Source organism: Chiloscyllium punctatum, chromosome 9, assembly GCF_047496795.1.
Source record: "Chiloscyllium punctatum isolate Juve2018m chromosome 9, sChiPun1.3, whole genome shotgun sequence".
NCBI lineage: Eukaryota > Metazoa > Chordata > Chondrichthyes > Orectolobiformes > Hemiscylliidae > Chiloscyllium > Chiloscyllium punctatum.
The window spans coordinates 93,037,467-93,109,555 of record NC_092747.1 but is presented as its reverse complement, the minus strand read 5'-3'; positions in this window follow the sequence as shown (position 1 = coordinate 93,109,555).

Genomic DNA, 72,089 nt, shown 5'->3' with positions numbered 1-72,089 from the left:
ATGAAATTACGTCAATAGCAAGAAATGATGTAGAATCATCAGGATTAGAATCTGTTTGGGTAGTGTTGAGGAACTCAAAGGGAAAAAGACTTATGTGACTTATGTACAGGTACCTTAGAAATTGTTGGAATGGAAGGCAGGAAATAAATCAAGGGATGAGAAAAGCATTTACGAAAGGCACTATTACAATAATCTGGAAGACTTCAATATGCAGGTCCACTGGGAAAATCAGGTTGGTAGTGATCCCAAGAATAGGAATTTGTGGAATGCCTACAATATTTATTTTGGCGCAGCTTATGGTCAAACCTTGTAGGGAACAAGTAATTCTGGATTTGGTGATGTGTCATGAGGCAGACTTGATTAGGGATCTACAAGTGAAGGGCCCCCTAGGAGGCAGTGACCATAACATGATAGAATTTACCCTGCAGTTTGAGAGAGAAGCTGGAGCCAGATGTAATGGTATTATGATTGAGTAAATGAGGATGAATTTCTTCATCCAGAAGGTCGAGAATCTGTGGAAATAATTGCCTCAGAAGTCTGTGGAGTCAAATCTTGAGTGTATTTAAGGCAATGATAGATTGGTTCTTGAGTAGCAAGGGGATCAAAGGTTTCAGGGAGAAAGCAGGAGAGTGGGGTTGAAGGACATGACAGCTATGATTAAATGGTGGAGCAAACTCAATTGCTGAAATATGCTCCTATCTTTTATGCTCTTATGATCTAAAGCAAAATTCTGATGAAAGTTACCCTTTTAAGATTTAGTTTATTTCCAAGCCTTTTTGAGGTCAAAACCATTTGGTCAGTGAAACATAAAATCACAATTCCCCATTAAGCCAACACTGACACTTTTTTCTAAAGCATATCACAGACAGAATTGAAAATTTGAAATCAGTAAATGATTAAGCATTAGAATATTTCAATAACAGTACAGATGGTCGTAATATTCTCATCGCACTACTAATTCAGAATTCCAGGTCAAAGTTCTGGTAACATGGTTCAAATCTCACCATGGCAGATGGTGAATCAAATAAAATCTGGAACAAAGAAATGGTCTACTGGTAATAATGTAACCACTGTTGATTGCCATAGAATCTTGTTCACTCATGTTCTTTAGGGAAGGAAATCTGTTGTCCTTACCTAATCTACCAACATATGAATCCAAAGCCATAGCAATGGAATTTATTCTTAAATGCCCTCTGGGCAATTAGGAACAGGCAATAAATACTGGCCTGGCCAGCCAAGTCCACATTACACATGATTTATTTTTTAGAAAGGAAGTAGTAGATTGCTTTCTTTTATATAGCTGGGCAACAATGTAGCAAATTCCCAGGATTCACACAATCAAGCAATGCAACTCTCAGAGTCAATGATGCATCACTGGAGTTCATTTTGGGTCCATTTCAAAAGGAAGAATCCATTCATCATTGACACTTAACCCAATCTTTATGCATGAAAATGAATCTGTCTCAGTTACCTGTTCAGGGTGCATTAGATGAATACCTGAATGAAGTCTGTTTATTCACCCACATAGAATCGAGAGCAAAATATCAAAGGGATGACTGGAAGTTGACCATAACAAGTAGTCCAGCTGATAAATGTAGAAGGCATCATCCTGGAGATGTAGCACATCTATACACCCTACTTTATTGAATTTGAAGAAGCAGGGAACTTGCAGGTAGCTAGTCACAGAATTACAAATAGCTCTGTCACAAATATATTGACATAATGTAATCAATGGCTAAACTACCACATAAACCATGCATTTTTTGAGAAAGCCACCAACTTTGTATGTTAATATTTGACAACATAATGTGCTGGTTTGATTTTAAGCCGATGTGAAATCCAAAAATAATTGTCGCAGTGGAATACGGTATAAACCAATAACACGAAAGAAGCCTTGAAGTTGTGGACAGGTAGCCAAGTACTTCAGAAGTCTTCAGGCAAATAACATGTTGATCCTCAAGTCTGCAAAAATTATTGAAAAGAGATTTATTTTTATTTTGAGAAAAATCCTTCACAATGAACAATGGGAGCTTATTTTGATAACTACAGATAGCAGTAGGATTTCATCAAAAGACTAGTTTTATAAGTTTTGTTTTGGAAGCAGATTGTCCATCTTTGATACAAGTTCAGAATTGTGAGCTCTGTTAAAAAACAATTCCTCTAGTTGTGGCAAGACAAAAAAAGCTGTGAGATAGTTTGTACGTTTTTATTATGTATTTGTTTGAATATCCTGAATCTATTTCAACATGATTTCTAAAGCTGAATAACATTTCTAAGGAGAAAATATTACATTACACTTTTTTTAATGAAAAGTACATACAATTGTACAATTCAGGTGGATTCATTATTACAACTGTTATTTTTAGTGAACTGACTTTTTATAATTAACTTTTGTATTTATATGGTAACTAGTAATAGAATGTGATCCAGGAATCACATGACTCTTTTATGAACATAGGAACAGAAACAGGCCATTCAGCTGCTTGAGTCTATTCTGCCATTCAAAAGGATCATGGCTGATCTATGACCTAACTTGATATGCCTGCCTTTGCCCATATCCTTTAATACCTTTGCTGAACAAAAAAAATCTACTCCAGATTTAAAATTAATAATTAATCTAGCATCTACTGCCATTTGTGGAAGAGCATTGTAAACATTTACAAGGTCTTTGTGCATAGAAGGTCCTATGAACATCTCTCCTGAATGGGCTGACCCTAATTTTGAAACTATGACCACAAGTTCTAGAATCTCCAATCAATGAAAGTTCTTCTTTCCTTTCAATCCTGTCTTTTCCCATTAATATATAAGAACAAAGAAAATTACAACGTAGGAACAGGCCCTTCAGCCCTGTGCTGATCCAGATTCTCTATCTAAATCTGCTGCCTATTTTCTAAGGATCTGGATCTCTTTGCTCCCTACCCTTTCATGTATCTATCTAGATGTAATTTAAATGACACTATCGTTCCCACCCCTACCATCTCCATTGGCAACGAGTTCCAGAAACCCAGCACACTCTGCATGAAGAACTTTCCATGCTTATCTCCCCTAAACTTTTCCCCTCTCACTTTGATCTCATGATCCTTAGTAATTGAGTCCTCGACTGCAAACGTTTCTAGCCATCCACCCTGTCTACACCTCTCATGATTTTGTAGGCCTCAATCAGGTGTAGGAGACCTGGATTTCAAGAATATCTAGAAGACTACAATCAGATCATCCCTCGATTTTCTAAATTCTAGAGAAATCAGGTCTATTTTTATAGCCACTCCTCATAAATTAACCTCTCGAGTCCAGGTATCATTCTTATTCATCTAATTTGTACTCCCTCCAATGCTAATATATTCCTCCTGAGGTGCGGTGCATGCTCAGAGTACTCCAAGTGGGTTCGAACCATTTCTTTTTAACTGCAGCATAAGTTCTTCAGCCTTATACTCCAGTCCTCTAAATATAAAGGCCAGCATTCCATTAGCTTTTCTATGTTATTTTCTGTGTCTGTTCATGACATTTGAAAGATTGTTGCACCTGAACTGTCAAGTCTCTGGGCACCAACTGTATTTAGCATCATACCATCCAGAAAGTACTCTGATCTGTAACTTTTCATTTCAAAATGGTTAAGTTTGTACGTTTTTACACTGAACACCATTGACCAGAATTTTGCCTATTCACCTAATCCATCAATATTCCTTTGACTTCTTATGTTGTACTCTACACTGTTCACAATGCCATCTAAATTGTGCCATCAACAAATTTGTATATATAACCTATGTAATAATCCAAGTCGTTAATAAATAATGTGAATAATTGGGGCTTTAACACAGATCCTTGCATGACACCATTGGTCACATTCTGCCAATTTGAGTACCTATTCATTACCTCTAAATTCTGTTATCTGCCACTCCATCAATTTCCTGCCATGTCAATAATTTGCCTTCAGTCCTGTGGTTTCTACTTTAATCAACAGTCTCCGATGTGGGTCTTGATAAAATGCCTTATGGAAGTCCACATAAAGAGCATCCATAGACATTTCCCCGCCCTCTAATTTGTCACCTCTTTAAAAGTTCAATGAGCTTTATCAGGCATGACCTCCTTGTCATGAATCCATGCTGAGTGTTCCTGCTCAGCTGAATTTTTCCAGGGTGTTCAGTTACCCCCCCCCCCCACCTTGATTTTAGACATCAACAATTTTCCCACCAGAGGTGTTCGGCAACTGGTCTGTAATTTCCTGGTTTTCCTCTTTTGCTCCTCTTAAAAAGCAGTGACATGTGCAATTTTCCACTCCAAGGGACAACTCCTGTATCTAGGCAATTCCGAAAGATTACAGTTAGTGTGTCTGCAATGTGCTTCCTTATTTCCTTTAGCACCTTCAGATTGAAAACGTCAGGTCCTGGGAATTTGTCACTCTTTAATTCAATTTATATCCTCATTATTATGTTTTACTTAAGTTAATTTTATTCAGTCTCTGTCTCTGATCCACAAGAATCAAATGATTGTTAATTATTAAAAGTTATAGACTTGCAATTCATTTACATTTGTCAAAGATATAAGCCATAGAACAAACAAATTAAAAACTGTTGGGAATTTTCATTTGCGATTCTTTGTATAAATGTCAATTAATGCAGATGAGTTGTTTCTGCTATAATATACTTTTGTAGATATATTTCTAGTTGTGATACATTTGGCATTCTGTAAATATCTTGTGGGGTGCAAAGGAGGATAGTTCGTCTTGGAACTGTGGCTCTTAATATTAAGTTCCTATAATGATTTAAAATTGATATTAGTTGAGCGTTTAGCCTAATAATAAGATCAATTGGATGAATTTGGCTGCAGAGAGGAGGGTGTAAAAGTAATAAAAGTATCATTCAAACTCTCCTTAGATGGAATAGAGATGTCACACATGCTGAATCCTAAGGAGTCATTCATAACGCAGTCAGTACTTACAAGGGTTAATTGTCATCCTTAAGATAAGCACCACACAACAGTGCATATTTTGGGAGGAATATTTTTTCTTTTTTATGTACCTACCTGGAGCTAATAGTAAAAAAAGTATTTATCCATATGTTGAGCCTGATACTATCACAGATATAAATTAAATAGCTTTGATATACTATAAATATGATCTGAGCTGACGAACAAGTCAGATCCCAGATAGAAACCTGGCTTGGTAAATTGTAATTTTAATTTTTATAACTACTTAACGTTTTGGTCATTGAAATGCATTTGCACAAAGTTGCAAATGGTCTTTCAGAAAAGAACACACATTTATTACATTAAATTAAATAAACAAAGTTATACGTAAAGTACAGTTTGGGGAATTCTTGGCCTAAATAACAAAACAAAGTACACCCGCACCAATCAACCAAACCGCCCCGTGGCCCAACATTTCAACTCCCCCTCCCACTCTGCCGAGGACATGGAGGTCCTGGGCCTCCTTCACCGCCGCTCCCTCACCACCAGACGCCTGGAGGAAGAACGCCTCATCTTCCGCCTCGGAACACTTCAACCCCAGGGCATCAATGTGGACTTCAACAGCTTCCTCATTTCCCCTTCCCCCACCTCATCCTAGTTTCAAACTTCCAGCTCAGTTACTGTCTCCTTGACTTGTCCGACCTGCCTATCTTCTTTTCCACCTGTCCACTCCACCCTCTCCTCCTTGACCTATCACCTTCATCTCCTCCCCCACTCACCCATTGTACTCTATGCTACTCTCTCCCCACCCCCACCCTCCTCTAGCTTATCTCTCCATGCTTCAGGCTCACTGCCTTTATTCCTGATGAAGGGCTTTTGCCCGAAACGTTGATTTCACTGCTTGTTGGATGCTGCCTGAACTGCTGTGCTCTTCCAGCACCACTAATCCAGTATAAAACAAAGTTTATGCCTATTTCTCAGCAATAACCATCACAGATAGTCAAATCGAGAGAAATATTATTCCTATCCTCACTCATTCATTTCTTACTTAACTGACTTTGTCTGGTTTTCCTTCTGAGAATACTAAGACAGTATTATGACTTCAATGTTTTGGACCTGAGCTTCCTTTCAGTTCCACTGATTTAAAAACATATACTCAAACAGTTACAGTTTGTCGACTACATAAAATAAGCCACTTCTTCAAGGTTGACTGTTCTCCTGAGCTGAACTGATTTCTCCTGCTCAGAGGAAACTGTTCTCCTATGAATTAAATCTCTGAGTCTACTCAACTGAAGACAAAACCAAACTAATGGGCCTGGTTTGTTTTCTCTGTCTGTTATAAACTCAGCGGTATAAACAAATTATCAATTAACATTGCAGATACGCTGCTAGGCACTGAGCTAAATGAAATGCTTTTCTGAAAATAATGTCATTGTGTTACATAGAGTCATAGAGATGTACAGCAAGGAAACAAACCCTTCGGTCCAACCCGTCCATACCGACCAGATATCCCCAACCCAATCTAGTCCCACCTGCCAGCACCCAGCCCATATCCCTCCAAACCCTTCCTATTCATACACCCATCCAAATGCCTCTTAAATGTTGCAATTTACCAGCCTCCACCACATCCTCTGGCAGCTCATTCCATACTCATACCACCCTCTGTGTAAAAAAGTTGCCCCTTAGGTCTCTTTTATATCGTTCCCCTCTCACCCTAAACCTGTGCCCTCTAGTTCTGGACTCCCCCACCCCAGGGAAAAGACTTTGTCTATTTATCCTATCTATGTCCCTCTATAAGATCACCCCTCAGCCTCCGACGCTCCAGGGAAAACAGCCCCTCCCTGTTCAGCCGCTCCCTGTAGCTCAGATCCTCCAACCCCGGCAACATCCTTGTAAATATTTTCTGAACCATTTCAAGTATCACAACATCTTTCCAATAGGAAGGAGACCAGAATTGCATGCAATATTCCAACAGTGGCCTAATCAATGCTCCCGATGCGGTCTCCTCTACATTGGGGAATCTGGGTGCTTCCTAGCAGAGTGCTTTAGGGAACATGTCCGGGACACCTGCACCAATCAACCACACCGCCCCGTGGCCCAACATTTCAGCTCCCCCTCCCACTCTGCCGAGGACATGGAGGTCCTGGGCCTCCTTCACCGCCGCTCCCTCACCACCAGACACCTGGAGGAAGAACGCCTCATCTTCCGCCTCAGAACACTTCAACCCCAGGGCATCAATGTGGACTTCAACAGTTTCCTCATTTCCCCTTCCCCCACCTCACCCGAGTTCTAAATTTCCAGCTTAGCACTGTCCCCATGACTTGTCCGGACTTGTCCTACCTGCCTATCCCCTTTTCCACCTATCCACTCCACCCTCTCCTCCCTGACCTATCACCTTCATCCCTTCCCCCACTCACCCATTGTACTTTATACTACTTTCTCCCCATCCCCACCCTCCTCTAGCTTATCTCTCCACGCTTCAGGCTCATTGCCTTCATTCCTGATGATGGACTTTTGCCCAAAACGTCGATTTCGAAGCTCCTTGGATGCTGCCTGAACTGCTGGGCTCTTCCAGCACCACTAATCCAGAATCTGGTTTCCAGCATCTGCAGTCTTTGTTTTTACCTAATCAATTTCCTGTACAGCCACAACATGACCTCCCAACTCCTGTACTCAATACTCTGACCAACAAAAGGAAAGCATACCAAACGCCTTCTTCACTATCCTATCTACCTGTGACTCCACTTTCAAGGAGCTTTGAACCTGCAGTCCAAGATCTCTTTGTTCAGCAACACTCCCTAGGACCTTATCATTATGTGTATAAGCCCTGCTAAGATTTGCTTTCCCAAAGCGCAGCACCTCGCATTTATCTGAATTAAACTCCATCTGCCACTTCTCAGCCCATTGGCCCATCTGGTCCAGATCCTGTTGTCATCTGAGGTAACCCTCTTTGTTGTCCACTACACCTCCAATGTTGGTGTCATCTGCAAACTTACGAACTGTACCTCTTATGCTTGCATCCAAATCATTTATGTAAATGACAAAAAGTAGAGGGCCCGGCACTGATCCTTGTGGCACTCCACTGGTCACAGGCCTCCAGTCTGAAAAACAACCCTCCACCATCACCCTCTGTCTTCTGCCTTTGAGCCAGTTCTGTATCCAAATGACAAGTGCTCCCTGTATTCCATGAGATCTAACCTTGCTAATCAGTCTCCCATGGGGAATCTTGTCAAACGCCTTACTGAAGTCCATATAGATCACATCTACTGCTCTGCCTTCAATCTTTTTTGTTACTTCTTCAAAAAACTCAATCAAGTTCGTGAGACATGATTTCCCACGCACAAAGCCATGTTGACTATCCCAAATCAGTCCTTGCTTTTCCAAATACATGTACATCCTGTCCCTCAGGATTCCCTCCAACAACTTTCCCACCACTGAGGTCAGGCTCACCGGTCTATAGTTCCCTGGCTTTTCTTTACCGCCCTTCTTAAACAGTGGCACCATGTTTGCCAACCTCCAGTCTTGCGGCACCTCCCTTGTAACTATCGATGATACAAATATCTCAGCAAAAGGCCCAGCAATTACTTCTCTAGCTTCCCACAGAGTTCTCAGGTACACCTGATCAGGTCCTGAGGGTTTATCCACCTTTAACCATTTCAAGACATCCAACACTTCCTCCTCTGTAATCTGGACATTTTGCAAGATGCCACCATCTATTTCCCTACAGTCTATATCTTCCATATCCTTTTCCACAGTAAATACTGATGCAAACTATTCATTTAGTATCTCCCCCATTTTCTGTTGCTCCACACAAAGGCCGCCGTGCTGATCTTTGAGGGCCCCTATCCTCTCCATAGTTACCCTTTTGTCCTTAATATATTTGTAAAAACTCTTTGGATTCTCCTTAATTCTATTTGCCAAAGCTATCTCATGTCCCCATTTTGCCCTCCTGATTTCCCTTTTAAGTATACTCCTACTCCCTTTATACTCTAAGGATTCACTTGATCTATCCTGTCTATACCTGACATATGCTTCCTTCTTTTTCTTAACCAAACCCTCAATTTCTTTAGTCATCCAGCATTCCCTGTACCTACCAGCCTTCCCTTTCACCCTGACAAGAATATACTTTCTCTGGATTCTTGTTATCTCATTTCTGACGGCTTCCCATTTTCCAGCCGTCCCTTTACCTGCGAACACCTGCCCCCAATCAGCTTTCGAAAGTTCTTGCCTAATACCGTCAAAATTGGCCTTTCTCCAATTTAGAACTTCAACTTTTAGATCTGGTCTATCCTTTTCCATCACTATTTTAAAACAAATAGAATTATGGTCACTGGCCCCAAAGTGCTCCCCACTGACACCTCAGTCACCTGCCCTGCCTGATTTCCCAAGAGTAGGTAAAGTTTTACACTTTCTCTCATAGGTACATCCACATACTGAATCAGAAAATTGTCTTGTACACACTTAAGAAATTCCTCTCCATCTAAACCTTTAACACTATGACAGTCCTAGTCGATGTTTTGAAAATTAAAAATCCACAACCTTAACTACCCTATTATTCTTACAGATAGCTGAGATTTCCTTATAAGTTTGTTTCTCAATTTACCTCTGACTATTGGGGGTCTATAATACAATCCCAATAAGGTGATCATCCCTTTCTTATTTCTCAGTTCCACCCAAAAAACTTCCCTGGATGTATTTCTGGGAATATCCTCCCTCAGCACAGCTGTAATGCTATCCCTTATCAAAAACACCACTCCCCCTCCTCTCTTGCCTCCCTTTCTATCCTTCCCATAGCATTTGTGTCCTGGAACATTAAGCTGCCAGTCCTGCCCATCCCTGAGCCATGTTTCCGTAATTGCTATGATATCCCAATCCCATGTTCCTAACCACGCCCTGAGTTCATCTGCCTTCCCTGTTAATCCCCTTACATTGAAATAAATGCAGTTTAATTTATTAGTCCTACCTTGTCCCTGCCTGCTCTGACTGTTTGACTCACTTCTGTTCTCAGCTGTACCTGTCTCAGATCGATCACTTTCCTCACTATTTCCCTGGGTCCCACCTTACTAGTTTAAATCCTCCCAAGCAATTCATGCAAATTTCCTTGCTAGTCTCTTAGTCCCCTTCCAATTTAGGTGCAATCTGTCCTTCTTGCACAGGTCATTTCCACCCCAAAAGAGATTCCAGTGATCCAAAAATGTGAATCCTTCTCCCATGCACCAACTCCTCAGCCATGCATTCATCTGCTCTATCCTCTTATTCCTGCCCTCACCAGCTTGTAGCACTGGAAGTAATCCAGATATTACTGCCCTTGAAGACCTCCTTTTTAAATTTCTGCCTAACTCTCTGTAATCTCCCTTCAGAATCTCAACATTTTCCCTTCCAATGTTGGTTCCAATGTGGACAATGACCTCTTGCTGGCCCCTCTCTCCCGTGAGAACATTCTGTAACCTCTCTGAGACAGCCTTGATCCTGGCACCAGGGAAACAACACACCATTTTGCTTTTCCTCTGCTAGCCACAGAAACATCTGTCTGTACCTCTGACTACAGAATCCTTGAACACAATTGATCTCTGGGAAGCCAATGTACCCCTCGTTGCATTAGAGCCAGTCTCAATACCAGAAACTTGGCTGCTCGTGCTACATTCCCCTGAGAATCCATCACCCCCTACATTTTCCAAAACAGCATACCTGTTTGAAATGGGTATATACAGAAAAGACTCCTGCCCTAGGTGCCTACCTCTCTTACTCTTCATGGAGTTAACCCATCTATGTGACTCTGAGACTTTCCCCCCTTCCTATAACTGCCATCCATCACATACTGTTGCTGTTGCAAGTTCCTCATCGCTTCTATCTGTCTCTCCAACTGATCCACTCGATCTGATAATTATGCCAGATATAATCCGCAGTAACCCTGAAACTCTCTTTAAACTCCCACATCTGACAAAAAGTACATATCATTGCAAAAACCATTTTTTGCTCCTTCACAATCTACAGACCCAGAACATAACAACGTCTTATTGCTCTACAAATACTGCCCCAGGTTAATTTAATACCTATGACTAATATTTTAAGTTTAAGCAAGAGACCTATCTCCAAAAGCATATAATCAAGAAAGAATCCTCTCCCTCTCTCCCTTGCACTGTCCTCACCATGTGCTTCCTCTGTCTACTCGTTCCCCTTTTAAATTGCTGGTGTTTTGACTTTTTTTTCCCAACGTTCCAAAACAATGCAACAGCATATCAAACAGTAATTGCTGCTCCTGGAATTCGATGAAATCACCTCCAATACCTAAAATACCTCAAAAAAGGAGCAGCTATAACAGTCAGAAATCTTTCCCATCCTCCATCTTGGATTACTCAGAATCCTTCAGTTCTACATTTCTTTCTAACTTGTTTAAAAATGTTATTATCACAAAACTAAAATCAAAACTCGTCTGCCTCTATCAAAACACGAAAATTCCAAAATTGATGAGAACATATCATACATATTTATTATATATTCTGTTTATCTTCTGTTTGGTAGTCTTGGTGTGGGCATGCTTCCTAACATAGTATTAGTATATTAGACTACACCTAATAAGAAGGATTAGTGGCAATGCATGTGTCCCAGGCATTTTAGATGTTTTAAGTGAGCACAGAACACATAGCTGTAGTAAGAGAAGTAAATGCAAGTAGTGCTTTAAATTAGCTGCATACTAACTGATACAATTGAAGCTCTTGGAGTGAATCAGTAAATATCAGCATTCTGACGCAGAGCCAAATATAATATGGTTATAGCTTAAGGAAATGGGATAGGTGATTTCGGATTGGGATGAGGAGAAATGTCTTCCTCCAGAGCGTGTTCAACTGTGGAAATCTTTTCCACATGAAATAGTTGAACCCAAAACTTAGAAGACTTTCCAGAAAGATGTTGATATAATTTGCAATATCTCAGGGTATGGAGTGCAATGGGGACATAGCAGTGAGTTGGATGATCAGCCATGATCATAATAAATGGTGGAACAAGTTCAAAGGACTTCTCCCGTTTTCTATGTTTCTATAGATCTCTTTTCCCTTGTTCTAGACTCCCTATGCTGGTGTATGGGCATGTGGTTTCAGGCTTGTGACTGTCACATTGCACCAAATGCATACTGATGACTGAGTATCTTGTGGTTTTCAGAAACACCTTACTGCTGTGGTAGATTTAACATTGTTATGTAAGTACACTTGATAGGAACCTATTTTTATCCACCAAAGATAGGATAGTTGATAGGTCTTTTTCATTGAAGTTGTCGATGTCTATTTCCCCCACCCTAACTGATGGCTTTTGCTTATAGAAGCTCTACACTTCAAAGAGGTAAACGAATCTCAACCTTTATGTGTAAACCCTTTGATCTTGGCCTCTATTCATTTCAGCTCTCCGTTGTGCACTTCGCTCTTGCATAGTTCACTCCTGAGTAAATGCTGACATGACCAAAGCATGTTATTTCTACTATCAACAGTGATGGTCTTCCTTTTCTGAGATATTATCAAACATAATCAAGCTATACCCCATTCATATACTGTTTGACTGAATAGTGTCAAAGTTGAGAATAAAAAGATGTGTTGATACAAGACCTCTGTTGAATATGTTCAGGGAACCAGTCATGACACCCAGTCATTCGTAAACTTTTATTCAAATGTGAAAATCAATCTCTTATACCTCCACATGAGCTATAACTTTGTCTTACCTCTATTTTATTAATTATTTTACTGAACCATAGGAATTCCATACTGGGTATTTTAAATTTATAGTTAATAAAATCTAATAGGATAGGGATAATATTTCCATTGGATTTTGAATAAATCTCATTAATATCACCTAAGGGTTTTCATTCTGACCTGAGCACTCTGCCCATCAGCATTAATAAAAGAAAAAAAACAAAAATTTCTGTAAAAACTCATCAGGTCTGTGGAGAGAATGCAGAGTTAACTTTTCAGGTTCAGTGATCTTTCTTCACTAATAAAAGTGTTGACTTTAGTGGGACAGTTATTCACAGGCATCCAAATACACGTCCATTAAACCAGAAGAGGGGGTACTTGGAACTAAGTTGATGTTGTAAAGTCAAACTCAGTTTTTTTTATCTCTTCATATCCTCATAACACACACATTCCACAGGCTGCCATGGATGTTCATAATGCAAAGGATGCTGTTCCCTGTAAATGAATCAAAAAATGGAACAAGGAGTTCTAATGGTCCTTTTTCTCCCACCTCTTTTAACAACTATTGACAAAATCATCTAGATCATTCATTTTAATGTCTGTTTTAGAGACATTGCTTGCGCAAAATGGGTTGCCTTTTAGATATTGGTTCTGTGCATCTAACTTCTAATGATTCAATTAAATAAGCACAACAAAATTATCTTGTGTTACAGACAGTTGAAAGTTATGCAGTGAGAGAGAAGTTCATTTTGAGCTGTCTTGGAGAACAATTTCAATTTGCAGTAAATTTCAATTTACAATAAAATACAGTGTCATTAAAATGTGCGAATCAATTTTTAGAATAGAGATGAAATGTTGTCAACAAAGTGCAGTAGAGCACCAATTGTAGCCATGATTCTTGTGATTAATGTTCAATACTGCAATTCCATTTAACCCCAAAAGATAGGGATAGTTGTGAGTCTTTTATATATTACCATTTATTTGAAATTGAAAGGAACTGAGTCACTTAGTTAACAGTATATAACTATCAGAACTCATTTAAAAGCTGTTGTCTGGGCCATTGCTTAATAAGTGGAAATCTTCATTTTATTTTAGAAAATCAAATGTTACTAATAATAGAACAATTCCATGAAGGACAATGGATGTTTTTTTTTCTGAATTTATGTTGTTCATTTCCACTTGTGGGCTATTGGCACTGCCATCCAATCCAGTATTTACCAAATTGCCTTTGAAAACATATTAATGTGCCACCTTCTTAATTCACTCAGGTTCACATGGCACTATTAGGAAGGGATTATTAAAAACTTGACTCAGCAACAGTGAAGGAGCAGCAATATAATGCAAACTCCAGAAGTTGAGTGACTTAGAGGAGGAATTGTAGATAGTGGATCTCCCATGTATCAACTGAACTTATCCTTAGAGGAAGTAGCAATCATATGGATTTGCAGGAAAAATAGAAAAAGCAGAATGTTTCTGTTTAAAATGGTGAGAAATTCTGAGACATTATTGTCCAGGGGGTTTGTCTGATCTTGTGCATAAACATCAGAAAGTTAACATGATGGCAGTGCCAGCACATAGGAGGACAAGATTCTCTGACCCTACCATCAATTACAAAGAGACCATGATAGACTGGGTGAATGGACAAAACTGTTTGGGGTTAGGTATTGATTAAATCACCCACCTCCCCCATCCTGTCCCCATCAAACACAATCAGGGCAGCTCCATGAATGTCCCCCTACATTTTCACCATCTGAATATCTCAGACTCTGGGGAGAAATTAGTTAGATACAGAGTAAAGATCCCCCTATACTGATCATCAAACACTCCCAGGATGGACAGCATGGGGTTAGATACAGAGTAAATCTCCTTCAACACTGTCCCATCAAACATTTCCAGGAGAGGGACACCACACCTACATGTTCGTCTCAAAGCTAGACATGTTCTGACTTGGAATTAGATAGATGTTTCTTCCCTGTCACTGGACCAAACTCCTGGATCTCCCTTCCTAACTGCACCATGGGGATACCTACACTGCATGGACTTCAGTAATTCACAAAGCTGAGCTTGTGTCTACTTTCTTGAGGGCTAGTAACAAAAGGCAATTAATGCTGTGTGAATGTCAGTGAGCTTATTTGGGTAGACAGTTGGTTTGCAATGCAGAGTGGCACCAACAATGCCAGTTCAATTCCTGTACTGTCTCAGGCTACCATGAAGATCCTACCTTTGCAACCTCACCTTTTACCTCTCTGTCTAATGAGACTAGGAATGAACAGTGATGGCTATCTAATTCAAAGTCAAGATGTTATGTGACTTGAAGAGGAACGTATTGAACTTACTATAGGACCACAGAGACTTTCACTTTTCAAATATAAATTAGCCAATGAAGCCAATGCCCCATTAATACATTAATAAAAGGCAAGTAGATGATCTTTACAGTTCTGGTTTGTGAATTCTAGGTGGTGGACAGGCTTGCAGAGTCAAGAATTGAGCTACCCACCATAAATTTTCCAGCCTCTGACTGCTCTTGTAGTCACAATATATATATTTTTTCTTGTCAATGTAAATATCCAAGATATTGATATTGCTTGTTTCAGTGCATTTCCACCAATCATTGTTTCTGTAGTGGGTCTGAGGACTACTAAGGACTGTTTGGTCAACTGTTTGTAGAGGATAAGTCACTGCTGAGTTATAGCCAAAGAGACATGTGTCATAACAGCTAGCTGTAGTTTAGTGCATGTTAGCAATGAACTAGCTACATTAAGTTAGTTATGCATTCTTACGCAGACTTTTGAGACTTGCTAGCACTGACTCCTCTCAGATTCTGGGGATGAAGTCCTCAATTCTCCACTCGAGACTGTATGATATCATCAGCCTCCAAAAATAACCCTTTCTGAGCCATTAAGATGTTCCACAGTGAGGATTCAATGATGGTAATGCCATTGAATGCCAAGAGGAGATTGGAGATTGGATCTCTTGGACTGAAGATGGTCATTGCCTATAACTTGCCAGCTATCAGCTCAGGCACGAGTTCCAGCTTGCTGCATGTGAGCACAGTCTGTTTCACTGTCGGATGAGTTATGAATATTGCTGAATACTCATGTCTGATTCAGATTCTGCTGTCAGGTTTCTCTTGATATGGGAAAAAGAATATAATTGATTCTTAATATACATTCATAGTTACACTGCAAATTCTATATTCCATTAGTGTACCATTTCCTAGTGATTAGGTAGAAGGAATAAGGAGCTATTGTAGTGGTGCAAGCCTATTTGCAGTTTGATCTTTTGTGCTGCTTAAGTGCTATTAGGGCAAAGACAAATTTTGAAAGAGTTCATTCTGCTGAATATTTCAAAATTCAATATTAGTTTTCGAGGGTAGTAAATGAAATTTTGTTATCTTTGTAGGTCATACACAAATCAGGAGTGTATTATGCATGTTTTGTGAAGTCTATACTTCGCCTGATTGCAAAGTCCAATGAATAGATTATATAACTCAATGCTCTGTTATTAGTGCTCTAAACATGGTACTAATTTCAAACAGTAACACAATAGTGCTATAAAGCTCAAGTTTTTTTAAAAATAGTCAATAGCAGCAAGGAATTTCATTAAATAAATAAAAGGAAAATACCACATTTGTTGGAGATCTGAAATAAGAACTGAAAGTGCTGGAGGAACTCAATAAGTCTGGCAGAATCTGTGGGGAGAGAAACAGAGTTAATACTTCAAGTCCTATGAAAATTTGAGATCTGAAGAAGTCATATTGGACTGAACATTAACTCTGCTTCTCTCCTATAGGAGGCTGCCAGACCTGCTGAGTTTCTCCAGCACTTTCTGTTTTCGTTTTTAGAAAATTCACTAGCCGTCAGTACATTTGAAGGCCACTCACCCACCATTTGCCAGTATGGGTTGGCAGTGTTCAGTACCGCCTGTGCATCCACAAAATGTTATCTTCTGGATATATCTCTCAAATCAAAAACATCTTTATTCATAGAATTACAAAACATACAGAACAGGAGGTGGTCGTTCAGCTCACTATGCTTGTGCCAACTCATGAATTAGTCAGCGTTCCCTACTCTTTCCCTGAAGCCTTGCACATCTTTCTATTCTAAGTTTTCATCAATTCCTTTTGGAAAGCATTATTTAATCAGCTTACATCTACACTTATAGCAGTTCCAAGTTCCTTAAATCTGTTTCTTCTGGCTATTGACTCGACTAACATTGGACACACAGGGCTAAAATATACTCGGAATCAATAAAGTGTCAATTATGGTCAGATTCATGGAGGGTTTCTCTCCATGGACCCTAACGAGAGTTCTCACATTAGTCTTTGAAATTCAGCTCATTACCTACGTACAATGTTACTATGGTGCGTCAATCATCAGATCTTCCCTCTCACCAGAGGTGGGATCACCACTGAGGTCTCCTGTGATTCCAGCATCAGCATCAGATTTAAAATGCAGTTGTGCAGCAGGTGAAGTATTTTCAGTTTGGAATTGCCTTGCACATTTCCTGTTTGAACCCTTTCTGAACAATTGCTAACCTTTCAACAGGACCTCAACTGTCATGATGAATTAAATGAGGGAGCATTGACTGTTGTGAAGGCATGCACCTAATCGTAAACTTAATGCTTATTGCAGAATGACCTGGACAGGAAGGTCAAAGGATTGAGCTGGACTTCCTGGTGGGTTTACACAAGGGATGCTGAACTCAGCAGCATCCAGTCAGTGAAAGGTGACTTCGCACAAATCCAATCCACTGATCAAAGTTCACAAGGAAGTGCTGTGGCTGGTGCTGCTGTACTATTGGATGCTGAATATGCTGTTTCAGCTGTAGAACTCCTGTATCCCAATCATTCATCCCATAGCCTTGGTGCACCTTCCTGTTGATTGGAGTAGACATCCTAAGGATCAAGTGGCACTCTCTGTTTGGATGGTACCATTATCAGTACAAAGCCCCAGACATGAACTAGAGTAAACAAGAGATTGACGAATCATCCTGTGCCCCTCATAGATCATATTAGAAGGAGGTTGATCATTGGAGAAATGCTGGATTGCATGATCTGGAGTTTTAACCTCCACCTTTGGACAGGGTATAGCACCACTGCCCCTCTCTCATTCGGTCACACTTTGTGGACTAAGTTACAGACTCAGCTTCCCAGTGTAGGTGACATCGCAAATCTTTACATTCCTTTATTTTGTTCCCCTCCCTCCCACCTAATTCATAACTTAACTAAAAACAAATTACTGCAGATGCTGGAAATCTGAAATAACTGCTGGAGGAAGTGCTGGAGAAAATCAGTAGGTCTGGCTGCATCTGTGGAGAGAAAAGTGGTGTTAATATTTTGAGTGTGACATGTTATTTCATCAGAGCAGGTCTGTGTTTCTGCAGCATTTTCTGTCTATTTAACTGTGCGCCTCCCCACTTTACCTCAAGCTCCAGGCATATTGAATCATCATGCCAAACGCTGTAGAACATTGACACACACACCCCCACCCCGTCGAAGCCAGAGTGTTGCTGAATTGTTAATTACTCCCATCCCACGTTACTCCATTCCCTTCCGTACTCTCTCCCATTACATGTTCGGTTTCACTCATTCACAATTGTTCATTCCCTCTGCATCACAGTAAGCTACCTCCAGTCCCCACAATTCACCCCACTTCCTTCTCACTGTGGTTTCCCCTGATAGCCACCTCCCCACCCACACCACCCCATACACCACATTCAATTGACAGAGCACCAATACTGACCTGACTAACTGGAATAAGCGAGCATGACTAATGATTGAAAAGACCTCAGACTGAGCTCCATACTTATTTACTGTGATTTACTTTTTACACTGGATCCACAGTGCTGACCATAGAACACTCCTAAGACTTTAGAGATCCAGACCTCTGAGCCCCAAACACTAAGTGGTGAATTGATCACATCCAAGCCCTTGGAATGATATTGGACATTACCCTGACTTATTGAGCTGTGACCCTCTGACTGAAGTCTATCACCTCTTGACCACATTGTGGAATACTCCCCTTAGTCTTTGAGACATGGCCATTTTGTTGAAGTACATGCAGTTTGTTTGCAGTGTAAGCTGCTCGTACATGATGTAGGTGATTAATTGGTATTGTACGGTGCTGTATACAACAACATGTCCATCCCCTTGACTGATGATTTAACAACAAAGACAAGCTGTCTAACTGCCTGGCTGCAATGAGCAACAGCGCATGGCGGAAGGATTGTGAACATTTATGCTCTGACAGAGGTCACAAAACACCGAAAGGCAAAGAAAGGAAGAGGCACTATGAGGATCCAAGCAGGCACAAAGTGAGTGAGTGCTAAGAGAGCACGTGAGCAGACCTGAGATGCTCTCTGGTATCACCCATGAGCTTGATGTCTGTTCCTTTGAACTGTGTAGGAGAAAGTGAGGACTACAGATGCTGGAGATCAGAGCTGAAAATGTGTTGCTGAAAAAGCGCAGCAGGTCAGGCAGCATCCAAGGAGCAGGAGAATCGACGTTTCAGGCACGAGCACCACTGCCCCTCTCTCATTCGGTCACACTTTGTGGACTAAGTTACAGACTCAGCTTCCCAGTGTAGGTGACATCGCAAATCTTTACATTCCTTTATTTTGTTCCCCTCCCTCCCACCTAATTCATAACTTAACTAAAAACAGAATACTGTAGATGCTGGAAATCTGAAATAACTGCTGGAGGAAGTGCTGGAGAAAATCAGTAGGTCTGGCTGCATCTGTGGGGAGAAAAGTGGTGTTAATGTTTTGAGTGTGACATGTTATTTCATCAGAGCAGGTCTGTGTTTCTGCAGCATTTTCTGTCTATTTAACTGTTTGTCTCCCCACTTTACCTCAAGCTCTAGGCATATTGCATCATCATGCAAAATGCTGTAGAATATTGACACACACCCCCCCACCCTTGTCGAAGCCAGAATTACTGAATTGTTAATTACTCGCGTCCCACGTTACTCAATTCCCTTCCATACTCTCTCCCATTACATGTTCGGTGTCACTCATTCACAATTGTTCATTCCCTCTGCATCACAGTAAGCTACCTCCAGTCCCCACAATTCACCCCACTTCCTTCTCACTGTGGTTTCCCCTGATAGCCACCTCTCCACCCACACCACACCATACACCACATTCAATTGACAGAGCACCAATACTGACCTGACTGACTGGAATAAGCAACCATGACTAAAAATTGAAAAGACCTCAGAGTGAGCTCCATACTAACTTACTGTGATTTACTTGTTACACTGGATCCACAGTGCTAACCATAGAGCACTCCTAAGACTTTAGAGATCCGGACCCCCGGACCCCAAACACTAAGTGGTGAATTGATCACCTCCAAGCCCTCGGAATGATATTGGACATTACCCTGACTTATTGAGCTGTGACCCTCTGACTGAAGTCTATCACCTCTTGACCACATTGTGGAATACTCCCCTTAGTCTTTGAGACATGGCCATTTTGTTGAAGTACATGCAGTTTGTTTGCAGTGTAAGCTGCTCGTTCCTGAAGAAATGCTCATGCCCGAAACGTCGATTCTCCTGCTCCTTGGATGCTGCCTGACCTGCTGTGCTTTTCCAGCAACACATTTTCATCTTTGAACCGTGACCTGGCACTCTCCAAAGAGCAGCTTTGAAGTGGAGGTTGGTCAGAAGTGTGGCATAAGTATGTGGACATGAGCAGTATGTAACTAACACTAACATCCATGATGCAGTCAGAGGAGGAGTTAGGCACTGGTGGGGGTGGTTAGGTTGTGGTGGTCACCAGCAATTCTTGTGCATGGGGTGCACCTTAGGGTGTTGGTGATTCCTTTACAGGATGGAGGGTGAGAGGAGCTCGCAGGCTGTAGCCTGCTGGAGTTTCCATTTAACTGTACTTAGCTTCATGTCAGGAATTGTCGTCATCCATCAGGTGGGAGAATGGGAAACTGCAGATCATTGAGGCAAGACTAGGTAATAACAACATTTTCGCACATGCAAACAGAAGCAGAAAAGACACTTGCCACTCACCACTCAACATTTTGTCTCATTGTTCCATACTTAGTTGGAAAAGAGACACTTTGCTTTCAACTACTGGATTAGTGGTGCTGGAAGAGCACAGCAGTTCAGGCAGCATCCAACGAGCAGCGAAATCAACGTTTCGGGCAAAAGCCCTTCATCAGGAATAAAGGCAGTGAGCCTGAAGCATGGAGAGATAAGCTAGAAGAGGGTGGGGGTGGGGAGAGAGTAGCATAGAGTACAATGGGTGAGTGGGGGAGGAGATGAAGGTGATAGGTCAAGGAGGAGAGGGTGGAGTGAATAGGTGGAAAAGAAGATAGGCAGGTAGGACAAGTCAAGGAGACAGTAACTGAGCTGCAAGTTTGAAACTAGGATGAGGTGGGGGAAGGGGAAATGAGGAGGCTGTTGAAGTCCACATTGATGCCCTGGGGTTGAAGTGTTCCGAGGCGGAAGATGAGGCGTTCTTCCTCCAGGCGTCTGGTGGTGAGGGAGCGGCGGTGAAGGAGGCCCAGGACCTCCATGTCCTCGGCAGAGTGGGAGGGGGAGTTGAAATGTTGGGCCACGGGGCGGTTTGGTTGATTGGTGCGGGTGTCTCGGAGATGTTCCCTAAAGCGCTCTGCTAGGAGGCGCCCAGTCTCCCCAATGTAGAGGAGACCACATCGGGAGCAACGGATACAATAAATGATATTGGTGGATGTGCAGGTGAAACTTTGATGGATGTGGAAGGCTCCTTTAGGGCCTTGGATAGAGGTGAGGGAGGAGGTGTGGGCACAGGTTTTACAGTTCCTGCGGTGGCAGGGGAAAGTGCCAGAATGGGAGGGTGGGTCGTAGGGGGGTGTGGACCTGACCAGGTAGTCACGGAGGGAACGGTCTTTGCGGAAGGTGGAAAGGGGTGGGGAGGGAAATATATCCCTGGTGGTGGGGTCTTTTTGGAGGTGGCGGAAATGTCGGCGGATGATTTGGTTGATGCGAAGGTTTGTAGGGTGGAAGGTGAGCACCAGGGGCGTTCTGTCCTTGTTACGGTTGGAGGGGTGGGGTCTGAGGGCGGAGGTGCGGGATGTGGACGAGATGCGTTGTAGGGCATTTTTTTTCCACGTGGGAAGGGAAATTGCGGTCTCTAAAGAAGGAGGCCATCTGGTGTGTTCTGTGGTGGAACTGGTGTGGTCCTCCTGGGAGCAGATACGGCGGAGGCGGAGAAATTGGGAATACGGGATGGCATTTTTGCAAGAGATAGGGTGGGAAGCGGTGTAATCCAGGTAGCTATGGGAGTCAGTGGGTTTGTAAAAAATGTCAGTGTCAAGTCGGTCGTCACTAATGGAGATGGAGAGGTCCAGGAAGGGGAGCGAGGTGTCAGAGATAGTCCAGGTAAATTTAAGGTCAGGGTGGAATGTGTTGGTGAAGTTGATGAATTGCTCAACCTCCTCACGGGAGCACGAGGTGGCGCCAATGCAGTCATCAATGTAGCGGAGGAAGAGGTGGGGAGTGGTGCCAGTGTAATTATGGAAGATCAACTGTTCTACATAGCCAACAAAGAGACAGGCATAGCTGGGGCCCATACGTGTGCCCATGGCTACACCTTTGGTTTTTACCTTACTTTGCTTTCAACGTCAGTAACACGCCTACTTACATTACATGCAATTCTCCTGATTTTCTTACAAATTCACAAGACGTTCAGCGGCTGGAAGGATTCTGCCCTACATTTCCATGTTTGTGTGATCTGCAAAGTTCAAAATTATTCCCTGTGCACTTCTACCTTTGGAAGGCAACAGCTTTTTCTTTATATAAATCACTGTTGACCTAAAATGGTTGCTGTGATCACCTGACAAAAGATAGCAATCCACATGGAATGCAACAAAAATTGGCTAATTCAGAGTTATCCTTTTAGTCAAAAAACATTGAAAATCAGTGAGGAGTCAGGAAATACACAACTTTCATGCATGTTTAGTAACTTTGCACATTAAAGATGAAACAGCAACTGTGGAATGTTCAGTTGGAAAAGACAATGGAGACACACAGGGAAAACAAATCAAGAAATTGCATTTCAGTAGCTTGCTTAGAGCAAAACGGAATGAAAAGCCACAGGCATTGAATAACAATCATTGAGCAAAGATACAGAAAGCTTCTCTTCACCTTTCTCAATCTCAGAAAGCATTAGTAATCCTAGGGCTGGTGGAAAAGAACAGCTTAGATAAAGCAAAAACTGAAATCACTGGAAAATCACAGCAGGCTTGGCAGCATCTGAGCAGAGAAATCAGAGTTTATGTTTCAAGTCCAGTGACCCTTCTTCAGCTTGGAGAAAAGAGTTTCATGGACTAAGAAATCAAGAGTTTCTGTAGTCTTTGTCATTCCTGAAGAAATGGGACAGCAATTAAACAATCAGAACTCAGATTTCACTCTCAGTCAAAGACTCTTTAAAAGAAACTATAAACTGCCACAACTTTTACCTTTACATTTCAGTCTATACTGGATATTCCTCCTCATACCACCATCTTTGTAAGGTGACTACATGTCTTTTATTGCATTGTCACTTATTGTTCACAGATGATAAGACTCCACTCAAAACAAAAACCCTTGGAATTGGCACTCCTTCATTTTGGATCTGTTAACAAAGCTTAAGTAAAGTCTGATAGTGACATATTAAAAAAGGAGCAACAAAAAGTAAAAACAAACTTATTGTTCCTGATCGAGGGGGAAGAGGATTAAAAATGTAGCTCTTAACTGGTTCTAAAAACAGGACTTCTGAAGAAATCCAGAAGAGTAAGAATTAATTAAAAGCAGCCTGATGTAGCTATCCTAGGTATCTATTTATTTGTATTACAACTAAACATTAAGTGCAAGAATTCAAGAATAGAGATTAATTAACTGAAAAGGGAAAGTGATGATTTAGACACTCAGAAAAAGAATAGGAAGCATGTGACAAATCACATTTTAAAAACGAAGCAGATGAACAAGGACTGGAACAAAACATTGACTGCAAGTAGAAAATGTCAAGTTGAAGTGAGATATAGAGGATACAGGGGAAGGTTTGAGAGAATTAATTCAGCAACAAAGTATTGCCTCCCTGAAGCAAAATTTACCCAGTGCTTAGTCAAAGTAAAACATTTCCTCACACAGTTCAGTCAATAGTGAGCAGTTGATTCTGGCTTTTGCTGGAATATTAAATTGAAAGCATTTCTCCTGTACTTTATCTCTTCTGTAGCAAATGGAAGTCAGTATGTGTAGTCACCCAGGGAAAAGACTGAAGAATAGACCATAAGACATAGGAGCCAAATTTGGCCATTCGACCCACTGAGACTGCTCCACCATTCAATCATGGCTGATATGTTTCTCAACTCTATTCTCCTGTTTCTTCACGTAATCTTAGATACCCTTACTAACCAAGAAACAATCTACCTTTTTCTTAAATACACTCAATGACTTGATCTTCACAGCCTTCTGCAGCAATGGGTTCCACAGATTCACTATCCTCTGGCTGAATAAATTCCTTCTCATCTCAGGTCCTCATCTTTCTTACTAATGGAAGCACCTTCTCCACATCCACCTTATCCAGGATTCTCCACATTGAGCAAGTGTCAGTGAAATCTCCCCTCATCTTCGAAACTCAATTGGGTACAGGCTCAGCATCCTCAAATACTCATTATATGACAAGCCCTTCATCCCGGGATCATTCTTGTAAGCCCCCTCTGGCCCCTTGAAGGCCAGCACAACGATTTTTAGATATGGGGCCCAAAACTGTATGAATATTCAAAATGTAGTCTGACCACAGCCTTATACAGCCTCAGCAGTGCATCTGCTCTTCTATGTTAGCCCACTCAAAATGAATGCGAACATTGGATTAGATTTCCTAACAACAAACTCAACCTTTATGTTAACCTTAAGAGAAACTTAAACTAGGACTCCCACGTCTCTTTGTGCTTCAGACCTCTGAAGCCTTTCCCTATTTAGAAAAAAATTACATACTTCTATTCTTTCTACCAAAGTGCATAAGCTCACACTTACCCACATTCAATTCCATCTTTCACTTCTTTGCCCACTCTCATTGCTTATTCAATTCTTTCTGCAACCTCCCTGCTTCCTCAACACTATCTGTTCCTCCAGCTGTCTTTGCATCATCTTCAAACATAGCAACAGTATCCACAGTTTCCATGTCTAGTTTGTTAATATATAATGTGAATAGTTGTGGTCCCAAAACGGACACCTGTGGATTTCCAATGGTCACCAGCTGCACTCTGAAAAAGACTCTCTCTGCCTTCTGCCAGTCAGCCAATCTTCCATCTATGTTAGCAGTTTTCCATTAATGCCATCAGTTCTGATCCTATTTAGCAGCTTCCTGTGTGGAACCTTGTCAAATGCTTCTGGAATTCCAAATAGAGCTCAATCCACTGGCAGCCCTTTGTTTAACTTGCTCGTTAGCTCCTCAAAAAGTTCTAACAGATTTGTTAGATATTCCCTGCATTTGATAAAGCCATGCTGACTCAGTCCTATTTTTAACATTTCAAAGTATTCCATAATCTCAATCTTAATAATGAACACTAAAATCTTACCAAAGACCAAGCCCAGGCTGACCGGCCTATAATTTCCCATTGTCTGTCTCTCTCCTTCCTTAAATGAGGATGTTACATTAGCCATTTCACAGTGTTCTGAGAACCCCCCTAATTCCAGCAATTCCTGAAAGATCACCAGCATTGCCTCTACAACCTCCTCAGCTATCTCCTTCAGAAACCTAAGGTGTAGTCCATCTGGTTCAAGTAATGTATCCACCTTCAGACCTTTACCTTCTTCAGCACCTTCTCCTTATTGATGGCCATTATAATCACCTCTGCCCCCTAGCTCTTTTGAAGTTCTTGGATGCTGCTTGTGTCTTCCACCATGAAGACTGATGCAAAGTATCTATTCAGTTCTTCTACCATTTATTTGTTCCCCATTACTACTTCTCCAGCTTCAATTTCTAGTGGTTTAATGTCCACTCTTGACTCTCTCATCTTTACTATATATCTGAAAAAGATCTTGCAATATTCTTTTCTATTACTTGCTAGCTTACCATCATTTTTTATCTTCTCACCGCTTATTACTTTTTTAGTTGTCATAGAGTCATACAGTCATAGGGATGTACAACACGGAAACAGACCCTTCAGTCCAACTCATCCATGACGACCAGATATTCCGAATTAATCTAATCCCATTTGCCAGCATTTGGTCCATACCCCTCTAAACCCTTCCTATTCATATACCTATCCAGGTACTTCTTAAAAATTGTAATTGTACCACCCTCCACCAGTTCCTCTGGCAGCTCATTCCATACATGTACAACCCTCTGCCTGAAAGCGTTGCCACTTTGGTTCCTTTTAAATATTTCCTCTCTCACCCTAAACCTATGCCCTCTATTTCTGGACCATGCCACCCTAGAGTAAAGACCTTGTCTATTTATCCTATCCATGCCCCTCATGATTTCATAAACCTCTATAAGGTCACCCTTCAGCTTCCGATGCTCCAGGAAAAACAGCCCCAGCCTGTTCAGCCTATAGCTGAACTTTACCCGCACAGATTTTATACCTTGTTAGCCTATATTGCTTCTTGCTATTGATTTAATTTTATTTCTTGTCAAGAAAACAACCCCACCCCTATAACCATCTACCTGCCCTCTCAACCTGCCCTCCAAGGATGCATATCCTTGGATATTTAGTTCTCAGCCCTCACAACCAAGTCTTCATGACGTCTACAACTTCATACACTAACAATTTTCTTCTGTATTACAAGCTCATTTACCTTGTTTCCTGAACATTTAAATACAACACCCTTAATCCTGCTTTGGCTGTCCCCTTCCTTTAGTTGTGCCCTTACCTGCTGTGCCTGAATTTAGATTCCTTTCCATACTCTTTGTCTTATTCCTTGCTCTGGAAAATGTAATGATCTCTCATAAGCTCTCCTCCCTTTACCTTTCTCCATAATTTTCCATGCAACTAAAACCACCTGAACTACAGAGGTTAAAGTCCAAACTTGCAGTCCGAGTTATGTGATTTGCTAAGACACTGGTCACAGCTTGATTCAGGAGGATACCATCCCATAAGAACATCTAAGAGAAAAAAAGTGAAAGAGCCTGGTCAAAGGACAAGATTTTGGCAAGCAACAAGAATATGGGGCTGGTCAAGTACTCTTCAATTTGGTGAGACAGGAAAACAAACTGTTCTAGTTGGAGATTATTTAGGGAAGTGTTGGGATGGCAAAGGACATGAATTCCAATCTCCTTCTCCTTATGCATGAATGGGAAATGCTTAAGATCTCATATCCTGAGGTGGAGAATGATGATTTTAAATAGATCTTTCAAGCAAGAGGTGAACCCGCATATTACAGCCAAAAGGCTCCCTTTGTGTTAGAGAATGACCTAAGAAGGGATCAAAGGAAGAGAGCATTATTTTACATGAGAAACTGCTTGCATCAAACAGGCCACCACTGTAGGTCCAAACTTTAAAAAATATTCCTTCCAAGTGAAGCAACAAAACAGCTGCACTCACTCAGTTTAGTTAATTGCATGCATTGCTCACAACATAATTGCCTCAACATTGGGAATACAAAATGTAAATTGTGACTGCTGTGTAGGACACCAATATATTGTGTCAAAAATTGACTCCAAGCTTCCAATTGCCTATCACTTTGACACACCGCTATTCCAACATTTCTGTCTCAGACATGATACAGTGCTCCAGCAAAACTCAACTGAAGCTATTAGATCAACACCTCATCTTCCAGCTAAGTACCTTAAGACTTCAGAACTCAACATTGACTTTAACAATTTCAGAGCATAAACACTCTTCTTCCTGTTCATTACTCATCCCCGAAACCAATGTCTTTTCTTTCTTCTTTTTCTTACCTCCCTGGCACCATTTCTATGTATTCCATTCACACTTGCCACCCCTTCACCCACCCGCACAGCACACCCCCCACCCCCACCCACCCAAACCCCTTGTCCCTAGCATAAATGCAACCATTTCCCAGTTGATTTCAATTCCAATGAAGGATCACTGGACTCAAAATGTTAGCTCTGTTTTTTCCCTGTACAGATGCTGCCAGACCTGCCGAGTCTCTCCAAAACTTTCTGCCTTGTTATGTGACTTAAGAAGAACTGCTGTACTTTTAAAAACAAGTTAGAGAAACTCTGTGTGTGGTGTTTACGCTGCTGCTTTGTTTAAGCAGTGGAGGGGGAGATGTTTTTAAATGGCACAGTACTGGAGTATGAGTGCAGAATATGATTTGTCTAATGGCAAATGGTGGATCAGTTTGTGCAATTGTGACCGGTTGTGGATGCCAAAGACCATCAAGCTGAAATTCTTTGCTTGGTTCCGAGCTAGCTGAATGGCCTGTGGGTATGAATAATACAGGGAGAAGCCTTCAGAGTGCTGGAAGGGCATCACTCGTTCTCTGCAGTCAAAATACCTGAAGCCTGAAGAAAGGCAATCTTCCTGCTCCAGTTGCTATAATCTATTGTCTTATACCAGTAATTATGATATTTTAAGAGTAAACCGTCACCCTTGTGTCCTGAGAATAAGTGAAAGAAATGGTCAAAGAACAACGTTTTGGCAAGCAACAACAAATATTTCAATAAACTCTCTGGACTGGTGTTGTTAAGCTGTGTTTCTCAGTTTTTTTTTTCTCCCTCTACCATAAAACCAAGATTTTGTTTTGTTTCTGTGTATATGTGCACCAAAGTTTTAAAAGGGGGTTAGTTTTAACAAGTAGAGCCACATATTGCTAATTTATTGCGATTTACTTTTGATTAGAAGTTACTTAATTTGCATCAATAATTGTTTTCATTAAGTACGGGAACCTAGTCAGTATTGACTGTTAACTTGATTCCATCAAGACAGTTCAATTTGGGACAATGTGTACTTTTATTAAATTATTAACATTTATGCATCCGCAGGAGTAATGAGGCTTGAGAATCAAGCACACTTTCCAAAGTGGGTTCTAACATAGGGAAGTGTCAATCCTTCAAACAGGAGTTGACATGGTGGAGTGCTAAGGATGGGTAGTGTGTGTAGGTTCATTCTTGTAGCTGCATTTACTATGGCATCCAATGAGATGGATGATAACTCAAAGTGGCAATACAGCTAACAATACGATCATCTATTGCCAATGGAGTTTCACTGATGTCAACTATGTGCCTTCAGGAGTTTTCTTTTTCATTTTTCTCCCACTACATGTACCTTGAAAGATTATTGGTGGCTGGCAGCATTTGATGTCGAGCACAACTATGCTTTACATATGAATGGAGCAATGTAAATCCTAAAACGTCCCAACAAAAGTGAGTACCCGAACTGCGGGTGAACCCATGAGAGAATGAGCTTGATATATACATAATGAGTTAAGCAACAGTGAACTGCTCAAGATAATTCATTGGAGCTCAGGGAGAGAAGCCCTCATGATTTTCCTGATATTAAAGCTTTTCTGATTTCTGGTAAAATTCAGCTGTTTCAGCTAATATATCATGCATAAACTGCCACCTTTTAATAAAACTTAACAAAGAATCTCAAAATTAGTGAGTAATTGACTGCCTATGCTAGTTATCTGCAGCCTCTCACTTCAAGATCTTAGACTGCCTCAATCACATATATTCTGTGTCCGAACAGTCGGTGCTCCTTTGAGCCCACAAATTTCAAGGTTGCATACTTCATCAGCTATGATATTACATAATTTATCAACTTGAATAAAGGTTGCAAAATTTTAATTATTTTATTAACATGAAGTACATAAAACTGGCAAACTTCTACCCATGGTTGGAATTAAAAGAAAGTCTTGTTCAGTTGTATATGTCATTGAAACATGAATACATTCTTGGTATGTCGATGAAGAAGCTCATGCAAAGCATTAACAATGGCATGGGCCTATTGGTCTGAATGGCTGGTTTCTGTGCTACAAATAAATTGTTCTAAGGTCTGGCCAGTTTATTTTTCTTCATTGACTTCCAGTCTCAGAACAGTTTAAGGATATTATGGTTCTCATAAGACTTAAGTTGGTTTGCAATTGTGACAAATCTCCCCCATTACTCTTGAAAAAAAAAGGAAAGTCATTTGTGCTTATCCAACCAGCCATTTTACAGAGCAGCTACTTTCAGCTGGCAGCAGTTTCATCGTGCTGAGCTTTAAATAGGTTCAATGGTTTCGAAGACATTGTAGCATAATCTTGTATCAGGTGTTGGAAGAGGGACTTTAATATTGCAGAACGAGACTGAAAAGGAACTTCAGGTCCTGGGGAAAATAGTAAAAATAAACAGGCAATTTCATATCATATACTTAGTGTTCAAGAAATCGCAAAGTTAATTTTAGTTTAGATTAGTCTCCTGACAGTATAGAAACAGGCCCTTTAGCCCATCAAGTCCATACTGACCTTCCAAAGGGTAACCCACCTAGACTATTCCCCTACCCTATATTTACCCCTGACTAATGCACCAAGCGCTATGTGCATTTAGCATGGCCAACTCGCCTGAATAGCATATCTTTGGGTTGTGGGAGAAAACCCACGCAGACACGGGGAGAAAGTGCAAATTTCACACAGTCACCCGAGGTAGGACTCAAACCCAGGTCCCTACTGCTGTGAGGCAGCAGTGCTAACCACTGAGCCACAGTGCCGCCCTATCCAGCAGAAGCAACTACCAGCTTGGAAGGAAATGAACATTTAGGAACATATGATCTCTTCCCCAAACTGGATAATGTAATAAAGGCTGAACTCAACAATGACAAAATGGACTGTAACATCTTACAATATAGATTGTCATAGGACATTGAAAGAGTATCTCACAACTTGAAATGCTGTATTTCCCTACTGTAATTGATCTACTCACTCAATATTTAGTATCTACTTCACTCCTTACTTGAGGCAAGCACACTTGCCGTAATTCCACAGTTACCTTAAACGTGTAGGCTCCTGATCACTTTTTAAAGATGTCCAGAGGGTGGGTTAGTGGGCTGGGCTGGAGGTTGTAGATGGAAGTTCTATCCTATCAAAGACTTGACAGTTTTGTGGCTCAGACGATTAAAAGCTACTTTTTCAAAATTATGTCATGTGACTTCAGATAAAAGTATCATAGCAATACACCTTTTTTTAGAATCGATCTGTTATCTTCCATATAAAGAAGCTAAAATAAAATTATAAAAGATCAATTTTGCTGTGGCGGTCTCTGCTGTTAAACGAATTGAGTACCAAATTCTATCTTTTGAATATTAACAGTAATTGATTTTTGCACTTTTAATATGTAGGGTTTAATAAATGGCTGATGTGAATGTAATATATAATCTCAGCAAGAGCTGCAGGTGATATCAACGTAGCACAGTCAGACTGCCTGGGGTTTTATAGTTTTATCTGAGCTCAGAGATAAGATTACTGCTCAAATCATCTGCAAGATATTGATTACCTCCACATCCTGCACTAATAAATTCATGGAAGTGGTTTAGTCTCTTTCTGGGTCAACTTCTGTTTGCCAATCAGGAAGATAGATTAAGACACACTCCACAAATGATGGCACAGATTTTCTGGTTGTAATGACAGTAAAGCAGCTAACATTCAACAACATTATAGTTTGAAATTAAAAACAACTTCTGGCATTTATCCCTACAGATTGTCTACTTTCTTTCACATTTTATGCACTTTACATACAGAAAGATGGGGATTAACCTGAGAGCTGAAATAACATATAACAAACTTAAAAGACAATCTTTTTATCATGTTGGAAATCCTGTATTTTCAGAAATGTGATGTTCAACAAATACAAAACTTAGTATTTCAGAGTCAGAAAGATTGTTTAGCTGTAATTATAAGCTTAGCACACCATTTACAAACCAGTTACAACTAATTCAGCAAGATGTGATTCTTTGTGAAGGAGACAAATTGTAGAAATCTAGAAGCTGTTGCCAACTTCCTTCACAGACCATATTGATAACATTCCTACAGAAGGATACTTTCTGAAATGACAAATTGTGGTGATTGTCCACTCTTTGGTATTCAAACACATTAAGCTGACTTTTCCCAGCTGAGACCTTTTTTTCGACTTCAGGAGCACCTACAGCTGCAAACCTGGTACTGATATATGGCACAACTGGTTGCTCATTCCCACAGAAAACTGATGAGGCTCCCAGCTTCAGATACCCTCATCAATTCGGCAAGGTGAGAACAATAAATGGCAATATGTTAAGTTTATTGGTGGACATATTATTAATTAAACAGTAAACTTCAAAGAAACACACTGAGACTTATTTATTAGGCTATACTATCCATAGGAATAGTTAGGAAACCTAGGAACTCTTTGTCGTGGATCTCTCATTTATAATGATACATTCACCTAAGAGAGCTATGGAACTGCAGTGAGGTGAATTCTCCTCCAGTTAGAAGGCATAGGACACCATCTCCAATCAGGCAGGAATAAATGAAAGTGGCTGAGAAGGTGGGTATGAGTAGTCTGACTCCTCTTACTTGGAGATGTTGGACCACAAAGATCCAGGATTTCAGTAGGGCATGACAGGTGAGTGCTGCAAACTCATTGGGTGTCAATTCCCACAAGCTTTCTTCCAAACCTGCAACCTCTACGATCAAAAAGGACAAAGTCAACAGATATATGGGAACACCGCACCTGCATTTTCCACTCCACAAACTGACTTGAAACTATATTATCATGCCTCACAAATGGTAGCACTGCTCCATAACTTCCTGGATTTGTAGCTATTCTATATGCAGCAGTTCAAGAAGGCAGCTCAACTAATTAAGATTAATAAGGGATCGACATAACTTACTGGCCTAGTCAGCAAACCAAAAAATGCCATGAACAAATTAAAAAGTAACTCTGACCCAGCTCCACAGAAACCTGGTTCAACTCACCCATTCCTGATTGCACACTTCAGGCTGTTGGTTTTTCTATCCATCATATGGACCGTACAGCATCTTCGGTAAGACAAAGCATGGAGGGGTTTGTTTTTTAATCAACAACTTGCTGTGCATGGACATTGCAACCCTGGGCAGCCACTGCACCCCAAATCTTGAATGCCTCACCATCAAATGTTGCCCCTTCTATCTATCATGGGAACTTACCGCTGCTATACTAACTGCTGTGTACATACCGCCACAAGCAAAGGTTGAGGAAACTCTGGATGTACTGTACTCCACCATTAACACCCTGGAGATCGAGCATCCCGAGGCCCTGTTTATTGTAACTAGCGACTTCAATCAAGTCAATCAAAGGAAGGTGTTGCCCAAGTACCACCAGAACGTTACCTGTCCCATCAGATGCCTGAACATTTTAGACCACTACTACACTGTGAAAGATGACTACTGCTCCATCCCTCGCCCTCATTTCGGGAGCTCCAACCACAATGCCATGTTTTTTCTCCTGGCTTACAGGCAAAAGCTCAAGCAGGAGACCCCCTCACAGATATAGGTCCAGTGCTGGTCGGAGGAACCAGAAGATCAACTTCGATGTTGACTGGAATCAGCTGATTGGACCATGATCAAACAGTCTGCAGGTACCTTAGATGAGTACACCACCACTGTCACATACTTTATCAGCAAGTGTGTGGAGGACTGCATACTAAGGAAGTCAATCCTGGTGTTCCCCAATGGAAAACTCGAGATGAATTAAGACATACAGAACCTGCTAAAAACCAGTCATGAGGCCTTCAGACCAGGAGACCCATTCAAATATAAGGAATCCAAGTATGACCTTCGCAGAGCCATTAACTCAACCAAGGACCAATACCGATACCAAACTAGAGACCCAGACAGACATCCAGGGACTATGGCAAGAACTGAATGACATCACAGGTTCTAAAAAGAGACAGTGCAAGATAGCAGGTTATAACACATCCCTCCCAGATCATTTCAACGCCTTCTATGCTCACTTTGAGCAGACTTTTGGTGGAGAGGAAACACCTATTCCTGACAAGTCCTGACAAACCTATCCCAACAGTCACTGCTTCAGAGGTCAGATCAGTTTTCCTTCATGTGAATCCAAGGAAAGTGATGGGACCAGATGGAGTACCAGGCCGTGCACTCAGAGCATATGCAGCTCAACTGGCAGATGTCTTCTTGGACATCCTCAACCTCTCCCTGCAGCAGGCCATTGTCCCTGCCTGTTTCAAGAGGGCCAACATCATCCCTGTGCCTAAGAAGGCTCATGCAGCATGTCTCAATGACTACCGCCCAGTGGTCCGAACTTCGGTGGTCATGAAGTGCTTTGAAAGGCTGGTCATGGCAGCTCCCGCCTCCCCACTATTCTTGACTCACTTCAATTTGCCTATCGGACCAACAGATCCATGTCAGATGCTAGATTTCTTACTCTTCACACCTCCCTAGAACATCTTGACACCAAGAAAGTTACATAAGAATCCTGCTCATTGACTACAGTTCAGCCTTCAACACTATTAGTCCCTCGAAACTGATTACTAAACTTAGTGATCTCGGACAAAACCCCACTCTCTGCAACTGGATCCTCAGTTTCCCGACCCACAGGCCACAATCAGTGAAGATTGGGGACAATATTTCATCCTCACTAACACTCAACACTGGAGTGCCCAGGGGTGCATACTCAGCCCCCTACTGTACTCACTGTACACCCATGACTGTCTCGCCAAATACCAGACTAATGCCATTTACCAGTTTGCTGATGTTACCACCAGAGTCGGTTGAATCTTAGATGGTGACGAAACAGACTATAGATGAAAGGTGAAAGACCTGGAAAAAAGGTGCACTGAGAACAACCTAGCTCTCAATGCCGGCAAAACTAAGGAACTCACTATTGACTTTTGTAGGGATGTTACTCATGGTTCCACACACATTAACAGCACAGAGGTGGAACGGGTGGAGAATGTCAAACACCTGGGAGTGGTCATCCACAACAAGCTTTCTTGGACACTTCATGTGGACACACTGGTTACAAAGGCCCAACAACATCTTTTCTTGCTCAGGCAGCTGAGAAAATTTGATATGATGGTGAATACCCTTGCCAACTTTTATAGGTGCGCCATCAAGAGCATTCTGCCTGGATGTATCACTACTTAGTACGGCAACTGTACCATTCAAGATCGGAGATGGTTGCAGAGAGTGGTTAACTCAATCCGGGCAAACAGAAAGGCCAACCGCCCATCTATAGAATCCATATATCAGGCCCGTTGTCAAGGAAAGGCCACCAGCATTCTCAAAGATCCATCCCACCCTGGCAATGTTTTTCTACAGCCTCTGCCATCGGGGAGAAGACACAGAAGCCTGAACACATGCACCAGCCGGTTTCACAACAGTTTCTACCCTGCTGTTGTTAGAATACTGAATGGACTCACAAACTCTTAACATTCGCCTGGACCAACACTTTTATTTTTGCTGCTGTTTACCTATTATTTACTTATCTATGCTACTTAACTATGTGATCTGCCTGTATTGCTTGTAATACAAGGCTTTTCACCGTGCCTCAGTACACATGACAATAAATAAATTCAATTCAATTCAATCCAATTCAATTCAATAGTGGGGTGCCACAGGGTTTTCCTTGGACCACAACTATTTCCAGTTGACGTTAACTACTTGGATGCAGGGATAGAAGGCTCTATCACCATTTTGCAAATGACACAGAAATAGGCAGGATAGTAAATGACAATGAGGAAATAAGAACCTTTCAAATGGATATAGATAGGTTCGGAAACTGTGGCAGATGGAGTTTAACGTGGATAATTGCAAGGTCATGCACTTGGGTCAGAAAAATGGGAAGGCGACCTATTATCTTAATTGGGAGAGACTTTGGTGTGCTCTGGTGCAGAGGGATTTTGGTGTACTTGTTCATGAGTCATAGAAGACTAGCATGCAGGTACAGCAGATAATAAAGAAAGCAAATGGAATGTTGGCTTTAATAGAATATAAAGGTAAGGAAATATTGTTGCACATATACAATGTCTTGGTGAGACTTTATCTGGTATATTATGCACATTTTTGGTCTCCTTATTTGTGGAAAGATGTAGTGGAATTGGAGGCAGTTCAGAGGTTCAGTAGATTGATCCCAGAGATGAGGGGTTTGTCATATGAAGAAAGATTGAATAGTTTAGTTTTATACTCTCTGTATTTAGAAGAATGAGGGGAGATAATTTGAGGTATTCAAGATGATAAAAGGTGTTGGTAAAATAGCCGTGGACTGGATGCTTCCTCTTGTGGGCCACTCTGGGATGAGAGGTAATCGGCTTCAGACAAGAGGCAGCAAATTTTATAGAGAGTTGAGGAGAAATTACTTCTCCCAAAGAGTTGTGAATCTGTGGAATTTGATACCCCAAAGTGCAGTGGATGCTGGGACAGTAAGGAAATTTAAGGAGGAGTTAGACAGACTTTTAATTGGTAATGGGTTGAAAGGTTATGGGGAGAAGGCAGGAAAATGGAGGAGAGGAGCATATCAGCCATGATCGAATGGTAGAGCAAACTCAATGGGCCAAATGGCCTAATTCTTCTCCTATATCTTATGAACTTATGAACTTATTTCAGGGCATTTGGTGCATTGCAAGTACATCTTCCGTTTACAATTTTAGCCTTCCTCCAACTGTATTTTAATGCCATGCATTCTGGTTTGTGGAGAGAAAATGTAGCTGCAGGCCCTTAAGGATCTGAAGCTACAGCTGATCTAAATGCAGCTGCAGCATTTTGCAGTGAGAAAGAATCATGCCATTAACCCTGAACTGAAGAGGACAGTGTAGCTATATAAGCTTCTCCTGTGTCTTCCTGAGGATTGGCAGCATGGAGGTGCAACTAAAGGTATGGGAAATGCTGATCAGGTGAAGTACTTTCAAGGCAGTTTGCATTTAGCTACCAAGCAGTAGTGACATGCTTTGGCAGAAGTAGTGCTGAATAAGGCATCCTCTCAGCTTGTTCACATCTGCCTCTGTTCAGTTCAGCTGATTGACGCCTTCACAGCTTGTTAGTTTCACTGAGACAGTTGCTCCCACTGTGTTCTCAGCTTCTCACTGTTGGGTTGGAGACTCAGTGTGAAACTGCTCATCTGATGGGAAAGACTGTGAAAATGCCAGTTAAATGCCTTCTTAATTACTTCAGTTGTCCTCCCACTGCAACAGCAGGCATTTCCCAACCTCTCCACCAACCTGCCACTGGTAAAAACAGTAGGAGGTGGGAACACTGTGATAAGATAGCCTGATGTATACTTATTTTACTCATCTATCCAGCCCTTCCAAATTACGGTCCCTTTCTAATTGAATTTTCCTGTTGTTTATTATCAACTTCCAGGTCATTTCTGCGCTTGGCTGGATTCGTAGTCTGATTTTCCAGCAGGCATCTGATTAACAACCTATCTTTTTGATTGCCATACATTATGGAACCTGCACTGGGCTGCTTCAGTGACAAATATTTCCATCCTTAGATATGGAAACCAAAACCATGCAAAGTAGTATGGATGGGACTTCACCAAAACTCTGTACTACTGTGGAAAGGCATTGCTATATTTTACTCCAGTTCCTTCAAACAAAGACCAACATATGCCTCACCTTAATTGTTTGCTGCACCTGCATGTTAATGTTTTGTGCTCCTTGTATTAGTTCGCCAAAATGTTTCTGAACAACAGTTGCAACTTGCACATTTTAAAATGTAGAATGCATTCTCATTTTCTGTTCTAAACAGCAAAATAGATCACCTCCCTCCATACTTTACTTCATATTTGCCATCCTTTTTCTCACTCAACTTCACCCTGCTGCTATCTCTTTGTAACACATTTGTACCCTTCTCACAGCTTACTTTGTTACCTGGGTTTGTAATGTCAGAAAACATAGAAGTCGAGTGTTGCTGGGAAAGTACACAGGTCAGGCAGCATCCGAGGAGCAGGGGAATCAACATTTCAGGCATAAACCCTTCATCAGGAATGAGGCTTGTGGGCCGGGGCTGAGAGATAAATGGGAGAGGGGATGGGGTTGGGGGGGGAAGGTAGCTGAGAAAACAATAGGTGGATGAAGGTGAGGAAGAAGGTGATAGGTCAGAGGGGGAGTGATGGACAGGTCTGGGAGGCCGTGCCAAGTTGGAGGCTTGGGACTGGGATAATGTGGGGAAGGGGAAATGAGGAAGCTAGTGAAATTCACATTTATCCTGTGTGGTTGCAGGGTCCAAAATGGAATATGAGGCTTTCTTCCTCCAGGCACCAGATGGCAACGGTTTGTTGGTGGAGGAGGCCCAGGACCTGTATATCCTTGATGGAGTGGAAGGGGGATTTGAAGTGTTTAACCACGGGAAGGTGAGTTTGGTGGGTGCAGGTGTCCCATAAGATATAGAAACCTATTCTCATCAATTAATTATTATCAATTTTAAACAGATGTAACTTCACTGCTGATCATTGCTATGTGCTACAAGTTGAAAACTTTAAAAATGCCCTGACTAACCCTACTCTCAGTTTCCTGTTTTATAATTAATCATCTGTGCTACTATTTTATTTCCAATTCCAGTATCCCTTAACTTCCCTATTATTTTACTATTTCTGTGGCATCTTATCAAAAGCTTTGTTGAATCCAAGTATATCATATTTACTGCTTCCTCTTTATCTACCATATTAGTTACATTTTCAAAGAAAAACACTTGACTAAATTTGGTAAAGATGATTTGCTCTTTGTAAAACCAAGTTTTCTTTGTCTATCTTTACATTTAGATAATTATTTCATGATCCAATTGGCTTTACAAAAGGAAAGTAATATTTTGCCTTGTTTGGTTAAGTTTTTTGAAGCAGGGAAAGGAAAACAGAACCAATAGATCTCGTATGTTTGAATTTCCAAAATGCATTTTTACCTTTTTACTTAGAAAGTTATCATAGAATCATAGATTGAAATATATTTGGAAATAAATTTGAAAATTTTCCTACCAACTAATGTTAGGCTAACTGGGCCCTAGATCATCTTTTTCTACTTTCCTTGTGGAATACCAATTTTACCTTCCTTTTTTATTCATTCACAGGATAGGCCAGCATTTATTGCCCACCCGAGAGGGCAGTTAAGAGTCATCCACATTGTTGTGGGTCTTGAGTCACATGTAGTCCAGACCAGGTGATAATAGTAATTTTCTTTCCCTAAAGGGCATTAGTGAGCCAGTTGTTTCTTTTTATGATAATTGACAATGGACTCATCATTAGACTCTTAATTCCAGATTTTTATTCCATTCTAATGCCACCAATTGCCATGGTTGGATTCAAACCGGGGTCCCCAGAATATTACCTGGGTCTTTGGATTAATAGCAATAATACCACTAGGTCATCACAATCCCTTTGCTAACCTCCAATTCAATGGAAAATTATAACTCGTGAATTATAGACTGACACTAATGGCCACCGTAATGGCTTTAGCCACTGATGCAGAGCTAGAGGCAATGGCACTGTGACTACGTATGAAGCTGCAATGGAATTTTACAGCAAACTGTTAGGTAAACAGAGTCTAATGGAACTTTAAGGGCAGAAGCTCTCCCACTAAGAGATTCTGCCCAGTTAGAGGATTGGCAGGTCTTCTGACCCATAAGTGCCACCATGACTGGTTGCTACAGTTATTACTGCAATAAGAAAAATGGAAAAGGCCACAAGTAAACAGAACTTCCTTGGTAGTAGCTCAGACTGCTCACACTAAAGCTGAGGCAGAAACATCCCTGTAGCATACTATATTAAAAAAAATGAGGTGACAGTGTAGAAATAGAAACACCCTACAGATCTGCAAACAAGGAGTGGATGGTGATCCATCAGGCAGTGGTGATGCTGAGGTATCACTGTGACATATTACAATTTACTCAGGACATTCCAATGGCTTTCCACATCAGCCACCATGTTTTAAAAAACACAATTCCACAGAGATTTACTAAGGTTTTACCTAACTTGCTTCTTCTGCCAGTTTGTTGATAAACCCCAACCTGCAATACAATCTGTACCTCTGATTCCTGTGTCACCCTTTGAAGAATTATTCACCAAAGTGTTAGTCTACTATGTGATAAAGAAAAGAGGGTGACCAGTATATCCTCATGATCATGGACATGGCTACTTATGACCCAGAGACTGTTCCTACAGGAACTACACCCACCAAAACAGTGCTGAGGGAATTGACTCCATTCTTCAACCAAGATTCAATCAGATCTTGGTTCAAATTTCATTTTCAAGATATTCCAGGAGCCTATGTATAGGATGAAGCAAAAATCCCCAAGACCCTGGAATTTTCTAACTTCTAAAATACTGAACAAAATCCTGGACTCAGGCTGCAAATGCACAACTGGGCGGCACAGTGGCACAGTGGGCGGCACAGTGGCACAGTGGTTAGCACTACTGCCTCACAGCGCTGGAGACCCGGGTTCAATTCTCGCCTCAGGCGACTGACTGTGTGGAGTTTGCACGTTCTCCCCGTGTCTGCGTGAGTTTCCTCCGGGTGCTCCGGTTTCCTCCCACAGTCCAAAGATGTGCAGGTCAGGTGAATTGGCCATGCTAAATTGCCCGTAGTGTTAGGTAAGGGGTCGATGTAGATGTAGGGGTATGGGTGGGTACGCTTCGGCGGGGCGGTGTGGACTTGTTGGGCTGAAGGGCCTGTTTCCACACTGTAAGTAATCTAATCTAATCTAATCTAACTGAGCCAGAATGATTTCTGTCTGGGATTATTGTTCAACCTGGAATTCCAATTTACACCTCCATTCTTGAACATCTTCCAAACAGTATGAAATAAAAAACAAACAAACATGCCAGGACCCAAAACATTTTTCATTGAATTTCTTAAGAAGTTTCAGCTTCCTAATGTAATGTATTATTGCTGAAAAGGTTGGGAATTTTAAAAAAAATCCCATTGATTATTTATTGCCATGCCTTTCACTTTATTTACTCAATCAAATTTAGCCTTCTCTGCCGTTATTCCTACATAACTGGATTTGTTTGCATTTCTTATTTAATATTGGATTGTGTTCATTTCAAACTTAACATGGAATTCAATTGTGTTTGGTCACTAGTACTCATTTTATTTTCATGGGATTACTAATTCATTCGGCCTTATTACATGATGCAAATTCTAAAGTAGGTTCATCTCATATTGGATCCACAATATTTTGGTTTAGGAAGCTTTTCAAAAGATTTCTACAAGATAATTTTCCAGATTACCTTTACCGGTTTTATTTATTCAGCCTACAGGAAAATTAATGTCCCTCAGAATTATTACATTGATTTTGTTATCAGCTACAGTCTTGCTTAATACTTTGTGCAATAGAATTAATTTCTTTTAGATATCTTTACCTTACTAAAGAAATGCTGGTGCTATTCATAATATTCACCAATGCTGGTTTTACTGACCTTTCAAGTCAAGAATCCTTCTTGCTGCTGTCCTTATGACATCCTTTATTATCAGTGTTAGTCTCACTGTTTTCATTCTGTCTGCCATTTCAAATGTCAAATACCCTTTGATATTTATTTTACAAGTTTAATTACTGCCTTTCTGATGGTGATTAAATCAAATCTATTTAATTCTATTTATCCACTTAGTTTATCTTCTTTTATGCAAAATATTTCATGCAGTCAGAAAAATAGCCTTCACTTTTATATTTTTAAACTATTGCTTTGCTCAGATCTTTTCACTGGCTCACTATTAATGTTAACTGTCTGCCCCTTGCTGTCCCTCTTCACTTTTCTTTACCCAAATCACTACATTGCTCTATTGGGTTGACTTTTCTCTTTAAATTTGAAAATCTCATTTTGCTTGGACCCTCTTCCCATTTTACTTTGAAGCCTTATCCATTGCATTGGTTGTACAGCTGAGTTTAAGTGAAACTGATCCCAAAGGAGCAGTTCCCCCTTTCTCCAGTCATGGCCTCATTGACTCTTTAATTTTTTTGAATTTTTGCTAATTGGTGTGAACTGCAGGTCAAACAAGAGATGATTATGTTTGATATTCAGTGCTTTGATTTGGGCTCTGGCTCCTCTCAGCCGACAATAATACAAAGTCCCACTTATGCAATCGGTTCCTGTATAGATTTTGACAATTTGACCACTCACACAGCATTGTCTCTAGTCCTGAAGAATTATTTCTGCACTGGGCAGGCCAACAAGGAGCTTCTGGTCATGGTTGCAGAACACGATATAATTTCCCCTGACTATCCTGTGCCATATTCCTATATCATTCTTTTGTGTTCTTCTCTTTTGAATGGCGTCTTGCCCCATCTTTTAATGGCTAGCTTGTCCATTCACGTGGCAATATCTTTTCTCATTCATGCAGGTAGTAAGTAACTTCTAATTGTTGGTCAGATTCAGAGATTCAGACTCTACCTTTGCATTGTCATTCTCGATACCTGCCTGATTTATGGTTGCAACCATCTGTTCCTAGCTATTGACCAACTGTAAATTTCTATAAAATGTAAGGAATTTCTTTGAACGAAAAGTATGCATACAACTCTACCCTTCTCTGAAGCTTACAATGTCTCAGACTCAGAGTCCAGCTCAACAACTGTGAGCTGAAGTTACTGGAGATGTAGCTACTTACCAGAGTAATAGCAAAGGTCTCCATAAACTCCAGCCTCAGCAGTTAGGATAATGCCTGCTCAAATATAATCTGACCCTATTTATTAATCCATTTTATTTATTAATTAGTGACAAATTATTGCTAATAACTATTTATACTTTCATAGTTTAGAGACACTGGACACATTCTGTACAGTGAAGCTAGTTTGTGAGCAGTGAACATTTTCATATTGACATTACCAGCTTGGAATAGGATACTGCTTTCGAACCACCTCACTCATCAATAGATTTGAAAAATCTGTCAATGGTAATGCAGATAATGCTTCTCTGATGTGTTGTGGTACCTTCTCCAGATTATCCAAAAAAACATTGGACAGATCGCACAACACCTCAGAGTCTCCAATGATTGAGTTTATCCTGAATTATCAAATTCCTGAATAAAAAAAACACTGACTTTCTATTCTGTATGCACATTGGACAGCCTGGTTTTTCACAGTGTGTTGGTTAATAGTCTGCTCTTCTTTGTCATCAGAGTCTACAACTCTTCCTTCCTTTTTTTTATATGTAGTGTTTTTGGCTGAAAGTGTAAACTGAATCAATAGCTCTTCCTTACCATTGCTCAAGGAACATGAAAATCACTAGTTAGGCCGGCACTTATTGGTCATTCGTAATTACCCTTGAGAAAGTAATGGCACAATACCTTCCTTAATGACTGCCACTCACCTGGTATACGTACTGCTATTGTATTATTAGAGAGGTCCAGGAATTTGACTTTGTAACAGTTAAGAAATGGCAATATGGATGGTGTGTGAATTTAAGAAGAACTTGCTGCTAGTGGAGTTCCCATGCATCTACTGCCTTTATTATTCAAGTTGAATAGAGGTTATATTTTTAAAAAGTGCTCTGGAAGGAAGCTTGGCAAATTGCTGCAGTTAACCTCACATGGATCACCCAGCTGCCACTGTGCCTCTTTAGTGGTGGGAATGATGGATAGGTTGCCAATCATTGAGCTGCTTTGTCCTGGATTGTGTTGAGATTATTGAGTGTTGTTGGAGCTGCAGTCATCCACATGAGGGCATTCCATCACACTTGAGATGCGTTGATCTACCTGCATTGTGTGAGCACTGATAAACAGAAGGAAGAGAAGTAGGTTCCTGTCCAGTACTCCATTTTAAAGTTACAAACCAGCTTGGTTTGAAGTTCAATACTGATTATAATTCTATTCAACTCTTTGCACTGCCTTTTGTACAAAGGACTGATAATTTGGTTAAAAAATCACATCAAAGCCATACAGAGTCTCTATTACTTGAAGGCTGCACCACTGACCTTCAAATAAACTATTCATAGGGACCAGAGATTGATATGCTTCCTAACTCTGAGGAACAGTAGATTGGCTTGTTTGCTGATATCTGGGATACATTCCAGACATTATTTAGATTGCTGGTAGAGGAAACTAAAAAATTGGCGCACAATATGAATCTAAACCCTGAGTTGACAAACTAGGACTTGGTTCAACAGAATCTACAGATGATAGCAGTATGTCAAAATTACTATATAAAAACAGCAGCTAGTTAAACTGAAAAGATAGTGGAAGCAACAAAAAGTCACAATATCTAGCTGAGCTATTATCCCTCACACCACACTGTTCCTCTGGTCCCCCAAATATATTAATATACGCAGATGGTAAAACTGAAATTTAAATGGCTCAGACCAGACACACAGGATTACCAATCCACTTTACATTCTGTTTATTTCTTTTTACCCACTGAAATCATTAACAAGAAAAATTACTTTAAAATTGTCATATAATGAAATATCAATCTGTTACTGGCAATTTTACATCTTATGAAATTTGGGTTTACTTCTTTGTTTAACAGATGTGCAGCAAGTCATGAGATTTCCTCTTATCTGAACCTCTTACATCCTTTAAAGGTCTATTTGCTGATTGCAAGTTTAAAGAATTCATAGGAATAAAATAAATACTTTCCTTTCCAAACCACCCATCACCCTGACTTGGAACTGTATTGCCTTTCCTTCCTTGTGTTAGGTCAGAATCCTGGAAGTCCCTTTCTAATGACACTAATTGTACCAAGATCTCAAGGACACAGTGGGGGCGGCACAGTGGTTAACACTGCTGTCTCACAGCTTCAGTGAACTTGCATTCTATTCTAGCACAGGGTGACTGCCTATGCAAGTTTACACATTCTCCCAGTGTCTGCATGTGTTTTCTTTGGATGGTTCAGTTTCTTCCCACAGTCTAAAGACATGCAGGTTAGGTGGACTGCCATGGGTATTGCTGATAGGAGGTGGATCTGAGTGGGATGCACTTCAGAGGAGCAGTATTGACTCGGTGGGCTGAATAGCCTGCTTTCACACTGGAGGGATTGTATCATTCTATTCTAAGAAGTGAGCTCACCACCACCTTCTCAAAGGCAATTAGAGATGGGCAATAAATACTGGCCCAGCCAGTGAAGCCTACATCTCTTCAATGAATTTAAAATGCAAAAGCTTTCTTATTTTTAAATCCATCTACCTTGAAGGACACATGGACCTCTGATGTTGCATCCCTTTCTACATCTTAAATTACATCTTCTCTGAGCTCAGAACACAGCTTTGGCCACCAGTAGGATTATCTCCTGTGATGATCTTCACTGCACAGTAGAAGACAATTATTGCAGTTCAGTATTTACTTGTTCAGTGAATAAAACCACACCTGAGCATATTGGTGCGCTTTTTTTCAGCTATCGTTAGTTAATTGCAACAAAATATTTAACTTGTACATGCTAAAAGGAGACTAAATAATTATGCTAATCACTTTGCAATTGTTAGAAATCAGACACTAGATACAGACTTGCAAAAAGAGAAAACATTAGATACAGAATGAGAAAAGGGTGCTGACTTGTTGGGCCATTTTCTTTCTCAGAGCTGGCTGATGGATTCTAATTTGTCAGGGGATTGTCTTGGAATTGCAGTAGAGTTTGACAATCTCCATTACCCCTTTTATTTTGAAAATAAGATTCAATGTATGTATAAATTCCTTTTACATGTAGTGTTTCTGGCTGAAAGTGTAAACTGAATTAGTAACTCTTCCTTACCATTGCTTGTGGAATATGAAGATCAGTAGCTTGGCCAGCATTTATTGTTCATTCCTAATTTCACTTGAGAAAGTAGTGGTCCAATACCTTCCTTAGACACTGCCACTCACCTGGTATGTGCATATAAAACAAAGACTTGTGGATATGTCTCAAAGACTTTTGGATTGTATCAAAAAAGCTGTATTGTTGACCACACATAGCTGGCAGGAAGCCACTTGTACACAACCAATCTATGCCCCCAAGTCTCAGGAAAGTATAGACACCATTAGGTGCTATTCTGCTGTTGGAAACGATTCAATAAATAATCTGCACTGTACTTAGAGTAACACTAGAAACCAGTTTTAAGAGATCAGTCTGGCTTGCATTGTATTGCATTTGTGTTGGCTTGAAGTTTCATACATAAATACAGATTACCCTATTTTATGTAGGCATAAAAAAAAGGAGCCATGGAGACAGCCAAAACCTGCTGCAGCCTTATGACAGCACCGTGACCAATCAGGAGCTACCTGCCCGGTCTGAGAATGAAGAGTGACAGTTAACTATTCTTGCTGCACCTCTATGGCAATGATGCCCCAACTATTTAGCACCCACTTCTCCTTCTGGAAAACATAGTGTCTTTTTTTCTCAAGCTTGTTCCTTGTGTCCACATTCTGATGAGTGAAAGACAAAACTCTTCAAAATTTCTGAAAGAGATTAGAAGTTAAAGTTCTGCACTACCAGCTTTAGCACTTATTTAATTCACATACCTTCTCACAACAGGTTTTATAGCTTAACCAGAGTCCCTAGGTGGAATAAAACCTGGCTGACCTTTGAAAGAAAACTTGGGGAATGTTTTCAACTAAACGGAAATTCATTCAACTGAATTCTCGTCCAGCCTGTGAAGGTGATGAAAATTTATTCCAAAGTGTTTTCATTATTGAGAAGGAAAAACTTGACAACTGAATAGCTAAAAGATTTCACATGATTTTAAAGTTGCTGTTCACATATTTGTTTCCACTATTAATGCTTTTTGCAGTTTAATGGGGTGAATTCCTTTCAAGAACGTGCAGAAAAATAACCTAATAAAAGCAAAATACTGCATAGGTAATCCAACATTAAAATAGAAAGTGTTGGAGAATCTCAGCAGTTCTGGCTACATCTGTAAGAGAGAAACACAGTTAATGTTTCAAATCTAATATGACCTTGAAACATTAAATATACGTTGCACTCCAAAGATGCTGCTGGATCTGCAGTGTCTCCAGCACGTCCTGTTTTTATTTCAGAAAAAGATATTTTCTCTGGTGAGCCACTGGGAGACAAGGATGATTTATTTTGCTTTGAATGAAATGTCCTTTTATTTTATAACCAGTGCAGCCTTCAGAGGCACTTAAGGAAACTATATTTTATTGCAACTCTGATCCTGCAATGGCAGTGTTTTCAGACTCGGCAATTGGTCTAACTTTGAATGTTTGTTAACGTTTTTCATTGCGCCAGATAACCTTGTACCAGTCATTGATACCAATGATACTGCTTGGTCACAACGTTCAACATTTGACTCATAATAAGAAAACAATTTGGAGATTGGCAGGAAGTCTATTTAGAATTCTTTAGATTTTTTTTGATATATGTTACAACAATTGTTAATTTCAATTAAAGTGTGTTAAAAACAGTTTTTGTTTTAAGCGCTAGCATCAGGCAACAGATTAATCAAAAAAACTAATGCATATCTGCTTAGCTATTTTAAGTAAGTGACAAAGCAGTGGACAACAGCAGTCATTAGCTGATAATTCAGATGCTTTGGACTGTTTTCAAAGGCTTAAAATATCATAGATCAGTCACTGAGTCCTTAACAAATTCACAATATAAATGATCAAGCACTTTTAGATGCAATTACTCTTTGTATAGATCACGCAGACCTGTAGAGAAAAATGCACTTTGCTTCTTTTTTTATTTATTTATATTTATTCATCCATTTACCCTAACTTTTGGATGAGACATCAAACAGAGCTCACCAGCCCCCACCCCAAACCATTCTCCGAAGTAAACATAAAAGATGAATCTGGCATGATTTTGAAGAGGAGCTGGGGAGCATTTCCTGATGCCTTGAGTTTTTTTTAATGCTTCAATGAACATCACAAAAATGGATTATCATAATCATATCACTTCTACTAGAAGCCAGTTATGCACATGCTGGCTGCCCCAATTTCCACTTCACAAAAAGAACTTCATTGATTTTATACATATGTTGAGATATTCTGTGGTCATGAAGTACCTGCTGAAATTATTTTCTTTTCTCTTCCTCTTTTAGAAAGGGCCATCACATGTATGAATACATAGCAATGACAAAACACGAGGTAGCCACGAGAGGACTTAAAAGTTGATGTCAGGCCCCGTGTAATCTCTTTCCTTACCTTCCTTAGCAGCCGAGGATACATCTTGTCCATGTCTGTGGACTTTTGCAATTTTAAGACCAATAAAGCCACTATAATTCCTCCCTCTCAATTGTAATTTGTATCACCGTCCACTTTCCTGACTTTGATACCTACCTCATTCTTCTCTATCATGAGTAAACATGTCAAGTGCTCATTATATTTTCTGTCTCTACCCCAAATTTATTAATTAGCTTCCTAATTGTCCCCACTCTTAAACTGGTTATCCTTATGCCCCTAATATACACATAAAATGCCTTTGGGTTTTACTTTATTTAACTCATCAATGCTTTTTTTGTATGTCCCCTCATTGTTTTGCTAACATCTGTGTTTAAGTGATCCCCTGAACTTTCTTTATGTCTATAGGGATGTAGTGTTCTGTGACCTCAGTATCTCCAATAAGCTTCCTTTTCCACCTTATTCAATCGTGTATATTCCTCAATTTCCAGCATTTGCTGGATTTTTTGGTCCCACTCTTCACCTTTCCAGGAACATATTGGCCTAGCACTCTTGCTGTTTCTATTTTGAAAGGCTCCCACTGCTCGATGTAAATTCTCATACATGTAGCTGCTCTCAGTTCACTTTGGCCAAACCCTGTCTTATCATACGAAAATCAGCCTTCCCCCAATTAAAAATAACTTCTGGTCCCTCTTATTCTTTTGCCATGATTACTTTAAATCTTACTGAGTAATTATCACAGTAACCACAATGGGGGATGGTTGGCTGGAGGGCTGATTTGCAGCACAGACTGTCCCCAGCAGCATGGATTCAATTCCCATACTGGCTAAGGTTACCACAAAGGATTTGCTTTTGACCATAAGACCATAAGACATAGGAGCGGAAGAAAGGCCATTTGGCCCATCGAGTCCACTCCGCCATTCAATCATGGCTGATGGGCATTTCAACTCCATTTACCCGCATTTGCCCCGTAGCCCTTAATTCCTTGTGACATCAAGAATCCATCAATCTCTGCCTTGAAGACATTTAGCGTCCCGGCCTCCATTGCACTCTGCGGCAAGGAATTCCACAGGCCCGCCACTCTCTGGCTGAAGAAATGTCTCCGCATTTCTGTTCTGAATTTACCCCCTCTAATTCTAAGACTGTGTCCACGGGTCCTAGTCTCCTCGCCTAACAGAAACAATTTTCTAGCGTTCACCCTCTCCAAGCCATGTATTATCTTGTAAGTTTCTATTAGATCTCCCCTTAATCTTCTAAACTCCAATGAATACAATCCCAGGATCCTCAGCCATTCCTCATATGTTAGACCTACCATTCCAGGGATCATCCGTGTGAATCTCCGCTGGACACGCTCCAGTGCCAGTATGTCCTTCCTGAGGTGTGGGGACCAAAACTGGACACAGTACTCCAAATGGGGCCTAACCAGAGCTTTATAAAGTCTCAGTAGCACAACGGTGCTTTTATATTCCAACCCTCTTGAGATAATTGACAACATTGTATTCGCTTTCTTAATCACGGACTCAACCTACATGTTTACCTTTAGAGAATCCTCAACTAGCACTCCCAGATCCCTCTGTACTTTGGATTTATGAATTTTCTCACCGTTCAGAAAGTAGTCCATGCTTGTATTCTTTTTTCCAAAGTGCAAGACCTCGCATTTGCTCACATTGAATTCCATCAGCCATTTCCTGGACCACTCTCCCAAACTGTCCAGATCCTTTTGCAGCCTCCCCATTTCCTCAGCACTACCTGCCTGTCCACCTATCTTTGTATCATCGGCAAACTTCACTAGAATGCCCCCAGTCCCTTCATCCAGATCATTAATATATAATGCGAACAGCTGTGGCCCCAACACTGAACCCTGCGGGACATCGCTTGTCACCGGCTGCCATTCCGAAAAAGAACCTTTTATCCCAACTCTTTGCCTTCTGTCAGACAGCCAATCCTCAATCCATCCCAGTAGCTCACCTCGAGCAACATGGGCCCTCACCTTACTCAGCAGCCTTCTGTGTGGCACCTTATCAAAGGCCTTTTGGAAGTCTAGGTAGACCACATCCACTGGGTTTTCCCGGTCTAACCTACTTGTCACCTCTTCAAAGAACTCCAACAGATTTGTCAGGCTCGACCTCCCCTGACTAAATCCATGTTGACTTGTTCTAATCCGACCCTGCCCTTCCAAGAATTTAGAAATCTCATCCTTAATGATGGATTCTAGAATTTTACCAACAACCGAGGTTAGGCTAATTGGCCTATAATTTTCCATCTTTTGCCTTGATCCTTTCTTGAACAAGGGGGTTACAACAGCAATCTTCCATTCATCCGGGACTTTTCCTGACTCCAGTGACTTTTGAAAGATCTCAACTAACGCTTCCGCTATTTCCTCAGCCACCTCCCTCAGAACTCTAGGATGTAGCCCATCGGGGCTAGGAGATTTATCAATTTTAAGACCTTTTAGCTTTTCTAGTACTTTCTCTTTTGTAATGGCAACCATACTCAACTCAGCCCCCTGACTCCCTTTAATTGTTGGGATATTACTCATGTCTTCCACTGTGAAGACTGATGCAAAGTATTTATTGAGTTCTCTAGCTATTTCCTTATCCCCCATCACTAGGCTTCCAGCATCAGTTTGAAGTGGCCCAATGTCTACTCTTGCCTGTTGTTTGTTTCTTATGTATTGAAAGAAACTTTTACTATCATTTCTAATATTACTGGCTAGACTACCTTCATATTTGATCCTCTCCTTCCTTATTTCTCTCTTTGTTATCCTCTGTTTGTTTTTGTAGCCTTCCCAATCTTCTGATTTCCCAGTGCTCTTGGCCACTTTATAGGATCTCTCTTTTTCTTTGATAGATTTCCTGACTTCCTTTGTCAGCCATGGCTGTCTAATCCATCCCCGGATAATCTTTCTCTTCTTGGGGATGAACCTCTATACAGTGACCTCAATTTTACCCACAAACTCCTGCCATTTTTGCTCTACTGTCTTCCCTGCTAGGCTCTGTTTCCAGTCTATTTTCGTCAGTTTCTCTCTCATGCCCTCATAATTACCTTTATTTAACTGTAGCACCATTACATCCGATTTTGCCTTCTCTCTTTCAAACTGCAGACTGAACTCTACCATATTATGATCGCTGCTTCCTAAGTGTTCCCTTACTTTAAGATTTTTTATAAAGTCTGGTTCATTACATAGCACTAGGTCCAGAATAGCCTGCTCCCTTGTGGGCTCCATGACAAGCTGCTCCAAAAAGCCATCCTGTAAGCATTCCATGAATTCCCTTTCTTTGGATCCACTGGCAACATTATTTACCCAATCCGCCTGCATATTGAAGTCTCTCATGATCACCGTGACCTTGCCTTTCTGACATGCCTTCTCTATTTCCCGGTCCATGTTGCGTCCCTGATCCTGACCACTGTTAGTAGGTCTGTACATAACTCCCACTATAGTTTTTTTGCCTTTGTGGTTCCTCAGTTCCACCCACATAGACTCCACATCATTTGACGCTATGTCATTCAGTGCCATAGATTTAATTTTGTTCTTAACTAACAAGGCCACCCCGCCCCCTCTGCACACCTCCCTGTCTTTTCTATAAGTTGTAAAGGCTTGGATGTTTGACTGCCAGTCCTGACCCCCTGTAACCACGTCTCTGTGATGCCTACCACATCATAATCATTCACGATGATCTGTGTCATTAGTTTGTCTGCTTTGTTACGAATGCTACGAGCATTCAGGTAAAGTGCCTTAATGCTAACTTTCTTATCATTAGAGATATTGGAAGTCATAAGATGTCCTAAGTTATCCTTCCTTTTTGCTGCATTCCCAGTCTGTCTCAAGTTTAAATCTGCCGCACATATGCTATCCTGCCGCTTATCTTTCCATTTAACTCCATACTCCCTGTCGCTTTCACTTTCCCTTCCCCCCAACTCAGAAGTTTAAAGTCCTACTGACCACCCTATTTATCCTCTTCGCTAGAACATTGGTTCTTGATCGGTTCAGGTGGAGACTGTCCCAACGGTACAGATCCCCCCGGTTCCAAAACTGATGCCAATGCCCCATGATGTGGAATCCCTCTTTCCCACACCAATCCCTTAGCCATGTGTTTACTTCCCTAATTTTCTTATCCCTATGCCAATTGGCACGTGGCTCGGGCAGTAATCTGGAGATTATGACCCTTGTGGACCTATACTTCAATTTCCTTCCTAGTGCTCGATAATCCCCAAACAGGTCCTCCACCCTAGCTTTGCCTATGTTGTTAGTCCCAACGTGGACCACAACAACTGGATCCTCCCCCTCCTGCTCCAATATCCTTTCAAGCTGGTCAGTGATGTCCTGAACCTTGGCACCGGGCAAGCGACACACCATGCGAGACTCCCGATCTGGCTTGCAAAGGATACTATCTGTCCCCCTAATTATAGAATCCCCTATAACAACTACTTGTCTTTTTGCTCCCCCCCCCCCTCTTGAATGGCCTTCTGCACCATAGTGCCGTGGACAGCTGGCTCATCCTGTCCAGAGCCCTTTTCCTCATCCGTACAAGAATCTCGTACCTGTTGGACAAGGTCAAGGGCTGAGGCTCTTGTACTCCTGAACTCAGGTTCCCCCTACCTGCCTCACTTACAGTCACACTCTGATGTCCCTGATCACTAACTGAATGTGAATTACTTAATCTCCCAGGTGTGACTGCCTCCTGAAACAAAGCGTCCAGGTAACTCTCCCCCTCCCGGATGTGCTGCAGTGTTTGAAGCTCAGATTCCAGATCATCAACTCTGAGCCGGAGTTCTTCCAGCAACCAACACTTACTGCAGATGTGGTCACTGCTGTTCACAATGGGATCAGCCAGCTCCCACATCATACAGCTACAGCACACCACCTGCCCAGCCATCTCTGCTTAGTTAATTACTTTATTACTTTGTACAGGTTTGAGCTAAAATACTTTCTGATACCGCTCTGCTATAGTCTTTTTCTAAAAACCAATTAATAGATAAACAAAAAAAAGTAATTTTTTTAACCAGACACTGATAAAGAAATAGAAAATCCTTACCCTAAAAAAAACTAGAGTACTTAATAAGGGGGTTAGAGGAGGAGGGTGGGTGGGAGACACTACGGTTGTAGAGTCTCGGGTTTAGCCGCCTTCCTGATTTATATACTCACTGCTTTCCTTCCCAGCTGCCCCTCTAGTCGTCGTCACTTCCCCCTGCTGCTCCCGCTCTTTCTGTGAAGAGAAAAGAAACCACTGCTGCCTGCTACCAGTACGTAATTTTAAAACAAACTGTCTTACCTTAGCTGTCCTTGCCTGAGGCATAGTGACCTTCAGGTTAAACCACCACCAGTCATTTCTCTCTAACTAGAGAACAGCTCCATTGTCCAGTAGGGCCCTGGTGACATTTAGCTTTTTAACTAAAATGTCCTCTCACTGACACTTCTATCACTATAGCTTCACTCCATAAAGTCCAGCACTGCCTGCTTAGGTCCTGTCTTTTGTATGACTTTCCACGTGCTGGCTTTGAACCTCTTTTGGATATATGGTCTCAAAGCATTTTACAGTTTGCCTATTCGAGTTAATACCAGTAATTTTAAATCCCCTATTATTATTCTATTATTTTTTAGAATTCTCTGAAAATATTTATATTTACATTTCTTATTGGTATCGCAGAGTAACATTAGCCCAGACACTTTATTCGTGAGGAAAGTAATATTTGTATTATGTGAGATGGCAAAGAAGGACAGCGAATCAGAGGGTGCTGAGGGTCATCACAGTAGAATTCTGGAAGACATCGCCACAGTCATCACAACTATACAGGAGACCTCTGCAGGACACACCCGCAGTGAGACGGCAAGGAAGGGTACTGAATCACAGTTTGGCTGAGAGTTTGTCACACCATCAACCCTCAAGCTAATCTTCCACCAACATTGTCAGTGCAGTCTCAATCAATGGGTGGGAATCAGATAGCTTCCCTGTAAGATCTGGAGTCAGGCAGGGATGCCCCCTCTCACCCGCCTTGTTTGTGTGTTGCATAGAGCCATTTGCCGAATCCATCAGGAAGGATGCGAGCCTGAGAGGGGTGACTATTCCTGGCAGCGGGGGCCTGCAGGTTAAGGCCTCCCTGTACATGGATGACGTCGCTGTTTTCTGCTCGGATCCGCTGTCCGTGCACAGACTCGTGTGCATCTGTGACCAGTTCGAACGGGCCTCGGGGGCCAAGGTAAACCGAGGCAAGAGCGAGGCCATGCTCTTCGGGAACTGGGCCGACCAATCCTCTATCCCCTTCACCGTCAGAACTGACCACCTGAAGGTGCTGGGTATTTGGTTCGGGGGGGCTGGGGCGTGCGCCAAGACCTGGGAGGAGCGGATCAGGAAGATGAGACAGAAACTAGGCAGATGGGGGCAACGGTCGCTCTCCATCGCGGGAAAAAACCTGGTCATCAGGTGTGAGGTACTCTCAGTATTACTATATGTGGCACAGGTCTGGCCTATCCACAGGACCTGTGCCGCCGCAGTCACCCGGGCCATCTTCCAATTCATTTGGAGATCAAAGATGGACCGGGTCCGAAGAGACTCTATGTACAAAGACCGGTGCAATGGGGGAAAAAACACGCCCAATGCCACCCTCACCCTGATGGCCACCTTTGTGTGTGGCTGCATCAAGCTGTGCGTGGATCCCCGGTATGCAAACACCAAGTGTCACTACGTACTGTGGTTCTACCTGTCCCCGGTGTTGCGAAGGATGGGCCTGGCCTCGCTGCCGCGGAACGCTCCGAGTAGTTGGACCGTTCCGTATCACCTGTCCTTCATGGAGAAATTTATGAGGAAAAACACCTTTGACCACAAGTCCATCAGGAAGTGGTCAGCACGTAGCGTCCTTGAGACCCTTCGGGAAAAGGAGAGGGCGGATCCTGTCGAGCGGTTCCCTGAGCAGACTGTCAAAGCCATTTGGCAGAATGCCTCATCGCCAGAACATTCCAACAAGCACCAAGACGTGGCTTGGCTGGTGGTGAGAAGGGCTCTGCCTGTGAGATCCTTTATGCACGCCCGGACTCTCTGCCGCACCGCACGCTGCCTTCGAAGTGGCTGCGGGGGGGACGAGACTGTCACACACCTCCTTCTGGAATGTGCCTATGCAGAGGAAGTCTGGAGAGGAATGCAGTGGTGCTTGTTGAGGTTTGTCCCGAGCAGCGCCGTGACGCGGGACTCCGTGCTCTACGGCCTGTTCCCCGGGACTCACACCGAGACGAACATTAACTGCGCCTGGAGGATCATCAACTCGGTGAAGGACGCTCTCTGGGCGGTCCGAAACCTGTTGATCTTCCAGCTGAAGGAGTTGACCCCGACCCAGTGTTGCAGACTGGCACATTCCAAGGTCCAAGACTACGTGCTGAGGGACGCGCTGAAGCTTGGTGCAGCTGCCGCCAAGGCGCGGTGGGGAAAGACCACCGTGTAAGATCGGCCTGCCTAAAGGAGAACAGGGGGCCCATGCGAACGTTTTTTTTGGGCTCTGCTGATGCCTCAGCCAAATATATGTATAAGATTGAAAAATGCACAGGCCTGTAAATGACATTGATAAATTCGAATCTGTGTTTGTAAATGTGGACATATGTATGGCATGATCAAATGTACAGACCATCAAATCATTTTATGAATAAAGTATATTTTTGAAATAAAAAAAAAATCAACCCTCACAGCTAAACTTCCGGACCAGGGTCCGCTCGGTGGAGGAGGACGAGACGTGCTCACGTTTCTTCTTCCAGAAGGTGCACAAAGAGAGCTCTGTGCTCAGCAGCCTGAAGAAAGAAGATGCTCGGTAACGTCATCTCAGGCTGATGTCATGAGGATCAGCAAATCCTTCTACGCCAGCCTGTATGACTCGAAGCCAACCGACAGCGCGGCCTCCCAGTCGTTCCTGTCCTCGATCACGGAGGTCCTAGATGACGGAACATGAGAGAGGCTGGACCAGCCGCTATCTCTGGATGAACTGACCAAGGCCCTCGAGTCCTTCGAAAAGAATAAAACTCCCAGAAGCGACGGCTTACCGGTCGAGATTTATTCCGCTCTTTGGGACTTGATCGGCCAGGACCTGCTGGAGGTGTATGTCAGTATGCTTCGGGCAGGTACCATGAGTGAATCCATGAGGAAAGGCATCATCACCCTCGTCTACAAGCAGAAGGGGGAGAGGGAGGAAATTAGAAATTGGAGACCGATCTCACTGTTAAATGCAGACTACAAAATCTTGTCAAAGGTCATCGCCAACCGGGTCAGGTCTGCTCTGGGATCGGTGATCCACCCGGACCAAGCCTGTGCTGTACCGAGTAGGAAAATCTCTGAGAGTCTTGCAATCCTCAGGGATACGATTGCCTACGTGCAGGACAGGGGGGTGGACACCTGCCTCATCAGCCTGAACCAGGAGAAAGCCTTTGACAGGATATCGCATACATATATGAGGGATGTCCTCTCCAAAATGGGCTTTGGGGAGGGAATCGGAAATTGGATCAGACTGCTCTACAACAACATTGTCAGTGCAGTCTCAATCAATGGGTGGGAATCAGATAGCTTCCCTGTAAGATCTGGAGTCAGGCAGGGATGCCCCCTCTCACCCGCCTTGTTTGGGTGTTGCATAGAGCCATTTGCCGAATCCATCAGGAAGGATGCGAGCCTGAGAGGGGTGACTATTCCTGGCAGCGGGGGCCTACAGGTTAAAGCCTCCCTGTACATGGATGACGTCGCTGTTTTCTGCTCTGATCCGCTGTCCGTGCACAGACTCGTGTGCATCTGTGACCAGTTCGAACGGGCCTCGGGGGCCAAGGTAAACTGAGGCAAGAGCGAGGCCATGCTCTTCGGGAACTGGGCCGACCAATCCTCTATCCCCTTCACCGTCAGGACTGACCAACTGAAGGTGCTGGGTATTTGGTTCGGGGGGGCTGGGGCGTGCGCCAAGTCTTGGGAGGAGTGCATCAGGAAGATGAGACAGAAACTAGGCAGAGGGGGGCAACGGTCGCTCTCCATCGCGGGAAAAAACCTGGTCATCAGGTGTGAGGTACTCTCAGTATTGCTATATGTGGCACAGGTCTGGCCTATCCCCAGGACCTGTGCCGCCGCAGTCACCCGGGCCATCTTCCAATTCATTTGGAGATCAAAGATGGACCGGGTCTGAAGAGACTCAATGTACAAAGACCGGTGCAATGTTAGGAAAAAACACGCCCAATGCCACCCTCACCCTGATGGCCACCTTTGTGTGTGGCTGCATCAAGCTGTGTGTGGATCCCCGCTACGCAAACACCAAGTGTCACTACGTACTGAGGTTCTACCTGTCCCCGGTGTTGTGAAGGATGGGCCTCGCCCTGCTGCTGTGGAATGCTCCGAGTAGTTGGACCGTTCCGTATCACCTGTTCTTCATGGAGGTATTTATGAGGAAAAACACCTTTGACCACAAGTCCATCAGGAAGTGGTCAGCACGTAGCGTCCTTGAGACCCTTCGGGAAAAGGAGAGGGCGGATCCTGTCGAGCGGTTCCCTGAGCAGAGTGTCAAAGCCATTTGGCAGAATGCCTCATCGCCAGAAATTTCCAACAAGCATCAAGACATGGCTTGGCTGGTGGTGAGAAGGGCTCTGCCTGTGAGATCCTTCATGCACGCCCGGACTCTCAGCAGCACCGCACGCTGCCCTCCAAGTGGCTGCAGGGGGGACAAGACTGTCACACAGGTCCTTCTGGAATGTGCCTATGCAGAAGAAGTCTGGAGAGGAATGCAGTGATGTTGGTCGAGGTTCGTCCCGAGCAGCACCGTGACAAGAGACTCTGTGCTCTACGGTCTGTTCCCCGGGACGCACACTGAGACAAACATCAACTGTACCTGGAGGATCATCAACTCAGTGAAGGACGCTCTCTGGGCGGTCCGAGACCTGTTGATCTTCCAGCTGAAGGAGTTGACCCCAACTGAGTGTTGCAGACTGGCACATTCCAAGGTCCAGGACTACATGTTGAGGGACGTGCTGAAGCTTGGGGAGCTGCTGCCGCCAAGGCACGGTGGGGAAAGACCACCGTGTAACATCTGCCTGCCTAAGAAGAACAGGGGGCCCACGCCGTCATTTTGGCTCTGCTGGCGCCTCAGCTAAATATATGGGCATATGATTGATAAACGTACAGACCTGTACATAAAAATGATAAATTCTGATGTCTGTAGGTAAATGTTTACGTATGTATGGCATGACCAACTGTACAGACCATCAAGTTATTTTATGAATTAAAGTATATTTTTGAAATTAAAAAAACTCAACTGGGCCAACCAATCCTCGATCCCCTTCGCCATCAGGACCGACCACCTGAAGGTGCTGGGTATTTGGTTCGGGGGGGCTGGGGCATGCGCCAAGTCTTGGGAGGAGTGTATCAGCAAAGTGAGGCAGAAACTGGGCAGATGGAAGCTACAGTCACTCTCCATCGTGGGAAAAAACCTGGTCATCAGGTGTGGGGCACTGTCATTGCTGTTATACATGGCACAGGTCTGGCCTATTCCCAGAACCTGTGCCGTTGCAGTCACCCGGGCCATCTTCCAATTTATATGGAGATCAAAGATGGACCGGGTCCAAAGGGATTCGATGTATAAAGATCTGGGCAACGCGGGAAAAAAACACACCCAATGCCACCCTCACCCTGATGGCCACTTTTGTGTGTGGCTGCATCAAGCTGTGCTTGGATCCCTGGTACGCAAACACCAAGTGTCACCACGTACTGAGGTTCTACCTGTCCCCAGTGTTGCGAAGGATGGGCCTGGCCCTGCTGCTGTGGAATGCTCCGAGTAGTTGGACCGTATCATATCACTTGTCCTTCGTGGAGAAGTTTTTGAAGAAACACACCTTTGCCCACAGGTCCATCAGGAAGTGGTCAGCATGTAGTGTCCTTAAGACCCTTCGGGAAAAGGAGAGGGCGGATCCTGTCGAGCGGTTCCCTGAGCAGACTGTCAAAGCCATTTGGCAGAATGCCTCATCACCAGAAATTTCCAACAAGCACCAAGACATGGCTTGGCTGGTGGTGAGAAGGGCTCTGCCTGTGAGATCCTTCATGCACGCCCGGACTCTCAGCAGCACCGCACGCTGCCCTCCAAGTGGCTGTGGGGGGGACGAGACTGTTACACAGCTCCTTCTGGAATGTGCCTATGCAGAAGAAGTCTGGAGAGGAATGCAGTGATGTTGGTCGAGGTTCGTCCCGAGCAGCACTGTGACAAGAGACTCTGTGCTCTATGGTCTGTTCCCCGGGACGCACACTGAGACAAACATCAACTGTACCTGGAGGATCATCAACTCAGTGAAGGACGCTCTCTGGGCGGTCCGAAACCTGTTGATCTTCCAGCTGAAGGAGTTGACCCCAACTGAGTGTTGCAGACTGGCACATTCCAAGGTCCAGCATTACATGTTGAGGGACGCGCTGAAGCTTGGGGAGCTGCTGCCAAGACGCGGTGGGGAAAGACCACCATGTAACTTCTGCCTGCCAAAGAAGAACAGGTTGATCACCCAGTCATTTGGGCTCTGCTGACACCTCAGCAGAAGAGTTGGATAGTAAATGTACAGACTTGTATATAGGAAAAATACATTTCAATGTCTGTATTTAAAGCAATGTAATGTGTGCACAAGAATGGCATGACCAATTGTATAGAGATCCAAATAATGTTATGAATAAAATATATTTTTGAAATATAAAAAAAATCAAGGTGTGCAGAGAACATCATTGATAACAGCTAAAGTGAAGTGGTCACTCCTAAGGTGCAGGCTGGGTGACGACCAGAAAAGATAAAGTGGGGAAAGCAGACAGTGCAGGGTTCCTCAGATGAATCACTTTGGATACTGCTTGGGGAAAGATGAGTGACCTTTCCAGTGCTAGCAGCAGCAGTCAGGTCTGTGGCACTATGACCGGCTCTGAGGCTCAGAGAGAAAGGACACAGACAGACAGGATGATACTGACTGTCCCCCTCACAAATGTGTGTACTGATAGGAAATACTGTGGCAGCAGAAGAGACACTAGAACAGTGTGTTGCCTCCTTGGTGCCAGGCTCAAAAATGTCTCTGAGAGGTTGCAGAACATTCTGAAGGGGGAGTGTGGACAGCCAGAGGTCATTGTGCACATTAGTACAAATGACAATGGTTAGGCAAAGGGATGGGGTCCTTCAAAATGATAATAGGGAGTTAAGTGAGAAGCTAAAAAGCAGGGCCTCAAGGAGAGTGATTTCCGGGTTACTCCCAGTGCCACGCAGCAGTAAGAACAGAAATAGAAAGATAGGCCAGATGAATGCCAGCTTTTGGCTCATTGGGATCTCTTCTGGGGTAGAGATGACCTGAAAAAAAAGGGATGGGTTGCACTTGAACCAGAGGGGACCAATATTCTTGTGGGGAGATTTGCTAGTGTCACGTGGGAGTGTTTAAACTAGTTTGGTGGTGGTGAGGCATCAAGAAGTCAGGGGAAAATACATTCACCATCAAGTGGAAGTTTACTATTCAGGATAGTGAGGGGTACAGTAAAGGGAGGGAAAAGACTTCTGGTTTAAAGTGCATTTATTTCAAAGCACAAAGCCTGACTGGTCAGGCAAATGAGCTCAGCACATGAATTGACTTTGGGGACTGGAATACTACAGCCATATTAGAAACATCACTGAGAGAAGGGCAGGACTGGCAGCTCAATGTTCCAGGATACAGAAGCTGTAAGCGTGACTGAAGTACAAGTTAGTGAAAAGGCAGAGTTGTCCTTTTGGTAAGGCAGGACAAAACAACTGCACTTAAAGAGGATGTTCTTAAGGAGGCATCAAATGAGGCCATATGGTGAGAACTTAGAAACAAGACGCGGTTGGTCACTCCATTGTGACTATATTATAGACCTCCAAAAAGCCAGCGGGTACTAGAGGAGCAGATGTGTCGAGAGATTGCAGATATCTGTAGGAATAATAGTATTGGTTGGAGATTTTAATTTCCCCTGTATTGACTGGTCCACTGAGAGTGTAAAAGGTTTGGATGGGGTCGAATTTGTCAAACATGTCCAAGAAAGGCTTCTAAATCAATATGTAGAGGGCCCTACTCAGGAGGGTGGAACACTGGACCTGCTCTTAGGAAACAAGGTCAGGTAAGTGACTGAAGTGCCATTTGGAGAGCAATTTGGGTCCAGTGACTATAACTTTCTTAGTTTTAACATATTTATGAATAAAGATAGGACAGGTCCACAGGTTAAAATAATAAACTGGAGAAGGGTCAATTTTGGGGACATTAGGCCGAATCTAACAGAGGTCGATTGAATGAGTCTGTTTGAAGGAAAATGAATGACTGGTAAATGGAAGGCTTTTAAACGTGTGATATCAAGAGTCCAGGGACAATATGTCTCTATTTGGGTGAAGGGAAAAGCTGGCATGTTTAAAGATCCCTGGCTGACAGGAAAAAGAAGAAGGCATACATTGATTTTAAGTTATCGGGCTCAAGTGAATTCCTAAATTTAGGATGTAGGTTTGATTGCTGAGCTGAAGGTTTGATATCCAGATGTTTCATTACCTGACTAGGTAACATCAACAGTGGTGACCTCCAAGTGAAGTGAAGCTGTTGTCTCCTGCTTTCGATTTATATCTTTCTCCTGGATGGGGTTCCAGGTAATGTCATTTCCTGTTCGTTTTCTGAGGGGTTGATAGATCTAAATGCCATCTATGTGTTTGTTTATGGCATTGTGGTTGGAGTGCCAGGCCTCTAGGAATTCTCTGGCATGTCTTTGCAAAGAGGGATCTTGATCAGATGGGCAAGTGGGCTAAGGATTGGCAAATGCATTTAATACAGATGAGTGTGAGGTTTTCAACTTTAGAAAGTCAAACGAAGGTAGAATTTATATGGTAAATGGTAAGGTCCTAAGGAGTGTTGTGGAACATAGGGAGCTAGAAATACATGTATATAGTTCATTGAAAGCAGTGTCACAGGTAGACAGGGTGGTGAACAAGTTGTTTAGCATGCTGGGCTTCATCGGTCGAAGCACTGCGTAAAGGAATTGGGATGCTATGTTGCAATTGTATAAGTCTCGTTGGTGAGGCCACAATTGGAGTGTTGAGTGTTGAGTAAAATCATGAAGGACATAGATAGGCTGAATAGTCTTTTTTTCCCAGGGATGAGGAATTGAAAACTAGATGGCATAGCTTTCATGTGAGAGAGGAAAGATTAAAAAAGACCTGAGGGTGTCTTCTTCATGCAGAGAGTGGTGCATACATGGAATGGACTACTAGAGAAAGTGTTTGGCTGAACTTGTCCTCACCCTCAACAACTTCTCATTCAAATCCTCCCACTTCCTCCAGACAAATGAGGTAGCCACGGGCACCCACATGGGCCCCAGCTATGCCTGTCTTTTTGTCGGCTACATAGAACAGTCCATCTTCAGTAGTTACACCAGCACCACTCCCCATTTTTTCCTCCACTACATTGATGACTGAATTGGTGCCACCTCATACTCCTGCGAGGAGATTGAGCAGTTTGTCAATTTCACCAACACATTCCACTCCAACCTTAAATTCACATGGACCATCTCAGACTCCTCCCTCCCCTTCCTGGACCTCGCCATCTCCATCAATGATGACCAACTTAACACTGACAGTTTTTACAAACCCGCCGACTCCCTGGATTACACATCCTCCTCCCAATTCCTCAGCCTTTGCCATATCTGCTCCCAGGAGGATCAGTTCCACCAAAGGACACACCAGATAGCCTCCTTCTTTAGAGACTGCAATTTCCCCACCCACAGGTTGATGATGCCCTCCAATGCATCTCATCCACTTCCCACACCTCTGCCCTCAAACCCCACCCCTCCAACGGCAACAAGGACAGAACTCTCCTGGTCCTCACCTTCCACCCCACCAACCTCTGCATAAACCGCATCATCTGCCGACATTTCAACCACCTACAAATGGACCCCACCACCAAGGATATATTTCCCTCCCCAGCCTTATCTGCTTTCCGCAAAGACTATTCCCCCCATGACTATCTACTCAGGTCCATGCCCCTAACAATGCACCCTCCCCTCCTGGCACCTTCTCCTGCCACTGTAGGAATTACAAAACCTGCGTCCACAACCCCAGCCTCATTCCTGATGTAAGGCTCCTGCCCGAAACGTCGATTTTCCTACTCCTCAGATGCCGCCTGACCTGCTGTGCTTTTCCAGCACCACTCTAATCTTGAGACTAATCTTCAGCATCTGCAGTCCTCACTTTTGCCTACCAGAGAAAGTTGTTGAGGCAGGTACAATAACTACATTTAAATAAAAAACACTTGGATAGGTACATGGATCGGAAGAGTTTAGAGGGATATGGGTCAAATGCAAGCAGTTGGAACTGGCTAAGTGGGCACTATGGTCAGCATGGATCACTTTGGGCTGAATGGCCTGTTTCCATGCTGTATTACTCTCTGACTCTAATAATTAGTCACAATAAGGCTCTACTGGAGACCTTAATGCCATAATATCCTCACCCAGTCTCTTGTGTTACAGGAGATGACATAAGCATTGCTGCACCAGGTAAACAACTTAATGATTTATGTGAGTTTGCCTCTGTTATGTAGTTACAAAATCTATTTGTTTTCAAGACAGTGCATTAGCAACCTTATTTTCCAAGGACAATTCCATATTGGAACAAGCTGCCAAAGGAAATAGTCAGAGTCACATCACTTGACATCTTCAGATCATTTCCATTTATACATTTTCCGTTATTATAACAACCATTTCAGCAGGTTATGTCTGGTCCAGCTGGCACTAATCATATGTTTGTTGGCAGAACATAGATATTAGGCTCTGATACTGATACAACTAAAGCAGAAGCATCAAATCCTTGAGGACTTTGTGCATTTGATTAATTATGTTGTCATTGACACTGTTACTGCTCCTTTAATTGCTGTTATCTTTAGAAATTCCATGTGCTCTATGACACTAAAACACCTCTATACAATGTTTCTAACACTGACATAACTTGTTGGAATATTTTAGATGACAGAGAGAGAAATGTAGCAGAGGTGAAGAAGAAAGATTGAGGAACAAAAGTAGACTTCTGAAAGTGAGGGGGAAATAAAGCCAAATTTCCTTGGGGAGATTCTAGAGGATGGAATTATTAGATTGAATCCTGTCAACATAGAAGGACCAATAATGTATGTTGATGCATCAAAAAGGTTTGTTGTGCTGTGCTGGGTTCTCCACCCAATCGGAAAGGCTGAGCAAGGTCATGCATGGGAAAGATTAAAAGATTTCTAATTGGAAGAGCAATGATATGCATTACCAGTGTTCGCCAGCAGTAAACTTGTGAGATAGACTTTTGAGGGCTCTGAAACAGCAGGAATCAACAGGAGAGCTGGGTCTCTCATGCAGGAAGTCCTAGCAATGGATCTGAAGGGCTACAGTGAGGTGTGGATCCAAGCGAGCGTGCATCAGAGTGTTTGAGGAAGTCAGCAGCAAGAATGTGGTCCTTCCACATTGAATTCTCTTTGTGCACCATCTTGAATGTCTGAGGAATGCAGGAAAGTTTAGTGACAGAGCACCATTAGGTTCTAAGCTCCACATTCTGTCCTTTCTAACATTCTACCTTGTAAAACAATCTCATAGTTTTGCCATTGGTTCCTCTCCCTGAAGGCACTTCATATCCCCGGCCAAGTGGGCAACATCCACTATAACCCCATTGCCCTTTCATCTCCATACTTCACCCTCAACGCATGCTGTTCTTTTTTGCTCTCCATATAAACCATCCTTTGTTATTATTTCATTGGATGTGGTTGATATTGGCTGGGCTGCAATTATTTCTCATTCTTAATTGCATTTGAGAAAGTTGAGGTGAACTGCAGTCCATGGTCGACCCACAATACCATCAGGGGGAGAATACCAAGATTTTGACTCAGCCACAGTGAAGGAACAATGTTCTATTTCAAGGTCAGGATGGTGTGTGATTTGGAGAGGGGCTTCCCATAAATCTGCTGTTCTTGTCCTTCTAGATTACCAAGTGATTATAGGTTTGGAAAGTGTTGTCCAAGAATTTCTAAGATCATAACACTCACTTTTTTTTTCCTTTACAGGACAAAAGGGTAGACAACTATGAAGAAAGACTGAAACCCAGAGAAAAGGTTGCCCTCCAATGGCAAGAACCTTGGTAACTACTGACAATGCATGCCTACCTCATCTAGATAGGAGGAGGTCTTGTTCCTGGAGGCTGCAAGATAGCAACAACAACCTGAGCCAAATGAAGCACTGGTGCTTATGCATGATACTAAACCGGAACTGAACAGGCTCTGGACACTGTGTGGGAATCACATCTGCTTAGAGCTGAATCTGTGCCCATCCTGTCTTCCCTAAGGAACAGCATCTGCTTGAGAAGGTAACATCAGATCAAATCTTGCTCTCACTGCTGTTGGCATACATTCTATGATTCATTATCTGAAGTGCAAAGTAGAGCTGCTTAACCTAATCCCATGCCACAGTGAAGGCTTGTAGCAGGGGAGTGAAGATAAACATGAATGAACTGCGAAATAAGTAAAGGACCCTCCAGGAGGTTGGCCTAGCTGTTCAAATGATTTCTAGTCTGTCAGCTTCAATAACAAAGCGCTCCCTGCTCTGCACTCTGACACCAACAAGATCCATAGTCAGTTCAACCCAGAATTGTTGGTTCAATCAGAATTTACTTTTAAGAATACTTACATACTTCATCCTACAGTTCCACAGATTATCTTCTCACTTTGAACTCAGCGTCGGCGAAACCCAGAAAGGAGCAGGATAATTTTGTGTTCCTAGCCTAACTTCGATTTGAGGGATTTTAACACCTTATGTCCTTGAAACATTTATCTTTACCTGTGAAAATGCTAATATAATAGCAGACACAAATCTGCCAATAGCATGTGATAAATAGAAGGACAGGGAGCAGACCACAGTCAAATGAGCTCAGAAAACAAGCAGAGAACATACATCTGAAAGGCATCACTTAGGTCGTGTGCATGAAAGTTTTTGAGGATGAGAATGAGGATGATAATGAAGTTGAAGAGTTCCCTACTTTTATATTCCAGCACTTGGTGCAACAAAGACTGATATACCACTCGTTTTTCCAATTATTTGCTATATCTGCAAGCACATGTTTAGTGATTCATGTGAAAGGGCAGCCATACCTTCTATAACATTCTGCAGACTCACTCAACTTAAACAATGTTCTTTTCTTCCCACCAATTTTCTAGCTTCCAAATATTTGCCTAGTTACTTAGCTTACCTATATTTTAGAACTACAAAATGCCAGTCGAGGCTACAGACAATGTTAGCTTCATTAATATAGTTATCAGAAGCCATTTTGAGAATATTACAGAAATTTTTGCTTTAGACCAGCATAATAAATAAGACTGTTAGTAGGTCATCTGCTGTCCTGAACCTGTTCCATCAATTAATAAGATCATAGCTAATCTGATTTTGATTTTTACTTTACTTTCCTGCCTACACCCTCTCAAAAATCAAAAATCTGTCAAACTTAGCCATGAATGTGTACAATGACCCAACCTCGACTGTGCTATGTTGTAAGGTAATGACACTATTAAAGAGAAAAGACAATCATCTTCATCATAGAGACCGCATTTTTGAAACTGGTCCACCTCGTTCTGGATTCCCTCTTGGAGAAAACATCCTCTCAGGGTCTACTTTGTTAAGCTCCCTCAAATTCAGATATGATTCAATAAGATTACCTCTCATGCTTCTAATCTTCAATGAATAGACATCCACCCTGATGTGCCAGCTTTTAATCCCCAAGTTTTCACAGAACCTTCTCTAATGAGGATGATTGTTTAAACTTACTCTCCCCCTTTTTAACTTTGACATCTGATTATTTTCATTGGAATGCTTCTTGTTTTTTTAACCATGAAAACAGATTTAAAGTGAACTGCTGTGCTCTTCCAGCACCACTAATCCAGAATCTGGTTTCCAGCATCTGCAGTCATTGTTTTTACCTATTTAAAAATCTCCGCTATTTCCTTGATTTTCAACAATTCTCCATTCTCATTCTCTAAATGTTTAATACAAACTGTAGCAACTCTTTCTGTTATTAAAAATCAAAGTTCTGTTTATATATTTCCTGGCTCATTCTAATGTTTTAATTCGTTTATATTGTTAGCTATCCATTGCTGGTTTCTAAAACTTTCCAAATCATCTAACGTAGAACAAATCTTCACAGCATTGCTTGACTTTTCGCCTAAGGTGATACCATCCTTCAAAGTTCTTCGCCGTGGATTGTACACATTTTTCATAGATTGTCTCACAATGAATTCATCTTTACTGAGAAATGTAATCACAGTCAACTATCTTTATCAGCCATAAATCTTTCCATTATTCTTCAAAAAGGATGCTATCCAGATCCTACTGCTCTTCCAGGCAAAGACCAACATGTACCATTATGGGTATGAGGCGTGTGATTGTCATTGAATGAAAAAGATGTTCTTAGAACGAGAATTAGGTTTATTGTCACATGTACTTAAATTACATAAAAACAGGAATACAATGGAAAGTGTACAATATTGCAAACATACGGCACCATCTTAGATACGAAGTAGGTTTAAAAAACCCAGAAGATAACAGATATAAATAAGATTACAGATATAAATAAGTATAAGTTAGGAAAATAAGAGATAAAGCTAAAAAATAGACATTACAGTCTTTCTATGAGAACTTTCATGTGGTCTGACTGGGCTCCACTGGTTCCCAACCAGTAGCCATTCTCACTATGGGCCCGCCCACCACCATCCGCACTCTGCTTTTGGTCGCTGTCTTTCTCCACTCTGCTCCAAGCCCACTGGATACCTCTGCTCTGGGCCTCTGGCCATTCCTGCTTTGCTGCAGGCCGCAGGCAGAAGAGGAAAAGGACAGAAGAGAAATAAAACACTAGAGAGAGGGAAAAAGACAAAAAAGGAACAGACAGAGCCCATGAACTCGGCTGGACCGTCCTACTCTGCCACCATCTTTGAGAGCTGAGTTCTAATGAGGCAAGATGGACTGAATGGTCTCCTCCTGAAACTATGTTGCATAATTTCAGTAATAAAGTGATCTCAGGAGTAAGAGGAGACTGGAAAAATATATGGATGTTCCTCGGTGTCTGTCCCTCATAATTGGATGCTTGATTACATAGATGTAAGTGAATCAGTCACATAAAACCATAGACATGTGACAACCACCAGTCTTCTAGAATTAAACTGCATAAACAAGATTCAAGGAGGAAAGAAATCATTTCACTCAGAGGAGAGTTTACTGACGTGCACTTACGCAAGCTCGAGTCAAACACTTATGATCAGTTCAGGAATAAAAGAGACTTCCACCACCATTTTACTTCATCCATACTTTTACTTGTATCATGACTAGTAAACCATTAAGAATTTAATTTGTACATTACATCTAAATTGCTGCGTCATAATACACTGCCTTAAAGTCAGCTTAATCTCACCCCCCTTTTGAATAACCTGTTGCCCTCAGATCAAATCTTAGAAATTAAACAAATTTTAGAGTAATGGAAGCATGCGACAGGAGCAGATTTATGGTGAATAAGCCATAGTATTTGTTTAAAAATGTGTTGCTGGAAAAGCGCAGCAGGTCAGGCAGCATCAAAGGAACAGGAGAATCGACGTTTCGGTCATAAGCCCTTCTTCAGGCTTATGCCCGAAACGTTGATTCTCCTGTTCCTTTGATGCTGCCTGACCTGCTGCGCTGTTCCAGCAACACATTTTTAAGCTCTGATCTCCAGCATCTGCAGTCCTCACTTTCTCCAAGCCGTAGTATTTGGTCAAGGGAATGGGGTTTCTAGCTCAGTATATATTATAGAATTGGAGCTATGAGGTAAAAGCAATGTCAATTGAAGCTTAGCTATGCAATACATAGGTAATAGAATTTTTGAAATATAAAAAAAATTCTACCATATATAGTCAGCAGTGGGAAATGTTAAGCAAAATTGTCATGGGTAGAATTTGTGTGTTTTAATATTGTTCATGTTCAAAGAATCCTTATGCATGAGATATGCACGCTTCCTTACTCTTAGAATGGCTTGTCCAAAATTAGGTAATTTGCACAAACGTTTTGTGATTTACAAAGAATGCACAAAGACTAGATGAAAATATAAAAAAAAGACAATTATAACATGCAATTATTTCACTCATTTTCAGATCTGGCATGTAGTTTCTTAACTAAATTGATGCTGGAGTTGGACTAGAGATCTAGTAATAGCAGAGGAACATCCGTCACCTGCAAAATCTTGTGTAGTAGAATTTTCAGGAGGTTAGCTTGTGGGTGAACGTGAAGTTGAAGCAAATTGGTGGGCCTCTTTCAAGATATATCTGTTTTATCTTGAATTCATACTTGATATATAGCTAATGATGTTTCAGATGATATTTTTCTCATCAGAAAAGTGCTTTTTTATAACCTTAAAAAGGACGTACAAATATGGCTGCCTTAATCATGAGATCAATTGATTTCAAAGTCTTACTTCCAAACGAGGTAATGTGCTGGGCTTAAACATCAAGGGTTTAACATCCTTTCACACTTCTCAGGTTTGGTTATTTTATTTGAGATGTAAACCTATAACAATGAAAGCTTGAATACCGCCATTGAATTTTGAGGCAGGAAAACAACGCATCAGGAATATCATAGCCCTGCTTGTTTACAATGCATCATTAACAAAACAAAATGTGCATTTCCCAAGTTAGTGGGATTTTCACATTCTAATGAGATATTTGTAGCTGCAAGTCACAGCTTGTATCTCCAGACAGTCATCCAATTCTGACTTAGCTATAATGTTCCTGCAAGCTCCATTGTCACAGTTCTCCATCTTTCATCCATGCAAGTCATCATCAGCCAGCCACCAGCATCATCCCATCATCAGGTCGATGCTCCATGGTACAGTGAAATTTGAACATAATCAGCTACCCCCAGCAAAAACAGGTTTTGTCGCATAACCTCTAGGTGAAGATATAGCAGTGATGATCCCTCAAAGAGTCAAATGAGAATGATGAGACACTAAAGCTCCAGGTCCCGCTGTTCTCAGAAACAGTGCAGCCACCATGTAGAGACCATCATTGTAATCACATTGCATCAACTGCTGGAGCAAGATGTTTTGTCAAAAGAATTGGGTGGCCATTCCATCCTCGATACTGTCAATGTCATACTGTCCAAAATACATATACTAGTGGTGCATTTCAAACACCAGCTGGGGACTCGTGTAATGCCTCATAATCCTTGACACACAATTTTTTTCCAGATCATTGTTGTTCATATCCATACCCCATGGTGAGGAAAGTCAAGTAGCTCAAACAGTGATAGTCTCCACCATTACTGGCTTTGCCCCAGTGCAGGGTGCAGTCGACTGTATCCACAATGCTTTGAAAGCACCATATCACCGATCTGTAGAGTTTATCATTTGAAGAGGCTTCCATGGCATCAATATGTAAATTATATGTGAGCAGTGCTGCCAGGTTGTAGAAATCTATGCTAGATATCCTGTGTGCTACCGTGATGCGTACTAATTAGAGAACTCAGAGATTTTAGAATCCTTCCAAGGTCCACAGGATATACAAGGATGGCTGCTGGGAGGCAAAACATATTTTCTCTTAACGGGGCTGATGATAGCTTCATGATAATGTCAGGGTGACACATAATGAATGCTGCCTAGACCTACACCAGGGTCAGACTGGAACAGGTCTTAGGCCTCCTCAAGATGAGGTTTTGATGCTTGGTCCATGCTGATGGAGCCTTACCTAGGTTAACCCAGGAACGGAGTGCTGCAACATTATGGAGCAATGCGCCTTTCACAACTAGAGCTGACAAAGTGAGCTGAACAAAGCTTTTACTTCCCATCCAATTGTGCATGTCATATTCTCAAGTCATTCTACATTCAAATATCTACATAATACTTGCCCTCCAGGTTGTGGAAAAAAAGGCGATATATAGTGAGACATAGCACTAACATTGCATGACGTTAATGTTAGCTAGCTCTTAAGGCTTCAGTCAGCATTTGATATCAAAGTATTATGCAGTGAAATCTCTCATGGGAAGCAGGTTGACGGGTATCCTGAGGTACTCCTTTTGCCCATCCTTCTGTGGTTAGCCTTTCACATTTCAGAATGCATCTAACTGCTAAGTTGCGCACAAATGTGTGAGGATCCTCTAGGACAGCATCGCACATATGAAAGGTAGTACCAATATAGCTTTTCTTGGGAGGTCAATGTTCTATGAAGGAGAACTACAATTCAAAATCTTGTCTGTAGTCATCAATGTCACAGTTGAAGTATTCCTGATGTTTAAGTTATCTGCAGTAAAAGGAGTGGATTGTTTGTAAGAGATGAGAAATGCTTGGCCATTAGAACTTATCTCATCCTTGACACCTCTAGCTGCTCATCCTTCACATGGGTGCCATTTAACCAGGTTGACAGTGGCAAAGACACAAGAGCAGATACTTTAAGACCGAGAAGAAACATATATTTACAAATGAGCAAAATATATGCTCATGCACACCACTTGTGCCCCCATTTGCACTCAGTATGAGTTTTTCTACCTCTCCTATCACTATATCCAAGTCCTACCCACTTATCTTTAGCTGGGTTGGGGGCAGCCATCTGTCTTTGGCCCTGTTGGCCTGGAAAACTTAGAGGGAATAATTAGAAGGATTGTAGGCTGAGGAGTTTTTGTTGGCTGAGGTTTGCTGCATGTCACTGGTGCCTGCATAAAGGAAGAGAAAACTAAGTTCTTCAAACAAGGATAAAGACTTGTTCAGTTCAAAGAATTGGCACTGGTGGTAATGGGAAAGCATAATGAAGTTCACTGGCTTTATTGACCACTGAGCTCACCCCATCTATGCCTGAAGAGTGCTCTCTTTTTCTTCCAGTGAGAGAATTTTATCTTTGCACACAATGAGGAGCATAATATGCATCAATGTGCATCACCCATCCTTCATCTGGTTTGTTTATTGTAAATAAACAATTACTTTAAAAAACACTCAATAATTCATCCAGACCTCAGAGTGGGACCACACACACACACACATGATAAAAAGCTGGAACCAAGGTCTTCAAATGAGCAACAACTGATTTAAAGAACTTTGACATCCTTTGCAGCTTAACATCCTTCTTGGGAGAAGAAAGTTTGAGAGTATACTTATTCATTAGGAGTGCAGTCGTTTAACTTGTCAGTTAATGTGTTTCAGTGGAACAGACACACTAGTTTAACAAATAAACAGCAAGTACCTGAATCATTCCAGACATAATGGGAGAAAACAGGCAGCATTTTATCAGTTGTGCAGCGTAGCTCTAGTTCAATAGCAGTTCCCAACGAGAGCATGAATGTTACTGCCAGGCGTGGTCTCAGTGCTTTGTGAGGCTTTCCTCCATCAAATTAACACTCAATTTTGTCATTTTATTTTTGGATAAGACAAGGGAAGTGCAAGGAAGACATATGAAATTCCATATTGACATGAATGATAGGCATCTTAAGTCCAAATGAAATTAATGAGACTGTAATCCACAGTTGCTACAATTACTGATCTATTATACTGTATCCAGTTGTAACACTTTGTCTTCCAGCAAATGAGAAAAAAAAACAAAGCAGCAATCAAAG